The sequence below is a fragment of the Malus domestica genome, chromosome 14 (assembly GCF_042453785.1).
Source record: "Malus domestica chromosome 14, GDT2T_hap1".
NCBI classification, from domain to species: domain Eukaryota; kingdom Viridiplantae; phylum Streptophyta; class Magnoliopsida; order Rosales; family Rosaceae; genus Malus; species Malus domestica.
The window spans coordinates 18,028,279-18,100,367 of NC_091674.1; the positions used below are offsets into that span (position 1 = coordinate 18,028,279).

At 39.4% G+C, this 72,089-nt stretch overlaps 3 protein-coding genes, 1 long non-coding RNA gene and 1 pseudogene across 7 annotated transcripts in view; 1 reads left to right on the forward strand and 4 right to left on the reverse strand.

The window, feature by feature from the left end:
* The window catches only part of LOC103411689 (E4 SUMO-protein ligase PIAL2-like), a 7,289-nt gene extending 5,439 nt beyond the window's left edge, over window positions 1-1,850 (reverse strand). The window contains exons 1-7 of the mRNA XM_008350326.4: window positions 1,501-1,850; window positions 1,339-1,411; window positions 1,171-1,236; window positions 873-938; window positions 712-794; window positions 319-370; window positions 165-236 (exon numbers count right to left, since the gene is read on the reverse strand). Of these exons, the coding sequence (XP_008348548.1) occupies window positions 165-236; window positions 319-370; window positions 712-794; window positions 873-938; window positions 1,171-1,236; window positions 1,339-1,411; window positions 1,501-1,697 (609 nt within the window). The 5' untranslated portion in view covers window positions 1,698-1,850. The remainder of the gene's footprint in view (window positions 1-164; window positions 237-318; window positions 371-711; window positions 795-872; window positions 939-1,170; window positions 1,237-1,338; window positions 1,412-1,500) is intronic.
* A 7,116-nt stretch (window positions 1,851-8,966) lies between these two features.
* Window positions 8,967-11,062, reverse strand: LOC139191482 (uncharacterized). Its single transcript, XR_011575558.1, has 4 exons — window positions 10,834-11,062; window positions 9,956-10,167; window positions 9,528-9,620; window positions 8,967-9,250 (listed from the first exon to the last, which is right to left on the reverse strand). It is a non-coding gene; the product is annotated as an uncharacterized lncRNA (long non-coding RNA).
* Window positions 11,063-11,513: 451 nt separating this feature from the next.
* On the reverse strand, window positions 11,514-15,595 carry LOC103426982 (serine/threonine-protein phosphatase PP1-like; annotated as a pseudogene).
* A 21,784-nt stretch (window positions 15,596-37,379) lies between these two features.
* On the reverse strand, window positions 37,380-41,648 carry LOC103411647 (serine/threonine-protein phosphatase PP1-like). Its single transcript, XM_008350279.4, has 4 exons — window positions 41,127-41,648; window positions 39,100-39,659; window positions 38,204-38,413; window positions 37,380-37,714 (listed from the first exon to the last, which is right to left on the reverse strand). The coding sequence occupies exons 1-4, from the start codon at window positions 41,302-41,304 to the stop codon at window positions 37,703-37,705; spliced, it is 960 nt and encodes a 319-aa protein (XP_008348501.2). The 5' UTR covers window positions 41,305-41,648; the 3' UTR covers window positions 37,380-37,702.
* Window positions 41,649-43,681: 2,033 nt separating this feature from the next.
* LOC103411627 (uncharacterized) lies at window positions 43,682-49,241 on the forward strand. 4 transcript variants are annotated; one of them, XM_008350257.4, is made up of 7 exons: window positions 43,682-44,126; window positions 44,449-44,760; window positions 46,194-46,349; window positions 46,488-46,828; window positions 47,174-47,702; window positions 47,890-47,928; window positions 48,470-49,241. In XM_008350257.4, exons 1-7 carry the CDS (start codon window positions 43,946-43,948, stop codon window positions 48,988-48,990), a joined length of 2,079 nt encoding a protein of 692 aa, XP_008348479.1. In that variant the 5' UTR covers window positions 43,682-43,945; the 3' UTR covers window positions 48,991-49,241. The 4 variants fall into 4 exon arrangements, with proteins under 4 accessions (XP_008348479.1, XP_008348491.1, XP_008348485.1 ...); XM_008350269.4 differs by having other exon boundaries at window positions 43,698-44,126; window positions 44,476-44,760; XM_008350263.4 differs by having other exon boundaries at window positions 43,699-44,126; window positions 47,180-47,702.
* The last annotated feature ends 22,848 nt before the right edge of the window (window positions 49,242-72,089 follow it).

Consider the following 72,089-nt stretch of genomic DNA (forward strand, 5'->3'; position numbering starts at 1 on the left):
CTGGATACATCAAAGAGCAAGATCCATAGGGAGTCAACATTATAATAACTTGTGTATGATGTATGACATTCATGCATACATGTTTAAATAAACTACAAGACTCAAGAACTTACAACCACTCCAACATTCAAACAAAAATGCATCTAACTTTATAAGATGCTTACAATTTTTTCTTGAGGAGAATAATGTGTACTCTTCGAAATATGGAAATCAAGCACATGCGCCCCATATCCAGACTACAACGTGATAAGACATACGTCAAAACAAACCCAAAAGAAGGGATAGGAAAAAAAGTTGAAAAAGGGAATGAAGAGCCACCTTGACTTCTAGAGAGGCAAGTATCTGGCCCATCTTCATCATTGGATAATACCTACACCACACACAAAAGGAGATCTTTCTAAATCATTTGCAAACTCAGCAAAAGACATCCGTTGATACTTGATACCAAAAGCATGATTATTAGGACAAGCAAAGAAAAAATATTTTGAACCTTAGAAGCTAAAGAAGTCATTGTAATAAAAAAATTCTACCTATTTCTAGTTAAACTCTAAATTCTAAATTCTAAATTCTAATATGAACATGGTGCAGGATCATTAGGCTGAGATGATATCCTTTAAAAGGAAACATCAAATGAAATCTATATTATACGTGTGTATACACATGTATGTTGTAACAACATGAACAAAATTAAAGCACGATACAAGTTCCCACCTTTCCATAATTGTGTCTATAACAGAAAGAGAACAGCTAGCTCCAGTTTTAACATCCCCCAAGCTGCAGAAGCTACTCCCTATCTATAATTGCACAAGAAGATCATCAGCAACATCAACATAAGACAAATTTAAGCAATAATAAACAAATTAACAGCATACCTCGTTAGCTAGAAAAAAGAGCTCTTCAGTCTCCTTATCCGAAAACCATCCAGTCCTACAAGCATTCTGCCAAGTAAAACACAAAGTCAGCTCGAAACTCATGATTACGTTCAAAATTGGATACAAAACAAAAACCAAACAAAGCTTCAAGCAAAAAGGGGATAACAAAAACATGAACATGGGCAAGCAGGATATGCTACTTTTTTTTTGGTAAAGAAGCAGGATATGCTACTTGGATAAATGGTTAGCATCCGTTTTCGCATTTATTACATAAAATGAACCACATTCTGGTTTATACCTTAACAGAAATCATCAGCACCATGATAGCAGCTTCCAAAACCTTATCACTCTTGCGTTGGCATATCTACACAAAACAAGAGTTAAATTACAAATCTGTCACTCAAAATAAAGGGGAAAACAAACCGAAACCAGGAATTCACGAACTAGAAGAAGAAAACTACAGTACCTGCTTCAACAACCCAGGTAAATCTTGAGCAATCGCCGGAACCTCATTGTTTGCAACGGCATAGTCAATGCCTCTGCATTTTGCCAAAGCAATTTCATAAAAAGGAAGGAAAATTGAGGAATTCAATTAGGGATTTGAGAAAAATGGGGGAAAGGTTTTTACCTGGAAAGGGAAAGGCAGAGATTGAAGAACTCCATGGCCTCGCCGCGATAGCCAGATTTGACGTGAGCTGCCAAGCGCTCAGCGACGGCAGCGATTCGGTAGGAGTTAACGACGGAAGCGGAGAGTCGCTGCTGCCCAACGCCTTTCAGACTGACTAAGTTGCTGACCGCCTGCGGTGTTAGCGTTGTTCGGCTCATTAGCTCGCACAGACACACCCACCACACCCACACCTACACGCGCCCGTCTCTCTCTTCCTTTCTCTTCCCTCTCTCTCTCTCTCTCTCTGTCTCTCTCCCTCTAGGCCTTTCAAATGTTACAAAAATTGCAGGAGAAATTAGAAAAAGGGTTCCGGAAAGCTACGCGGGACCCATGACACAGTACTTGTAATTTCCAACCGTGCAGGCATTTTACAACAAAAAATAAATAAATAAAGTGTAGGTAATTTTTATTTATTTTTTGGGCGGGTAGATCACCCTACAAACTAGCTCAAAGAGTTATTACAAATAATTCGTGTCCTAAGACCCCTATCATATCATCAAATAATCGAGTTTCAATCCAATTAGGAGGATTTTCAAAATAATGGTGTCAAAATCCATATTATAGCTACAATTGGCAATGTTATCTACAATCATGTTCTCTTGATAGACATGCACTAATTTGCATTCGGCTATGCGTGTCATAAGTTATCTACACTGATGAATAATGTTGGCATGAGAATGAAAGCTGGTATCAATCATATTATTAATTAAGTTAACCACAAGAGCCGAATCTATCTCCATCACCATGAATCTAGAAATGATGGAAACACCTCTCAACAAACCTTTTCCTCCACCATTACACAATGTTTTTCAACACACAACCCTTTCTTTGGCGAGTTCTCGCCGTCTCCGACGAAGGTAAGTCCCTAGAACCTCGTGGATCGTGTTCTAGTATTATATTAGGGAAGTTTTAGGCGTTAATCACATGTGGACATAGGAGAAAACTCGAAGGAATGTACTGTACACTTTCTGGAAAAACCTAAACCGTGGTTGTTTGGCCACTTTCTAGTCACTTTTCTAGCCAACTCTGACCTTTGTTGATCTCGAAAGGGTATAGATCTCTTCTCCACATTTCTAGCTTTACATAGGATCTTGAATCACTCGATTTAGAGTTGTATTGAGCTCAAAATAAGCTCTGGAAGTTGGAAGAAAATCTGGAAAATTTCCAGAAATTGGGAAGGCGAGTACAGTGTACTCATGGGCGCATGGGGCTACGCGTGGTGTTGTAATGCCCAGTGCGTGGAGCACACGCACCTCCATCGGAGGTACTGTGCTTCGCCACCATCCACGACGACAACCACGGCAGCACTGACGACTTTCCGACCAACTTTCCAATGACCCAAATCGATGTATGGCGGAACATCCAGTGGTGAGTAGCCTCACAGCCGCCGCCCCGCGGTGACGCGCGGCGGCACGTGAAGGAACCCGAGGTCCCTTCTTAGGTTTTTCGACGTCCCGAATCCAAATTCAACATCCGTTTTCCCAAATTCAATCGTATTAGTAGGGTTTTAATAATTGGTCCTTTTATGTGCTTAGGTGCGATTGTTGGTGGCGATTCCATCCTCCCTTGCCCAAACGGCTCTTTAACGACAGAGTATCAGTGAATGAACCCCTTCTTAAATTGCATGATTTTTATTAAATGCTAGACTTGCATTCATGAAAAGCATGGTTTCATGATTTTACGTGTCATGCTTTATTTACGATTTATTGAATTTAAGTTTACGAAAGATTTACGAACCATGGCTTTTTACACTTTACGATACATGATGGATTTATTATGATTTTGGATGATGAAGTTTTGGTATTGTACACTTGGTATGAGATTTTGGTTACGTTTTTCGGTGCTTATCTGGTGGGTAATCATACAACACATACACATAACCTGAGTATGTATACGTTTATAGCCATAGGACACAGTTCAGGATCAATGAGATACTTATGGCATACTCCTAGCTTCATTGGAAAAACCAGTGTTAGATAGCTTCACTAGCCACAGTTAGTGTCGGTGTGTTATGTTATATTTCTTCTCTAGCTTCACCCAGAATGTTACAGCTTCACCTTTAGGTGATGGGATCTACCATGTTTCTTCACTGGCATAACCCAGTGTCGTACAGCTTCACCCTCGAGTGATGGATATGCTTCGGGCGACTATGATACCCTTAATTGAGTACTTTATTATTTTGGATTTATGAAGGTTTTATGGATTTACCTTCGAGCGACTATGTTATCATTAATGAGCACTATTTTATACATACATGTGGATGCACAAAATCAGCGAGGACTTTGGTACAATAGAAAGTGTTAAGTTTGTGACCTTCGCTAGATTGTTCCGGTCACTAGTGTGGATAAGTAAGTAAATGGATAGGGACAGGGAAGCAAACACAAGATGTACGTGGTTCACCCAGATTGGCTACGTCCACGGAGTATGAGGATTTCTCATTAATTGTGAAGGGTTTACACAAGTACATAGGTTCAAGCTCTCCTTTAGTGAGTACTAGTGAATGATTTAGTACAAATGACATTAGGAAATATTGTGAGATAATGATCTCTATTTATAGAAGAGAGTTTCTAGTTTCATTCTAACATTGACACGTGTCGTGTTGTGATTGGCTTTTGATGTTAACACGTGTCGCGCTATGATTGGCTTCTGATGTCGACATATGTCGCACTGTGATTGGCCTCCTGGTTGGAGGGAAACTCTTCTGGGTCCTTGACGGTATAACGGTGACCGGTCCTCAGTAGTTTCGAGATTGGTCAAGTATGGTACAAACAGTGCTCCCCTAAGTTCCCGAATAAGGGAAGCTCATCAGTTGGGGACTTGCAAGATCCAAGTCATTGAGTAATCATGAAACTTCTAAGTACCGAAGTGTGGTATCATTTTCACTTTCCTTATCTGTCTCATATGTAGATGTGGCATCTTCTTTAGAAGTACTTTTCCTCCATCCACGGGTGGTATCTTTAACCGATGAAGATGCACAAGGTAATGTATCAATTTCACTTGAAGCTTACTTGTAGTTTCGAGCTTGGTTAAGTGCGATACAAACCCTATAGTAAGAGTCCCCCAAGTCGCCGAGCTAGGAGATTTGCCGAAGGAGGTAACAGACAAGGTAAGCAATCAGACTTCCAAGCAAGCAACCTGGATCGGAAGTTCGACTTCGGCTTCCGGTTGATTGTTCTCCTTCTTCTTGTGTCGTAAATAGCACCAAGGATAAAGAGAAGCAAATGGAGAAGAGATGATATGAGATACTTTTGATTTTGAAGAAATAACTTTCCACAGGCTTATTCTTGAACTGGGCTGGAGGGTTTTCTGGTTTCCTCCAGAGTATAAGGCCGACTCAAGAATTTGAGGGTCAAAACAAGTCCATCAAATCTAGAGTACGTTCGACCCTGATGATATGGGATATTTTTGCTGTTGAAAAAGTAGTGGATGTATCGGCACATGTTCTGTTACGCTTGTCTCCACATGCTTCCTTGTATCATTCTCACTTACCCTATCTGTTCCTCAAGCAGATGTGGTATCTTCTCTGGAAGCATAAGATGTTGAAGATGAGTACTCGAGAGCAATGCCAGGTAAGTAATCAGGCAAGGGGTTCCAGGCAGTCAATTCCTAACTGGAAGCTTGATTCCACGACGCCAAATGTTGATGCACAAAATCAACGAGGACTTTGGTACAACAAAAAGTGTTAAGTTTGTGACCTTTGCTAGATTGTTCCGGTCACTAGTGTGGATAAGTAAGTAAATGGATAGGGACAGGGAAGCAAACACAAGATGTATGTGGTTCACCCAGATTGGCTACGTCCACGGAGTAGAGGAGTTCTCATTAATTGTGAAGGGTTTACACAAGTACATAGGTTTAAGCTCTCCTTTAGTGAGTACTAGTGAATGATTTAGTATAAATGACATTAGGAAATATTATGAGAGAATGATCTCTATTTATAGAAGAGAGTTTCTAGTTTCATTTTGACATTGACACGTGTCGTGTTGTGATTGGTTTCTGATGTTAACACGTGTCGCACTATGATTGGCTTCTGATGTCGACATATGTTGCGCTGTGATTGGCCTCCTGGATTGAGGGAAACTCTTTTGGGTCCTTGACGGTATAACGTTGACCGGTGCTCAGTAGTTTCGGGATTGGTCAAGTATGGTACAAACAATACACATTTTAGATGTTTTCATGGCACATTAGGGTTTTCAGAAAAACCTAGTATGTAGTATTATATATGTCTGTTTTCAAAACAGAGGTATGTTCAAAAGAAAATTAGGTTTACTTAGTATTAATTTTATTATAAACTTTGGTCCACTCACCCCCTTCAAGACTTAAAATCGAGGCGTACGATTTCAATGTTAAGGCATTCCTATATCAGTACCTTCGAGTCCTCTCGGTGTAGGACCCCCATTTCTTTGTAATACCATTGTTATATAATATTCTTTTCGTAGTATCCTTGATTAGTTGTAAACTTTGAACACATTCCCGCATTCGCATATTTCATTATATTTAAATTTACTTATTTTATTTACAGTTGCTTTTTCTTCATAACTTGCATACATGTTAAAATGGCTTCTTCACCCTGGGGTGTCAGCCAGCACGTGCCCATCTTGGTGTTTGAAGGATATCGGGATCAGGGTGTGTCATAAAAGGAGACACAAACCAGACAGCTCGAGCAAACCCAAAGTCCTTTGATAAATGTTCGTCAGTTTTCAAGCGCTCCATTGCACACCCTCCATACCATATCCAACTTGACTCCTTTTGGATAGTCTTGCCACCAGGGAATCAAAATGGTGGAGTAGCCGCCACCCTTGCTTAGTCACCATTGCCAAGTTAAAGGCATAAATGTCTCGACATCCCAAACCACACTCCGCCTTTAATTTACATAATGTCCCATGACCACCGATGGATTTTACACGCCTCCGGATCACTTCCTTACCAAAACATTGCTATTAACTGATGTAATTCATTGCAAAAAGTTTTCGGTAATGAAAAACAGTTCACTGCATAAGATGGGAAAGTTTGAGCCGCCAACTTTATAAGGAGTGCTCTGCCACCTCGACTAAGCACCTTACTTTTCCATCCACTAAGCCATTTGGCAATCCTCTCTTTAATGAATGAGAAGGTTTGTTTCTTGTTCCTTCCCACACCCACAAGGGTAGGTAGCACCAAGTATCTATTATGTCATCCACCAACTAAACCCTCAGAAAATCGGCCAATTACCGCTGCTCATAGTATTGCATATTAGCACTAAAAGCTACACTACTTTTACTGAAGTTCACTGCTTGACCCAACCTGATGACTTGGAATACAAGTCCAAGACATTTTGGACGACAACATATTCATCCACGTTGGCCTTACCAAATAGAAAGCTATTGTCGGCGAAAAGCAAATGATGAATACTTGGTGCCCCGTCACAAATGTGTATACAACTCAAAGCTCCCATTTGTTCCTTCTTTGCAATGAGCCGATAGACCTTCAACACAAATGAGGAAAAGATATGGCGTCCCCTTGCCGTAGTCCCTTGGTTGGTACCACGTAACCTCGCGACTCTCCATTAATTAAAAAAGAATATGAGACTGATTTCACGCAAGTCATGATTGCCTTAGTCTATTTCCCGTCAAATCCCGTCTTAAACATCATTGTTTCCAAAAACGTCCATTCCACTTTGTCATGGGCTTTACTGAGATCCAGTTTCAAAGCTAGAAAATCATCTCTCCCCGCACGTTTATTATGTAGATAATGGTCAATCTTCGCTACCACCAAGGAATTATCCAAAATCAAACAGCCCGAAACAAAAGCACTTTGATGTGGAGAGATAATGGTAGACATAATTCATTTGAGCCGATTGGCTAACATAATTCATTTGAGCCGATTGGCTAACACCTTAGCTCTTATCTTGTAGATGACATTGCATAAACTAATGGGTCGTAACTATGACATATCTTGAGGCTCATTAACTTTGGGTGCCAAAACAACATCAGCGAAGCGAGCCTCCCTCAAAAGTCTTCCCGAATTAAGGAAGGAGCGAACATCCTCCACCACATCATGCCCAACAATATGCCAAAAACGTTGGTAAAATAGCTGGGATACCCCATGCCAAATAAAGTATAGGCATTGACGAAAGGGATTTTGGTTAATTTATATTTAATTTGTGATCTGAGATCTATTGAGTGAAGTGAAATACTAAATCGTAGTAGAGATTAGAGTCGTCTAGCGACTATTACTTTTAATTCAAACGAAAGAAAATTGGTATGAACCTAAGATCTCTTCAATGATTTCTTGCATTGATCATGTTCTTTGTAACGTGAAGCTTCAATCTATATGCCATGTACGCATCAAACCGATTGCATATCGAAAAAATATCCCTCTTAAAGTTGGCTTCTTAAATCTATAAATTTTCTATGATTTCTTGCATTGATCATGTTCTTTGTAACGTGAAGCTTCAATCTATATGCCATGTACGCATCAAACCGATTGCATATTGAAAAAATATCCCTCTTAAAGTTGGCTTCTTAAATCTAGAAATTTTCTAGAAGGGTAATGCTAGATAAACTAATCAACTCTTATGTCATTTAGTTTACAAAAAATTGTCTAACAATTTAGTCTCCCTAGCATTATCTTTTCTCGAATGCACCTGTCGAAGGGTAGTTGAAAGTAAGTAATTTTTCGCACTTTTATTTTTCTATCCTCTAGGTTTTTTTTGTCAAACATTATAAAATCCATTAATAAAGAAAGCAAGTACAAAAGAAGGAAAGCCCAAAACAAACAAGTAAAAGCACAATCCAACATAATAGAAAATACGATGAATAAGAAAAGAAAGACCACAAACAAGAGAAAACTCCAACTGAAACCCTAAATTTGAAAAAAAAAATTAAATAAATAAAAAAAAAAGAAAAAGTGCCTAACCCCTCTATAAGCTAGTTGCAGCACCTTCACAACGCCAACACCATCAAGAAGACGAACCAAGGAACCACAAATGGATGAATGAAAAATGAAGGTGGCCACGCCACCCGCGCAATGAGCGCTCCCATAGTCCTACCAGATAGTGCAAATATCACTTTAAAAGCCACCATATGGTGGAGCACACCTCCTAATGAACAACTTGGAAGAGCCATCCAATGAAACAAGTAGCCAAGGTTGATGATAGAGGATTCGTAAGGAGGAACAACAACTGGGAGGAACGATGCATAACAGACTGAGATAAACTCAAAGCAAAATTGAAACGAGCTCAGAATAAACTGAGACAAAAGCTCAGAGCACAGCACCAGAGGATAACAGATGCTAATGCTGATGAGGGAAAGAAAACAAAACCAGAAGGAAAGCAGACAAAAAAAAAAAAAAAAAAAGAAACAGAAGGGAGGGAGAGACCAGGACGGAGGGAAAGAAAGGATTTGGGGGAGGGGTTAGAGGGGAGAAATAAATCAGAAACCCTCCCAAACTTCACATTCATTCACTCACAATTCATTGCATACGAAAACCTTTGCAACACATCGAACAAACGATTTTCTCATCCTTCAATGAGGCTACCCAACAAGTCAAAATCTGATTAATGACTTCATGATTTTCAATAACCACACTTCTACGGTAAACGTTCACTGCCACGTAACGTCCCAATCCAATAATGCAATGTTATGCAGTGAGAATCTTACACAGCGCCACAATGATAGTAAACCCATTTCATGTGTGTCCTCCTGCCAAAGGACAGCAACATAAACACTCCCTGCTGAAATGCCAGACAATGGTGGAGTTCCAATTAGGGCATAAAGTCAATTGCAAGCAACAGAAGATTTAGGTTTTTCCATGAAACAAAAACTTCTAAAATTCATCACAATGGAGTCGAAATTTCAATTATACAGTTAAATTTCACTTTTCTTTCTTTTTTTCCAAAAACAAAAAGTCGCACTAATTCTAATACACTAATGGCTCTTTTGCCACTGTAGAAGTAACTTTTCAGCTTCATCTTCTGTACGACACAAAAGAAGGCAGAGGAATAAACAAACCTTGCAGCCGAGAGAAAGCCGAGCAGCACAAGATGATACAGAAGGTGTTCTCAGAAGTTACAATTAAAGCTTCTGCAACCGATCAGCCCTTACCTTGCGTGAGAGAAAAATACACAGCTAAAGATCATTGGGTTCAGAGAAATCACAGTTGATAAAACGTGGATAAAATCTAAGGTCACTGAACATTGAATTAACATAGAGATTTCCCCATAACAGCTAATTCCTATCGCCAATTACCTTAGGCTTCCATTCAGTACTATTTTTCCTACTGTAATCGTGTTCGTTGTTTCCGTTTGATTTATTCAATCCCAAGGCCAGAAATAAACACAGGCATGTAGGAAAAGAAAAATGGTGTGGCTATTCCAACACTTGTAGCAGTTTTTCACCTATTGCTTTTTGAATTAATTCCTATGTCTAAATCTCTGTACCTTGTGCGGAGGACTTCCTGGTCTTAACATGTTGTTGCTTATCCCAAGCCTTCCCTTCTTCTCAGATGCTTTCAAAATCTGGAAGGAACATGTCATGTATCATCTACACTCATCATGGCACCAGCATTATCGAACTCCCCACAGCAATTTTGTGCTGAAAGTATGGTTACCGGCTTTCTTTTTCCGAAAAACTCATATCCATCTTCCACAACCTGATAAACAAAACTCAAGAAATTTAATAAGAAATGGACAAACATTGAGAGAATCTGATAATAAAATACAATTTGCATCTCAGACCGAGCAAAAATATGTGTTCACAAATACTCATATAAAGAATTTCACTCCAGCATCAATTGGAAGACAATATCCAATCAATTAAATGAGTATGTGATGAAACAGGTGAAACACAAGAAGTCCTCCTATCGAATGAATATTTTCAAGTGTACAACTACTTATTGAAAAATTTATACCTGCGCCTAGAATCTCAACACAGCACATGGCATACTAGCATTCGATACCAATACACCAGGATAACAACCCAATGGACTTACCACAGTGACAAAGTTGATGATGAGTAGTGGAATGAATATGAAAAAAAGGGGAAATCAACCCAGAAAAACAGATAAATCAATGCAAACACACACAGAATCTCAAATTATAACTTACTCCGTGTGCTTTTACATGTTCATCAAAATATGAAAGACTAAATTTTAAAAAAAGTTATGTCAAAATTATCATAGTTGTATAAGAAAAGTGATTATTTGAAGATGCATCACATGTGGTCAAATCTTTAAGTCCCAGATGTTGTGTATACATGATGCAGGTCCAGCTCAGTCACAAACGAAAAAACAAAAAGAAAGAAAACAACTACATAGCACCTGATGAGCACGACAAATGAGATCAAGGTCATGTTTCTGGAGAAATTTGGCAACCTTGTCAGCCCAAATGTATATGACCACCACAATCATTCTCTCCCCAACCTTCAACATCTTTATCGGGATCAGCCCATAATAGATCACAGAAAAGCTCCCGAAACTGTTCACCTTAACGAAAAACCATATTTTTCACTAAAAAGTCAATCCCGATACTATTTACTTTACCTTTTATTTTGTCATTATTGATAAAACTCAAAGTTTTCAAGCATTTTTCATTAGTTTTCCTATTTTTCTATCCTCTATAGTTTGAATAAATAAAAACCCCACCCAAACTTCACATTCATTCATTCACAATTCATTGCATAAGAAAACCTTTGCAACACATTGAACAAACGATTTTCTCATTCTTCATTGAGGTTACACGAAAAACCGAACAAGAAGTCCTAACCTGATCAACGACTTCATGATTTTCAATAACCACAATCCTATTGTAAGGGTGCGTTTGTTGCACCGGAATATCTCATAATAACAACACTTCTACTATAATAAAGGTTTCACCACCATGAGGCGTCCCAATCAAATAATGCAATGTTATGTAGTGAGAAACTTGCACAGAGCACCAAAATGATGGTAAAGGAAAGCAACACACTCGCAGCTGAATTACCCTGAAATGGTAAAATCAATTGCAAGCAACAAAAAATTTAGGTTTTGCCATGAAACAAAAACTTCTACAATTCAACACAATGGAGCCGAAATTTCAATTATACAGATAGTTTCACTTCTTTTTTTGTTTTTGGGAAAAAAAAGTGGCACTAATTCTGATACACTAATGGCTCTTTTGCTACTGTAGAAGTAAATTTTCAGCTTCATACTTCTCTACGGCACAAAAGAAGGCAGAGGTGAATAATCAAACCTTGCAGTCGAGAGAAAGCCAAGCAGCACAGGATGATCCAGGAGTTCTCAGAAGTTACAAGTAAAGCTTCTGCAATCATTCAGCCCTTACCCTGCGAGAGAGAAAAGTATGCAGTTAAACATCGTTGGTTAGAGAGAAAACACGGTTGATAAACTTGGATAAACTCCAAGGTCACCGATCGATGAATTAACTTACAGATTTCCCCATAACAACTAATTCGCATTGCCAATTACTTTAGGCTTCCATTCAGTACTATTTGACCTACTGTAAGTATCCAAGGATGCCAGGTAAGATACTTCTTACATTTGATTCATCAAAGCTTCGAAACTATTGATTAACTCTCCACGAAACATTAAAAACTTAGGGAATGATAACCACACACCCTTTTTCTTCCCCTACATACCCCCGTCTAATTATGTCCATTGTTTCTGTTTAATTAATTCAATCCGTAGGCCAGAAACAAAAAGAGGCATGTAGGAAGATAAAAATGGTATAGCAATTCCCAAAACTTATAGCAGTTTTTCCCCTATTGCTTTTTGGATGTAATTCGTATTTCTAAATTTCTGTACCTTGTGAGGAGGAGTTCCTGGTCTTAACATGTTGTTTATCCCAAGCTTCCCCTTCTTCTCAGAGGCTTTCAAAATCTGGAAGGAACATGTCAATGTATCATCTACACTCATCATGGCACCAGCATTATCAAATTCCCCACAGTAATTTGGAGCTGAAAATATGGTTACCAGCTTCCTGTTTCCAAAAAACTCATATCCATCTTCCACAACCTGATAAATGAAACCCAAGAAATTCAATAAGAAACGGACAAACATTGAGAGACTCTACTAATAAAATTCAGTTTGCATCTCAGACCAGGCAAAAAACATGTTCACAACTAATCATATAAAGAATTTCACTCCAGCATCAATTGAAAGAGAGTATCCAATCAATTAAATGAGTACGTGACGGAACAGGTGAAATACAAGAAGTCCTCCTGTGAATAAATTTTTCAAGTGTACGTGACGGAACAGGTGAAATACAAGAAGTCCTCCTGTGAATAAAATTTTCAAGTGTGCAGCTATTTATTGAAAAATTTATACCTGCGCCCAGAATCTCAACACGGCACATGGCATACTAGCATTCGATACCAATACACCATTAGGGTAACAACCCAATGGACATGCCACAATGACAAAGTAGATGATGGGTAGTGGAATGAATATGAAAAGGAGTGGAAATCAACCCATAAAAACAGATAAATCATGCAATCACACACAGAATCTCTAATTATGACTTACTCCGTGTGCTTTTACATGTTCACCAAATTCGAAAGATGAAATTTTAAATAAAGTTACTTCAAAATTATCATCCATATTACTGTCATGACAAATTTAACTGTACAATAACAGTGATTATTTGAAGATGCATCACATGAGGCCAAATATTTAAGTTCCCAGACTTTGTGTATACATGAGCATGCAGGTCCAGTTCAGTATAAAAAAGAAAAAACAAAAAAAGAGAAAATAACTTCATAGCACCTGATGAGCGTGGCAAATAAGATCTAGGTCATGTTTCTGGAGAAATTCAGCAACCTTGTCAGCCCCAAATGTATATGACATGCCACGATCATTCTCTCCCCAACCTTCAACATCTTTATCATGATCAGCCCATAATAGATCACAGAGAAGGCCCTGATCTGGCACGTCCACCGGCCGTGCAATATTCCTAATCTGATATAAGTGTTTCAAATCAGGAGATAGACCGCCATGCATGCAAAGGATCTTCTCATCAAAAAGATCAGCAACAGGAAGACAGTTGAAGCAGTCAATAAATGTCTTCCAAATATGAACATTAAATCTTCTCTTGCACTCATCATAGAATCCATAGATGCAATTGATGGAAGCAGATTCATGGTTGCCTCTGAGGAGAAAGAATTTCTCCTTGTATTTGATCTTGTATGCAAGGAGAAGGCATATTGTCTCTATGCTAATGCTTACCACGATCAACATAGTCTCCTAGGAATAAATAGTTGGCCTCAGGTGGGTACCCACCATACTCAAACAGTCGCAAAATATCTGGATACTGACCGTGAACATCTCCTATGAAACAAAGAGGGAAGATGAGCATTGTCATCTTAGTAATCAACAGCAATTTCACATGTTTTCAATTTAGGAAACAAATATGAAAATGGTTCTTAATTAATCATTTGAATTAAGATTCAACTAGAAATTGGTCTTTAATAGTTATTGAAATGATATAAAATCTACCGTTATCAACATAAATGGATTTGCATCCACTTTAAAAAGACTAAGGTGAACATGAGAATGCAAACAAAATAATGGTTGATGATCATGAATATAAAATTACTTAATAACTGAAATTCCTTAACAAGGCACGGTACTAAATGGTGGAAAGTGAAACGATGCTAATTAGAAAGAAAAAAAGTGTAGTCCACCGTGTTTTCCCTCCGCATCAAATAACAATTTGAATGACTAATAACAATTTGAATGACACATAACACTACTGGATTGGCCAACCTACAAAAACACACGATTTAACCGACTTTCAACTGTATGTGTGAGTGTAATAAATGAGGATAGAATATAAATCCTATTACTTGGTAGTATCAACTTTTGACATTTCCCCAAGAGGGGGGAAGCATCAAATTTTGACTGCATTCAAGGGTCAATCTGCACCCCAAGAAAAGGGTACTCTCATTCATCACAATGACAAACTTCAATGACTATCTACTAAATCCAACTTCAAAGAATGCCTACCTACACAAAGCACACATGGAACTAGCGATGGAAAAATCGATGCCTGTCTAATCTAAAAGTAGAAAATAAGCACAATACAGCCACATCATAGACACTAGTTCCAGATGACCTAAGAACTACTTTTCAGAGTAAGAAGCCTATCTAACGCAGCAACAGGCAACCACGCCAAAACAAAAGTCAAAGGACAAGCTAGCGAATTACTGAAAGGCCTCATATAGAATCTCAATCTGACTAGAACCTTGCAACCCTTTAGCAATGCTCAAAAGTTTTGTTACATAACCCTGCCAAAGTCGCAAATTTTTCTAATGAAATGCTACATTAAATCCTCTGACCATCAACTTTACTTCGTAAGACAAATCCAGTAATAATCCAGAATGTGCTAAATCATACCTTCCACTTTGCAATATATATGAAATTCACCGATATGGCCAACAGTAACAGATTAATACATATGGTAACCCTTTTACTGGTAATTGCCATTTCTGCTCTAATCAAATGAACCATAACCCCCCCCCCCCCAAAAAAAAAAAAAAAAAAAAGACTCTCATTACCTTTCCAACAAATTACACAAACCACACTAACAAAATTCCAATTTCCAACCATCAAACCCGTTTAACATGTTGCGAATTACCCATACTACTCTTTCACACAATCAAGTCCAAATTCAACACATAAGCATGCAAACAAAGTCAAAGAAGCAACTTTTCAATTCATCCGAAGCAAAAAAACCAAAACTTTCAATCCACAAATCATTTAAAAACCCTAGTTCTTTACCACAGATCTTTATCAGAGCTTCAAGCTCCAGAAGATTCGGCTGACTGAGAAAGATTTCCTTGGAGGTGGAAAAAAGCTGCCGTATTTCAGCCTCCGTGAGTTGCACCTGTTTGGTGGTCCAGCCTTTCTTCGCTGCCACAAGCTTCCGTATAAGATGGTCGACAATACTCTCGTCCATCACAGCAAATCACCCAGAAGAAAAAAAAAAAAACCAATAGAGCAAACGAACCCATAATACCAAAACCTAGCACTCTTGGTCGAGGTGAAAAGTGAGAGGATAAAAATGTGATTAACGCGTAGAAACCCGAGAGACAAAGAGAATCAGAATAACAATAAAAGCGTCGAAATCAAAAGGAGAGATTTTGGGATATAACTGTACACATCGAAATTTCAGTGAAATAAATGTTAATCAATAATTAAAATTTCAACTTTCACGTGTCATATAAATTTTACACATAGCATGTGACTCAACAAAAAATCGAGAATTATCATAAAAGTCATCAAACATGACACATGTCAACACTTGGCAGAAATTATTTATTTCATCTGATTATTTAAATCCAAAAATCAAGTTTTGAAATTTTATAAATAGGAGGCCAAGACATTCATTTTTAAGGACCAATTCATAACCAATTCACCTCACACCAAAACTTTGAAGCTTTGAAACTCCAAAACTCCCAAGCAAATCCCGAACGATCAAGAAATCTCTCTTCGTTCTTTGTCAACCCAACCTTCAAGATCAAGCCCCAACGGCCCTTTGAAGGAACTTCCACCAATTCAAGATCAAGCATCGACGACCCTTGAAGAAAGCGCTCATCGTTCATCAATCGTTCATCCTAAGATCAAGCCCCAACGGCCCTTTGGATCAACAACATCAACAAATCCAGATATCCAACATTTCTTCAAGATAAAGCCCAAAAGCCTTTAAAGATCAATTCATCAACTGTTCATCAAGATCAAGCCCCAAAGGCCCTTGAAGATCCGTTCATCAACAGTTCTTCAAGATTAAGCCCAAAAGCCTTGAAGATCCGTTCATCCATCAACCTTCAAGATCAAGCCCAAAAGCCCTTGAAGAAACTTCCCTCAACCTTCAAGATTAAGCCCCAACGGCCCTTGAAGAAAACTTTCAACCATTCATCCAAGATCAAGCCTCGACGGCTCTTGGATCAATCACACATCCACAAATCAACACCTTACGGAGATCGAATCAGAGGATCAAATTTAAGAGAGATTGTAACCCTTAAATCATTAATACAAAATATTATTTTGTACACGTGTTCTTGTCTCGTTTGTTTCAGGAATTTTCGTGTTCACAAATTTGGCACGCCTAGTGGGATCTTCTCTACCTCTCATCTCTATCTTTGAATCCAAAAAAAAAAAACACAAATGGCATCAAAGAAGGCTCAAGTTGTTCTCGCAGCCAATGCGAAGAACAAGAGCATCCTCGCCGCAGGTGGTGTCACTTCGGGCATCATAACTCGAAGTAAGGCAAGAGCTCTTTTTACCTCATCTTCCACCCCTGCATCAACTCTGCCGAAAGAACAAGGGCACCCAAGGCACGAGCCCGTGATCACTTTGGCCTTGCCAAGGGTGCCAAGGGAGGAAAGCCCGAGGAAGTACTCTGAGTCTTTGCTTTCCGATGCTAACTCGAGCGACAGCACAGCCATGCAAGTTATGACTACCGGAGCAACTTCAATCTATGAGCAGCTGGCTCAAATGAATGAAGCGATCGCAAGGCTAACACGGATTGTAGAAGAAAAAGACTTACAAATCACTGCACTCGTCAACCGACTGGAGCCACAGGACGGCGAGAACCCTGACCCAGAGGATTTTCCACTAAAGAGATGAGCTGGCAAAGAAGAGGAGCATCCGGTGGAGAAAATCGATGTGAAGCCGGAGCCAGACCAAGTAGCGGCAGTCATGGGATCTCTTTCTATCCAGCAGCTGCAAGAGATGATCACCGACACCATCAAGGTGCAGTACGAATGGAGCTCACATACCTCTTTGTTATACTCGAAACCCTACTCGAAGAAGATTGATGCCCTGAAGATGCCAAGAGGTTATCAACTACCAAAGTTCATGCAGTTTGATGGCAAAGGAAACCCAAAACGGCACGTTGCACATTTCGTCGAAACTTGCAACAACGCGAGGATGGAATGAGATTACCTCGCCAAGCAGTTTGTACGCTCACTGAAAGGAAATGCCTTTGAGTGGTACACAGACCTAGAGCCTGAGTCCATCAACAGTTGGGAGCAATTGGAAAGGGAATTCCTCAGCCGCTTCTACAGCACCCGCCGCACTGTGAGCATGCTAGAGCTGACGAGCACGAAGCAATTGAGGGATGAGCCAATCGTGGACTACATCAACCGATGGTGCAATCTAAGCCTCGACTGCAAGGACAGGCTCTCAGAGATCTCTTCAATCAAGATGTGCGTCTAAGGCATGCAATGGGGGTTACATTATATCCTTCAAGGCATCAAACCACAGACATTTGAAGAGTTAGCCACCCGTGCCCACGACATAGAGCTAAGTATTGCCCATCACGAGAAGAAAGAGCCGATCACCGACTTCAAGAAGGATAAAGTGTTCTCCCCAAATGTAGACAAGACTGGGAAGAAAACCCCCAATTAAGCATTCACTGTTAGCACTGCGCCCGTCAAGACCGCCTCCGCACCCAACAAGATCTCCTCCAAAGCCAAAGCAAAGGAGATAAAAAGAGGTGAGCCTCCTCGCACCCAAGACAGGTATAAAAGCACCTTGAGGGAATTGGAGCAGAAGGTGTACCCTTTTCCTGACTCAGACGTGGATGCAATGTTAGACGACTTGCTGGAAAAAAAGGTAATCGAGCTACCCGAAGCTAAGCGGCCTGAAGAAATGAATCGCATAAACGATCCTAAATACTACAAGTACCATCAAATTGTGAGCCATCCTGTGGGTAAGTGTTTCGTCTTAAAAAAGCTCATCATGAAGCTAGCACAACAATGACGAATCGAGCTCGACCTCAAAGATACGGCCGCAACACATACTACTACAATTGCATTTGGATCTTTCGATCCCGCACCTCTCCAAGCAATACCTGACCATTCTTATCAATGCTCAAGTTACACGATACCTTCTGCACAACCATCGCCAGGGGCAAACGAACAAGATGCACATGCCGATGATGAAGAAGGATGGACATTGGTGACCTACAAAAAAACAAGGAAACCAAAACCACAAGCCACAAGACCAAAGGTGGAACAAGTGAGAAAGCACCGTTGCCACAATAGTAGGAAGCCCAAAAGAAACGTAAAAGCTGATAAGCCAATGTATGTTGGGGAACCTATGGTGCAAGAGCCACGCATTCCTGTCTCCTTGCACAAGTACTTCCCGAATGACTTCTTCCAACAGTGCATTATCGCTGTATGCCACATGGTCGAAATAGAAATGGAAGAACTTTCAAAAGGTAAAGATATCACCACTGAGGGAGAAAAAAAACTCTCACGCTCGAAGAAGGTCTGCCAACACACTTTAGCATTGAGGAAGCGCTACGATTGCCAAGAAGATGCGAAGAGCATTAGCATCGGTCTTGGAAAGTCCCAATGACCACGAAGTGCAAGAAAGCAAGAACGAATGCTTGAAGCTTCAGCCACATGAATGTGCCACATGCTGTGCCATCGAGGACGCAATCCACTTCACCGACGAAAACTTGCTGCTAGGATCCAAGCCTCACAATCGTCCTATCTTCGTCTTTGGGTACGTAAGGGAGCACAAAGTCAACCGCATGCTTGTGGATGATGGATCAGCCATAAACATCATGCCAAAGTCAACAATGACTACAATCGGCATCAAAGTCGTCTACTAATCCAAGGTTTTAATCAAGGAGGACAAAAAACGATAGGCATGATCCGAGTAGAGATGACTATTGGTGAACTCAAGTCAAGCACGATATTCCATGTGATTGATGCAAGAACTTCCTACGGCTTGCTCTTAGGAAGGCCTTGGATCTATGCGAATGGAGTAGTACCGTCTACCCTTCACCAATGCTTAAAATTCTACCAAGAAAGAGTGAAGGTAATCTATGGCGACACCAAATCATTCATCGCAGCCGAATCACATTTCGCAGACGCCAAGTTCTACATGGATGAAGACATGGTGCCTGAAGCTCTTCCAAAAGAGATCAAATCCACGGGCAAAGCAACACCTAAAAAGCAGGAGTGGCAAGCCATGCCTAAGAAGCAAGAAGGAGAAGCCATGCCGTCTTCAAACAAGAACGATGATAAGCTTGCTAAACCTACAACAACCAAAGGGAGTACGACGCCCTCAAATGGACCAAACACACCCGTCTTCCGATACATTCCGATGTCGAGAAGAAAGAATGGTCAATCTCCGTTCGAAACTGAAGCAAGCAAAGCCGACGCACAGCGGCATATGGATAATGTAAAGTTGCTCAAGACAAATGCAGTTTTGCCTCTGACACAGCTAGGCGACGCTAAGGTTGCAAGACTACCACAAGGCTTCATAAAAGCTCTACCAAAGGGGGTGGAACCAAGCTTTCTCCCAACTAAGAGGACTGAAGAAGGTTTTGATCCAAATGCCTACAGACTCATGTCGAAAGCTGGGTACGACTTCGCTTCTTCCTCGAATCCTGAAAAAAAGGTTTCTAACACCGTCAATAATAAAGAACGTGACCTCATCGAGACTCAAAAGAAGTTGAAGAAACATGGTTACGAAGTTGACAACGACAAAGCTGGACTTGGCTTCACACCAAATGCACCCGTGAAGATTTCAAACAAAGCAAAAAATGCTAGCACTCAACACATCAGCGTAAGCATTGAACAAGATCAAGAGGAGCCTAAGTCCGCCTCTCCGACGTCAGTTTTCGATAGAGTGAATCGTTCAAGACCCAGAACGTCAGCACTTGATCACATTGGTGGTCAAAACTGAACCTCCGTCTTCAAGAAGTTTAACAGGCCAACATCCCAAAGCTCTGTTTTTGAAAGGTTGTCAAAACCTAAGAAGCAAAGCCACACGGCCAGCTCTCCTTTTTGTCGGTCGACTTTGGAAAGACTTGAAGACAACTGGAAGTTTTCTAGAAATAGGGAGACAACGTCAAAGGAAGAAAAGCTCGATAGGCTAGCAAAAAAAGGCAATATTCGAAGCTCAATTCTTTCAAGGATGAATAGCCAAACAATCTTGGAGGTTGACACAAATGGACCACTGAAAGTAAGAAGGCGCACCATCATCCACACTGGACAATCTTCATACCAACAAGCCCAAGAGGATGACACTGAAGGGGAGATCCAAGACATCTTCCCCGTCACAATCCAAAAAGGCAAAGGAGACAAAATCTTTAAGGAAGACGTCACTTTTTTTTCTTTCGACTCAAAGTCACCACCTTGATCGCTGGGGGCATGCTCCAAGTCAAGTGAAGTTGAAGGAGGGACTCATGTCACTTCAAAGAAATTACACATGAAGCCTACGTCGCATTCACAAATGCGCCAATCGAAAAGGGGGCAAGAAACCATTGTTAATACTTTCAAGCCTGGATGAAGCTGAGATCGACAACATTATCGAAGGTGATCTAATTCAAGAGGTCATGGACGCAGGATGAAACTTAAATGTTGCCTTTAAAAAATCAGGGGAACTCCGCGCTTGCATAGATTCTCGTAACTACAACACCCGAAAGGACGACACCGAAGAGGAAGTCCAGGATGTCTTCCACATCACGATCTAAGAAAGCAAAGAAGACGAGATCCCCAAAGAAGATGTCACTGTTGCGCCACCACAACTTGAGGATGGGGGGCAAGCCACGGTTGATGATCTCAAAGAGCTCAACTTAGGCACAATAGAGGAGCAGAAACCTATCTTCCTCAGTGCGCTGCTAAGTGCAGACGAGGTAGATGAGTATTACCAACTGTTATCAGAGTACAAAGACGTCTTTGCTTGGACCTACAAGGAAATGCCCGGCCTTGACCCTGTCATCGTTGTGCATCATCTTGCAATCAAGCCTGGAACGCGACCGATAAAGCAAACTCAAAGGCGCTATCGATCTGAGCTTATTCAATAAATCGAGGCAGAGATCGACAAGCTAATTGAAGCAGGCTTCATTCGAGAGGTGCAATACCCCAAGTGGATCTCCAACATCATCATCGTCCTTAAGAAATCTAGACAAATACGTGTTTGCGTAGACTTCCGGAACCTCAATGACGTTTGCTCGAAAGATAATTTTCCCTTGCCAATCATCGAAATCATGGTGGATGCAACCACTGGCCACGAGGCACTGTCATTCATGGACGGCTCTTCTGGATATAATAAAATTCGCATAGCTCTCGAAGACGAAGAACTAACAGCCTTCCGCACTCCAAAAGGTATCTACTGCTACAAGGTGATGCCCTTTGGTCTGAAGAACGTTGGAGCTACATATCAATGTGTAATGCAGAAAATCTTCAATGACATGCTACACAAAAAACGTAGAATGTTACATAGACGATGTGGTGGTCAAGACAAAGAAAAGATCAGACCACTTGAAGGATTTACGAATGGTGTTCGAAAGGCTGCGAAAATACAACCTCAAGATGAACCCGTTAAAATGTGCGTTTGGTGTCACCTCTGGAAAGTTCCTTGGCTTCATTGTCAAGCACCGTGGTATTGAAGTAAACCAATAAAAAATCAAGGCCATTCAAAGCATGCCTGAGCCAAGCAACCTGCACGAGCTGAAAAGTCTACAAGGACGGCTAGCCTTCATCAGACGCTTCATCTCCAGCCTTGTAGGGTGTTGTCAACCGTTCAGCTGACTCATGAAAAAAGATGTTCCGTTTGTATGGGACGAAGCATGCCACAGTGCTTTTGAAAGCATAAAAAAGTATTTGTCAAGTCCACCTGTCTTGGGGGCGCTTGTGCCTGGGAAACCACTCATATTGTACATCGCCGCTCAGGAAAGTTCAGTTGGAGCACTCTTGGCGCAATAGAATGAATCCCAGAAAGAATAAGCGCTCTATTACCTCAGCCGAACTCTCACCGGCGCTGAGTTGAACTACTCTCTAATAGAAAAGATGTGCCTTGCCTTGGTGTTCGCCATCCAGAAACTCAGGCATTACATGCATGCTTACACTATCCACTTGGTTGCTAAAGCTGACCCGGTCAAATACGTCATATCTAAATCAGTCTTAACGGGGCGACTCGTTAAATAGGCGCTGCTTCTTAACCAGTATGAGATCATTTAAGTCCCAGCTAAAGCCGTCAAGGGACAAGCGCTAGCAGACTTTCTTGCAGATCATCCAATCCCAACTGATTGGAAAATCTCAGACAACTTGCCTGACAAGGAAGTGTTCTACATCGACATCTTCTCGACATGAACGATGTTCTTCGACAGATCTGCACAAGTAGACAGAGCAGTGGCAGGAATAGTATTTATGTCGCCATAAAGGCAGATATTACCTTGTTCCTTTCAACTAAGTGAATTATGCTCCAACAACGTCGCTGAGTACCAAGCACTGATCATCGGGCTCTAAATAGCGATCAACATGGGAATTACAGCCCTTGAGGTATTTAGCGACTCCAAGCTCATAATCAATCAACTCTTAACCGAATATGAGGTGAGGAAAGATGATCTCGTCCCATACTTCCGGCTGGCAACTCAACTGCTACAAAAGTTTGAGACTGTGACACTAGAACATGTGCCAAGAAAAGAAAATCAAATGGCAGACGCTCTTGCCAACCTAGCCTCAAACATGACATTAGGAGAAGATGAAACCGCAGACGTGCCAGTCTGCTAAAGATGGATGACCCCTCTCGTCACTGAAATACTGCTGGATGATACAAATGTCATCTCAGTACTTCCAGTCGATGTTGAAGAGTGGAGACAACCGCTAATTAACTACTTAGAGCATGGAAAACTTCCAGATGATTCTAGACACCGCTCTAAAATACGTCGACGAGCACCTCGCTTCCTCTACTACGAAGAAACACTCTACCAGCGCTCTTTCGAATGAGTACTTCTGAGATGCCTAGGTGAGGAAGAAGCCAATCAAGCCATGGAAATACAAGTTCTACGAGAAATACAAGTTCAACTGCACAAGTCTTCCATGTATCATGCTCCGGCCAACGGTTTTGCAGAAGCATTCAATAAAACATTGTGCAATCTCTTAAAGAAGGTGATCGGCCGAACAAAGAGAGACTGGCACGAAAGAATAAGCGAAGCACTTTGGGCATATCGGACGACATATAGGACTCCTACCCAAGCTACGCCTTATTCTCTTGTATATGGCATAGAAGTTGTTCTACCGCTCGAAAGTCAAATTCCCTCACTAAGAATGGCTATACAAGAAGGCTTGACTGATGAAGAGAATGAAAAGTTGCGCCTTCAAGAGTTGGAAGCACTCGACGAAAGAAGGCTCGAAGCTCAACAACATTTGGAATGCTACCAAGCACGGCTATCCAAGGCATTCAACAAGAAGGTCCGCCCAATGTCTTTCCAAACTGGAGATCTTGTCCTTGCATTGCGTAGGCCTATCATCACAACTCACAAGACAAAAAACAAGTTCACATCAAAGTGGGATGGACTATACGTAATATAAGAAGTCTACACCAACGGCGCTTACTTAATCATGGTAGAAGACGGCTTGAAGATCGGCCTCATCAATGGCAGATTCTTGAAGCGCTACTACCCCTAAAACAAACGCCATGCTCCTCGCCAACATGAGCATAAACTGCACATGGCAACAAAGCTCCTGGCCCGCGAAAGCATAAACTGCGTATGGCAAAAAAAAAAAAAGTATTTAAACCATGTTATGACTTGATCCCTCCTCAACCGAGGGTACATAGGCAACTTGAAATGTCAAAACTTCAAGTACAGTCACACCATCTAAAAAAAAGAAAAAACACTTTGAAGAATGAAGAGCAAATTCAAAAATGTAAATACTTTATTTCTTTAAAAGAAGGAGTCAGCTCCAAAGCCTGATTACAAGAAAAAACAGAAGATACTACTTGAAAACTATGTCCCTAAAACTGCGAAGGCGATCTTCAAGCAAGCCTTCCAAAGCCTTCAAAGTCTCTACCTCGGTGGGAGACAAGATGGGCAACTCCATAGTCATGCATTTCTCTCGTTCTAAGCGTGAAATCTCCTATTGGCATTGAGAAAGTGTAGTTCCCTGCTCCGCGAGAACACTTTTAAGTTATGATGCTTCGATTACCAACTGCTCTCGCTCTTGCACCAATGCATCTAGACGCCCCTGGACAGAAGTTAAAGAAGTCTCTGTAACTTGATAATCTCCCGAAGCAGCTTGCTGAAAAGACTAGACTTGAGCCAGTGATAAGTTTATTGTTGCTAGCTGATGAGCTCTAACATTTGGGCTTAACTTCTCAAAGGAAATAGCACGCAAGGAAGAATACTCAGTCGAGGCGGCCATAAGTTCGGCAATCTTGATCTTCAAGGATGAAGAATCAACGTTAAGGTTGTCAATCACAGAAACAAGCTTCGACAAATCCTCATTGAGCAATGTAAGGTCTTCTAACGGGCACTTAGAAATCTTTTTCTCTATATGGCTCTTGATATCCATTGCCGCACCAAGACTGATGCAATGGATGACTTGCTCAGTACAGCTAAGGTTCGGCCCTCTCAAAGAGATCTCAGAGTTAGCTGGCAAATGTGTTGGACGTATGATGGGTTATTGCATACCTTCACCTACACATGGCAAACTCGGGAAGTTCAGCAGATTTGGAACAAGCTTTGCACCAGGCGGATCCCTAATCTCCCTGTCTGTAGGTAGGTCGCCTGCAAATAGCATCTCCGTATAGGAATAAACATCTGCAGTTGCCAAATCAAAAGGACAAGAATGCCCAACCTAAAGAAGACGAAGAAAGATGTTATAAACGAAAACCAAAATGATGAAAGCAGAAGAAATCATGAGAGAGAATGAAGTACATACATCTCTCTCAAATGGCGTACGGTCATCGAATTGAGGAGGTCTAAACACTTCTTTCTTCTTATGACGAAAATTGACATCGTTGTCAACCTGAGCATCCTCAAGTGGTCGCTTGTTTGAAACTTGTTGATGCTGCTGCAAAATAAATCCATCTTCGTGCGAGTCAACTTCATCTCCTGCCTCTTCAGAAGCATCCGAATGTCGAGGAGATAAGCATGGGCGTTGAGGAGCTAAAGCTACAGATCTATCTTGTTAGGGAGCTGCACTCGCGCAATCAAGATGCACCAGTCGCATAGGAACCACAAGACAACCCTCTCTCGACATATCATCGCTTGAGTGAGAAGAATTGGTACCACTTGCCATCCCCAAGTTTTTGTAATGTGTCTTTGACCACCAACGTGCGTAAACACGGGTCACTGGATTACTCTTGAACTCATCATTGGCTGGCAGCGTGATAACAACATTTGTGAATGAACGGGTACAAGACTCCCAATACATGTACACGGCTTGCAGGGATGCCGATTGGTTTTTTTCCTTCAGCTTGCCTGGCACGCTTTGGACAAAACCGAATTGCCTACTGAAACGGTGGGGACTATATGGCTGAACAATGCATCGGTCTTCTTGCCACAAAGAAATAAACCCTGATCGAAGACTTCTATGATAAGACAAGTCTGAAAAACAGAGATGCGAATTGTCCACTATGCCTCGCTGCACCGAGCCAACTCTCGCTAAGGGGTCCATCCTCAAATCTTCACAACTTTTAAATAGCGTTCGTGCCTGCAAATCATCAAGGCTCTTCGCGAAGAGCACACCAGAATACTTCGTCATCAAAGGCCCCAGTTTGGCTCCAGTCGATGAAGAAGCCTTGACTTGTCTAGAGTCAACAAAGGAAAATGAGTGCCAAAATATTCACCCAACTAACCATACACATAGTGGTAAGGAAGCACTGCAGCACGATCTTCAGTGCTTGCCGAGTCCGAGACAATGCTTAAGCCATTGTAAATGTTGGCTAAGATCGAAATAGCAAGGCTAAAAGACTCACCTGCATCCATCTTGCTAGCAACTTTGAAAACTCCAAGATGAACTAAGTTGACGTCGCCTGCTGGGAAAACAAACTTACAAAGCCAACAAGCTAATAAAGCAGCTAGGTAAGACTCCTCCACATGCTCTGATGCTATGCCAAGATCCTCAAATGCTCTCAACTCGTTAGAAGAGCGGCGCCTGGTTGAGCCAATAACACCGAACGGGTCTGAGTCTCCCTTTGGCCTAGTGGTCTTGTTACAACCACTTTTCTTCAAAGGCTTCTTATACCTCATGGCCTTCCAGTACCAAAATCGGATCCACGAGGAAATCCTCACGCCTGATTTACCTTGAGCATCCTGGAAAAGCTTGTGATACGCCCAAAACAAACAGCGGCAACTCGCAGGCAATCCTCGGCTATTGCAAAGAGAAAGTTCCTCCGCGCTAGGAACGACCTTGTCGTAAAACCTACCTTGGATCGACAAGCCTCCTATCCTGTGAAGATCCCAAAGTGAAATTGACATCTCCCTTTGCACTGTGTGAAGTGTGTTGGTCACTGAACACCAATGCTCAAAGAACGCACGAATGATGGAATGATGGCAATCATAACTAAACAAAGATGAGTACACAGCGTGGTAAAGGCCCACGTTAGTAAGCACATCTTTAGTCGGCTTAAGAAATCTTCAAGCACTTCCAATAAAACTCATAAAAAACGGCATCTCCAATAGTCGAGAGGATACCATTCCAAGTCATAGCTCCGTTGCGGATGTGATCACCAAGAAGCTTAAATGTGGCCGAATGATTGTCACCAGCATGGTGCGAAGGATTCAAGATAAGAATCCTCGAGATGCACGCCTTCTTCTTCGTATCTGGTTGAACAGAATCTACCACCTCCCAAGATACTTCGAAAGACCACGACTTGATATGCATGGAGTTATCTTTTACGGGAAGGGCAAGCGCCTTAGGACCAGTCAGTGGTTTGTAAAACTTCAACGTCGTTCCTCTATCTTGCGAATCGTCTGCCTTCGCAAGAATGGTGATGGTGCTGCTCTTAAATCACTTAAAAATACCATGACCTCGGAAAAAAATCAGCCATAAAACTTAAGCAGCACGGCAAAGAGGGCAGCTACAAGACAGTCTATCCAAGCGGCGGCAAGAAGCACATCAACGTTACCACCGAGGAAAGTTGTGACCAAAAGGCATTACACAACATAAACTTGCTGCAGTCTCTTGCACCGCTCCACACGGTAGCGCACCACCGAGGGAAAAAGACTGTGAACAAAAGGCATTACACAACGAAGTCCCTCCACGGTCTCTTGCACAACACCACACGGTAACGCACCACCGAGGGAAAACTGTGATAAAAAGGCACTATGCAACGAAACCCCGTTGCAGTCTTTTACACAACACCATGCAATAAGTGACACACTCCAACAAACCCCAGGCAACAAAAATGCAGCAGCTATGCAATGGTTGTGCAGTGACGACACAATCCTCCAGCACTACAAAAAAAAAATCAATCAGAGGGGTACACATATTATATATAAATAAACATTATATATATATATATATATGTATATGTATATATATGAACATGGTGATGGTGCCGTGCACCTATATATATATTATTTTATATACATGAACATGGTGATAGTGCCGTGCAAATATATATACGCGAATAGGCCTCACAGGGTAAAGGCTTCACAAGAGGCAGCGAGAATGCAGTGGCTGCGCAATTGGCTGTGAAATGGTTGTGCAGTTGTGGTGTCCAGAGAAGCAAGTGAACATGCACAAATATGAAGCAACAAGCTTCGGTGCAAATAGACACAACTACACTTGATAGGTTAAAAATCTCAAACTGATGGGAATGGAATAAGGATCGAATACCTATCTAAAAGCCTTACAGGAAGGCTTACTTATACACACCAGAAATTGAAAAAAAAAAAAAATTAATCAACATTACAAAGCACATGCAATGAATGATGATGCTCACACATGCAGCAGCCTGCGCAGAAATCTTTTGTTAAAGCTGGGAAAAGCTTTAACAACCTGCAAGCAGCATATTTGGGGGAAAACAAGGACATGCGGCTTTAGTTGTGTTTTTTAGATTGAATGATTTCATTGCTGAGTTCACTGCCACCCTCCTCCTCTTTGTTCACCAACCCATGAGCAAGATCAGGAAAGCTGCGTCCTCTCTTTCACCGAGCCCCACCCAAAGCCTTTTATGCCCAGAGTTCAAGAGATAAAAAAATGGAGATTGGGAAGTCTGCTAAGGAAAGCTATGGTGCTATATATATTAAAAAAATAAAAAATAAGGGTGCACGGCAACATGTGACAGAAATATATATATAAATTGATTTGCATGAATGGTGCACGGCACCATGTGATAGAAAAAAAAATGGTGGTACAGCTTCAAAAGGAAAAGAAATAATATATAAAACAATGGTGCTTAAAAAAAAAGAAAAAAAAAAGGTGTTGATGTCCACTCACTCTGACATGATTGTTGTCTGCACTTACTAATATATATACATATGTTGATAAAGATATCATGAATGGTGCACGGCACCATATGACAAAAGAATATATATATATATATATATATATATATATATATATATATATATATATATATATATATATATATAACAATGGTGCTAAAAAAAAAATGGTGCTCAGGCACCAACAAAAAAAATATGTATATATAGACACTAAATGAAATAAAGCTCATTTATTAATATCTCCTATAAGTTACAAATATGTACATATACATGAATCAAAATAAACATACAAGAGGGAGCCTTCACAAAGGCTGTTTAGGAGAAGTCTCAGTAGTCAGCGGAGCTTTAGCAGTCGGCGGAGCCCCAGAAGGAGGAGGCATCGGAGGTTGATCATTTGGAGTTTCATTACGCGGTACAGCCCCAGAAGACAAAGGCAAATGCTGTTGGAACAAACCCATAAACCTCTGATGATCAAGTAAAATCTGATCATCAGATTCCTGCATCTGGTCAATCTTCCTCTTCATGTTTGTAGCATAGTTATATGCGAGCCTGTGCAACTGTTTATTATCATGTTTGAGCCCTCTAATCTCCTGTTTGAGACTCATCACTTCAGCCGCCAATGATTCAACTTGACGGGTTCGAGCAAATAGGCGTTGAGCCATATTAGACACATAACCTGCACACTACACACTGAGAGCCAGAGAATCCTTAACAGCCAACTCATCAGACCGTTTGGAAAACAGTCTATTATCTTTGGGAGTGACAAGGTTCCAGGCCACCACCGTAGCGGTCATATCATTCTTCATCACCGAATCCTCAACGGTAAGAGGACTAGTATGGGATATGAAGGATGGACGTCATATGTTGTCTAGAGAAGGCATGGCTGCCTCTTCACCAAGGTTCAAGTCAAAACGACGGTCGGAAGGGCCATACATTTTCAAAGGTGTTGAAGAAAGAAGAGGTCGGACAAGTCAAGATCGTAGAAGTGCAAGAAGGGAGTTTCTACAGGCAGAAATTCAAGTGTGCTTTGAAACGTACTGCGTGTCTCTATAAAAATCAGCACCCGACGGGATTTCAGAGATCAAATAGGCAAGCTCAGAAATCGAAGAGGCCAATTCAAAAATCGAAGAGGCGCTAGCTTTCTCAAAAGCTGGGCTTACTCAGCAATCACGGGCCAATCTTCTTTTCCAGATTTGTCCGCACTTGTCACATGCAACCTCTGCACTCGACGGAGCTCAGAACTCGAAGAGGCAAGATCAGAAATCGGAGAGGCATCAGCTTTTCCAGACGTGTCAGCATCTGTCACATGCACAATCAGCTTTGCGGAAATCACGGGCAATTTGTCGAAGCGCCGATTCCAGATATCGAAGAGGCACTTGCTTTTCCAAACGTGTCAGCGCTTGTCACATGCACACTCAGCCTTGCAGAAATTTCAGGCAATCTATCGAAGATTTCTTGTGAAGTAGAAAGCACGTGAAGTTTACTGTTAAATCATCCAACGGTTGCCGACAAGAGTAAAGGAATAGTGCCGCTACTGGCTGTTGAAAAAAAAGTCCTATATATGTTGACCTTCATCCTCCATAGCAAGGCAGACCTGCAAAAATGCCCAACCATTCCTCACCTCCGAAAGTACACTCCCAGCATAGCCTCTTGAAATACTCAGTTTTCTTCCTCTCCGGGAATACCTCTGCAAACAAATGACACCAAAAGCGAAAGTATCTCATATCATCAGGGTAGAAAGCAAGAGTATCTTATATCATGCAATCTCATTATCCTTTTCTTTGTCCTTGTTCTTACCTGCAAAGACAAGGATGAAGAAAGCAATATGTTGGAACCTCCACTCAAACTCCCAGTCAGGAACCGACTGCTTGGAACCCTTCCCTAATTGCTTACCTAGCACTGCTCTAGAAGCATCCATTGTTTCAACATCTTATGCTTCCAGAGAAGATACCACATCTGCTCGAAGAACAGATAAGGCAAGGGAAATGGTACATTGAAGCATGTGGAGACAAGCACAACAAGCATGTGCCGATTCATCCGCTACTTCTTCAAAATCAAAAGTATCTCATCTCATCAGGGTTGCAATCACTCTGGGTTTGATGGACTTGTTTCGACCCTCAAATTCTTGGGTCGACTCGCTAGGCGTTGTGAGCTGCAAGTGCCGATTCACCACCTTTGAATCAAATCCAGTTCAAGAATAAGCTATGGAAAGTAAACAATTGGAGGAATCCAGAAAATCCTCTAACACAGTTCAAGATCAAAGCTGTGGAAAGTCAACATGCACAACAAAATACGCGCCGATTCATACACTACCAAAGCCAAAGATCATTTACCACGTGAAGCTCCTTGTGATCCAATTTCAACCTTCAAGATCAAGCCTCGACGACCCTTGAAGAAATTTCAAACAAACTGCAAGAACAAGCCTCAACGGCCCTTGAAGAAATTTCAAACAAAGTTCAAGAACAAGCGTCAACGGCCCTTGAAGAAATCTCCAGCCCGATTGAAGATCAACCCTCGATGGCCCTTAGATCGACATCTACATTAAGGGACTTCAAAACATGTCTTCTACATGTGACAAGCACATGTATACGACACGCCTTAAAGTGGGGGCATTTGTAGACATCGAAATTTCGGTGAAATAAATGTTGATCAATAATTAAAATTTCAACGTGCACGTGTCATATAACTTTTACACATAGCATGTGACTCAACAAAAAATCGAGAATCATCATAAAAGTCATCAAACATGACACGTGTCAACACTTGGCAGAAATGGTTTATTTCATCTGATTATTTAAATCCAAAAATCAAGTTTTGGAATTCTATAAATAGGAGGCCAAGGCATTCATTTTTAGGGACCAATTCATAACCAATTCACCTTACACCAAAACCTTAAAGCTTTGAAACTCCAAAGCTCCCAAGCAAATCCCGAAGGATCAAGAAAGCTCTCTTCGTTCTTCGTCAACCCAACCTTCAAGATCAAACCCCAACGGCCCTTTGAAGGAACTTGTCAACACTTGGCAGAAATGGTTTATTTCATCTGATTATTTAAATCCAAAAATCAAGTTTTGGAATTCTATAAATAGGAGGCCAAGGCATTCATTTTTAGGGACCAATTCATAACCAATTCACCTTACACCAAAACCTTGAAGCTTTAAAACTCCAAAGCTCCCAAGCAAATCCCGAAGGATCAAGAAAGCTCTCTTCGTTCTTCGTCAACCCAACCTTCAAGATTAAGCCCCAACGGCCCTTGAAGAAAACTTTCAACCATTCATCCAAGATCAAGCCTCGACGGCCATTGGATCTATCACACATCCACAAATCAACACCTTACGGAGATCGAATCAGAGGATCAAATTTGAGAGATAATGTAACCCCTAAATCATTAATACAAAATATTATTTTGTACACGTGTTCTTGTCTCGTTTGTTTCAGGAATTTTCGTGTTCACAATAATATTTAGGGATTTAAGGGTTGGAGAGGATGTGGTGGAGGTGTGCGTGGTGGCCATTTTCGGCTAGTGAAATGACAGAGAAAGGAGATAGAAATGGCGGAGAGAGTTGAAAAATGAGTCACAGTTGGGGTTGTAGAGGGGGGGACCTCTTTCTTTCTGCTTGCGTATGGTGCTTGCCAACCCTATGGAAACTTTTGGGAGCACGTGACTCGCACCTGGGTGGTCACTCTTTTTGTCAACTATATCTATATGGAGTGTACAAGGACACAATTTTTGTTTTGTTAGTGCAATGATGGGACCCTTAATCAGAGTCCTAAAAGTTAAACTCCAACAACCTCAATTAAATTTCATAAAACTGTTAGTTTGTCCATGTGTTTCTAGCACTCGGGTGGCCCCTTGTTCTCTTGGTCGAGTCGAGCGCTCAAGACTTGTGCTAGTTTTATAAAAGTTTTGATTGAGTTATGTATAATTTATCAATTTTAATGAGATGTTTTACTTTATTACTAGTCATTAGAAAGAAGTTTTCTTTTTCACATATCACATAATTATTTGTTTACATAGTATTTAATCATCAATTCTTTAATTCATACATGTATTATGGTTTCACATGACATTCTATAAAATTTCATTTTAAATTTTCACGTTTTTGAGCAAATTTTCATCATTTTTGTCGAAGACAACCGATACCGAGTGAAATATATTTATTGATATTTTCATAAACGTACATATTGATATTTCCATAAATTTGCATATGAATATTTCCATCAATATTCATACTTTAAACACTATGATTGGTTGATTATGATCATGAATCCATGTTGAAAATCATGAAATTTTGATGCTATCCAAACCATTCAAATATATGTTATTTGAAATCATTTATGTGTTCTTTTTTAAATGGAGGGTGGAAATCATCATGTTGGAAATTTTAATATTATTGTTATATTAAATTTATTAATTGAATGGAAATTAAAAATGATTTCTTTTGGTGGAAATATGTGTTTTTTTTTTTTTTTTGAAGAAAGGTGGAAATATGTGTTTGTCTTAACTCTTAATAAAGATTTGCAATTTTTTGCTTTTCATGAAAGGTCACATGTTTTTTCAAAGAGTTATCTCAAATTCTATAAATAGGAAGCCCCTTATAATCATTTAATCATATATTCAAACATATAATGCACTATTGTTAGAGAGTTTTGTAGTGTCCCATTGAGTCCATATAAAAGAGTATTAAAAATAATCGTGGTTCATTGGAGCTTTGTGATTTGGAGTGCTGCAACTATTACAAGCAAGGTATAAAATATCGATGATATTGGATATATCGGTAGTCCAAAAATACAGAAATTTCGATGGAAATATCAGGATATTACCGATATCGATAAAAATTGAATAAAACCCACGGAAATTGTAAGAAAAACTTGGAAATTTTTATTGAAACTTTGCAGGATGTTTATTTAGTTAATTATCTATTAGTTTATCACAAAAAAAAAAATTTGGAAGGAAATGCATTGCATGATGGATTTAACTGATTTAAGTTGATTATATGGCGAGCTGGCAAACATTGTGAGTGTAGAAAATATGTAGTAATTAATGAAAGAAGTTTAAACACACCATAATCATTTATATATAAGGAATTAGTACAATATTTTACACTTTATACATTGCATGGTAAGATACATGAGTGACTTAGTACCACATAGAGTTCCTATCAAGGTCTAAAATATCAATGATATCGGAAATATCGGTAGTCCAAAAAACACGAAAATTTCGATGGAAATATCGGGATAGTATCGATATTTTAGACCTTGATTACAAGAACGTGGTCGTTGTATCCTATAAGACAAGCGCCGATCAACCATAAACATCATAGTAGGGCGTAAACTTGTCGTAAGGATAGAATGTCCAACATTTGCCTCAACCATATATTCGGGTTTTTCTAATCTATTATGTCATGTTCATTTAACAATGGTTACTCATGTACACATTACTTTGATATATAATTGCACAAATTATTTCTTAATTTTCTACATGATTTAATATAGCAATTAGACGCTAAAATTTTCCAACGGATCACAATGTGGCTAACACTCTTTTCTCACTTTCTTCTTTTGGAAATGGTTTTTGTATGCAAGAGTTTGCAACAAGCGTGTGTCTTTGATTTGAATCAAGGTCACTTTATAACTCTTAAGGCCAACAGAGGAAAAGTAGAGATTTGAGGCATCTAACTTTGAAACATTAAAACGGAGGGAGAATGGGATAATTGTATACATAGAAAAAACATAGGTGTAAACGTCTACAATGTATAAATGTTTTAACTTTGAACATATAAAATGTCAATTATTAGGTAATCTCCAACCGAACGGGCTATGTTTAGCCCCTGTCCAAATTATAGCCGTGTAAGAAATTATTTTTTAATAAACAGTGATAGACCATATTTATATACCATCTTCAACCGAAATTGACTATTTTTAGCCCCCTCAATAATTTATTATTTTAAGTTTGTTCTTTAATTTTATTGGTTAATTGAATTAAATTGTCATACTAAAATAAGGTTTCTAGACATATTTTGAATGCCACTTGTCACTAAATGAATAGACCTTCGGGTTTTTATCTTTATATAATCTTAATCATTTTTCGGATAGAATTTTGAGTGACACGTGTCGTTAAAGTGAGCAACTCTCCATATTATGGAAGGGTGACAATAATGTGAGAAATGGTTTATGTATTTATAAAAAAAATAAAAAAAAATACAAAAAAAAATTAGATTTTTAATATTTTTTTTAAATTTCATCCTTTTAAAAAAAATTCAAATCCAACAACTACATGACGTTATGTAGACAATGGCTACTGTAGGTTGGGCCCCATTAGCAGGCTGTCTGGCTGGCTTCAATTCCCCAGCTCGATGGTCATGGGCTGGAGTTTGGCCCAGTATGCCCCTTTTTTCCTTTGGCCTGGACCTCTATTGGAGATGGTTTTTTACTCATTGTGGGCTATAAAAAAGCCCATAACCCTATAACCTAATCCATTGAAGATGGTCTTATATATTGTGTTAGGTATGTGGTCTGTTGGAATATTACTGAACTAAATTGTTGATTAACGTGCTTATTTTTATTAGTGACACATCACATGATTTACAAATTTAGTCTACCTAGCAGGAAAGATGTGGGTTAAGTAATATTTAACTCGTGATCTGAGATCTATTATTTATGAGTGAAATATAATACTATTAAACTGTATATAGTCATCCCGTGACCTTTTCTTTTAATTCAAACAAAAATAAATAAATAAATAAAAGAACATTGGTAATTTGGTAGGAACCTAAAACCTTGTTTCTTCAATGATTTCTTGCATTGATCAAGATACTACTAAACTGTATGTAGTCGTCTCGTGACTTTTTCTTTTAATTCTGTAAACCCTAAAAATTACCAAGTCTACGTGGCGTGTAGGCCGAGTAACTAATAAGCTAATTATGTCCTTCGGTTATGTGTGGGGCGTGCTAACTCGACGACCGAGCTCGACCAGGGAGTAAAATGTGTTGATGTTGCGTTGAGCACGTTGCTAACTTCTTGATCCTGCGATTGCAGCCCGAGGAAGGAACAAGTCTCGGCCTTTGGGTTCTTGAGCCTGAAGACAAGGCTGCTAGTTATGTGAAGTTCACAAATCGTCGGCACTAGGTTCGGTCACAGTGATTATATTCGTAAGAGTGTAAGCACGTCAAACTGACACCAGGCTATATGGACACAAGTATTCGAAAGAGATGTATGTCTTTATAGTAAATGTGGTTCGGCCGTCGGAATGTCAAACTCTGAAACTCATTTGCAAATTCCAATCATAAAACAACTCGACGCTCAATGTGCCGAGCCTAGTAACCTATAACACCTCACTCCGCCGAGAAGGCTGATGAGATGACCTCTACCAACAAGAACTCGAAAGTCCCTGTCGACCGAAACTTGGATAAATAACTAGTCGGTCTCGAAGTAGTGCTGTTTATCCAAACTGAATGTCCTCATTGATCGGCTGATTCTACGACTTCAGTGTTGTTTATCCAAACTAAAGATGTCGCCGGTTGTCTTCACAATGTTGTTTATCCTAATCGAAGATATCGCCGGTTACCTTCACAGTGCTGTGTGTTGGCGGAAGAAAAGGGAGAAGGATAAAATCTCAAGTTGTTGAGAAGCTTTGCGCATGGCAATTTGTGTATTGAATTGAAGAGAGCCTTGAACAATGCACTCCCTCTTCTATTTATATATAGTAACAAACCCCTTTATGGCCGAGCTAGAATCGTACTCGGATTAGAACTCTTCAACCCAATCTGATTAGGTTTTGGCCAGTCCTAGCTCCAATAGGAATTTGAACCAAACTCCATAACAAACCAAATTAATCTCTTGATCCTAAGCACCTTCAGCTTCAAAACTCCTTGTTCCACTAAGAATCGACTACTTCACCGTTTATCTAAACTAATCCTCTTTGCAACAAGATTCAGTCGACCCTAACTGGACAACCCACAGGAAAATTCTAAATAAATGCCATTGGGCAAGAATAATCCCAGGCTCGCCCCAAAATAATATTTTGAGCTCAAACAAATTATGAAGTTTCTGGAGCTAGAGGGCAAATATGACATATTCTCGAATGGACTTGTTGAAAGGTAGTTGAAAGAATGTGATTTTGCACTTTGAGAACATTAACGAAAAACTCCCGGTACTATTTACTTTAACAAAAAACTATATTTTTACCCTAAAAAATCAATCATGATACTATTCAATTTACCTTTTATTTTGTTCTTATCATGAAAACTCAAAATTTTCAAATCCTTTTCCATTAATTTTCCTATTTTTCTATCCTTTATAGTTTGAATAAATATAAAACCCACCCAAACTTCACATTCATTCATTCATTCACAATTCATTGCATAAGAAAACCTTTGCAACACATTGAACAAACGATTTTCTCATTCTTCATTGAGGTTACACGAAAAACCGAACAAGAAGTCCAAATCTGATCAACGACTTCATGATTTTCAATAACCACACTCCTATTGTAAGGGTGCGTTTGTTGCACCGGACTATCTCGGAATGACCACACTTCTATTATAATAAAAGTTCACTGCCATGAGGCGTCCCAATCAAATAATGCAATGTTATGAAGTGAGAAACTTACACAGAGCGCCAAAATGATGGTAAAGGAGAGCAACACACTCCCGGCTGAATTACCGGGAAATGGTAAGGTCAGTTGCAAGCAACAGAAAATTTAGGTTTTTGCCATGAAACAAAAACTTCTACAATTCAACACAATGGAGCCGAAATTTCAATTATACAGATAGTTTCACTTCTTTTTTTGTTTTTGGGAAAAAAAAAGTTGCACTAATAGTGATACACTAATGGCTCTTTTGCCACTGTAGAAGTAAATTTTCAGCTTCATACTTCCATACGGCATAAAAGAAGGCAGAGGTGAATAATCAAAACTTGCAGTCAAGAGAAAGCCAAGCAGCACAGGATGATCCAGAAGGAGTTCTCAGAAGTTACAGGTAAAGCTTCTGCAATCGTTCAGCCCTTACCCTGCGAGAGAGAAAAGTATGCAGTTATACATCGTTGGTTTCAGAGAAAACGCAGTTGATAAACTTGGATAAACTCCAAGGTCACCAATCGATGAATTAACTTACAGATTTCCCCATAACAACTAATTCACATCGCCAATTACTTTAGGCTTCCATTCACTACTATTTGACCTACTGTAAGTATCCAAGGATGCCAGGTAAGATACTTCTTACATTTGATTCATCAAAGTTTCGTAGCTATTAATACAATCACGATTAACTCTCCACGAAACATTAAAAACTTAGGGAATGATAACCGCACACCCTTTTTCTTCCCCAACATACCCCCGTCTAATTCTGTCCATTGTTTCTGTTTAATTAATTCAATCCGTAGGCCAGAAACAAAGAGAGGCATGTAGGAAGAGAAAAATGGTGTGGCAATTCCCAAAACTTATAGCAGTTTTTCCCCTATTGCTTTTTGGAAGTAATTCTTATTTCTAAATTTATGTACCTTGTGAGGAGGAGTTCCTGGTCTTAACATGTTGTTTATCCCAAGCTTCCCCTTCTTCTCAGAGGCTTTCAAAATCTGGAAGGAACATGTCAATGTATCATCTACACTCATCATGGCACCAGCATTATCAAACTCCCCACAGTAATTTGGAGCTGAAAATATGGTAACCAGCTTCCTTTTTCCAAAAAACTCATATCCATCTTCCACAACCTGATAAATGAAACCCAAGAAATTTAATAAGAAATGGACAAACATTGAGAGACTACTAATAAAATTCAGTTTGCATCTCAGACCAGGCAAAAACATGTTCACAACTAATCATATAAAGAATTTCACTCCAGCATCAATTGAAAGAGAGTATCCAATCAATTAAATGTGTACGTGACGGAACAGGTGAAACACAAGAAGTCCTCCTGTGAATAAATTTTTCAAGTGTGCACCTATTTATTGAAAAATTTATACCTGTGCCCAGAATCTCAACACAGCACATGGCATACTAGCATTCGATACCAATACATCATTAGGGTAACAACCCAATGGACATGCCACAATGACAAAGTAGATGATGAGTAGTGGAATGAATATGACAAGGAGTGGAAATCAACCCATAAAAACAGATAAATCATGCAAACACACACAGAATCTCAAATTATAACTTACTCCATGTGCTTTTACATGTTCACCAAATTCGAAAGATGAAATTTTAAATAAAGTTACTTCAAAATTATCATCCATATTACTGTCATGACAAGTTTAACTGTACAATAAAAGTGATTATTTGAAGATGCATCACATGAGGCCAAATATTTAAGTTCCCAGACTTTGTGTATACATGAGCATGCAGGTCCAGTTCAGTATAAAAAAAAACAAAAAGAGAGAAAATAACTTCATAGCACCTGATGAGCGCGGCAAATAAGATCTAGGTCATGTTTCTGGAGAAACTCAGCAACCTTGTCAGCCCCAAATGTATATGACACGCCACGATCATTCTCTCCCCAACCTTCAACATCTTTATCAGGATCAGCCCATAATAGATCACAGAGAAGGCCCTGATCTGGCACATCCACTGGCCGTGCAATATTCCTGATCTCATCTAAGTGTTTCAAATCAGGAGATAGACCGCCATGCATGCAAAGGATCTTCTCATCAATAAGAGCAGCAACAGGAAGACAGTTGAAGCAGTCAGTAAATGTCTTCCAAATACGAACATTAAATCTTCTCTTGCACTCATCATAGAATCCATAGATGCGGTTGATGGAAGCGCATTCATGGTTGCCTCTGAGGAGAAAAAAGTTCTCCTTGTATTTGATCTTGTATGCAAGGAGAAGGCATATTGTCTCTATGCTCTGCTTACCACGATCAACATAGTCTCCTAGGAATAAATAATTGGCTTCTGGTGGGTACCCACCATACTCAAACAGTCGCAAAAGATCTGAAAACTGACCGTGAACATCTCCTGGGAAACAAAGAGGGAAGATGAGCGTTGTCATCTTAGTAATCAACAGAAATTTCACATGTTTTTAATTTAGGAAACCATTATAAAAAAATAAATATAAATAAAAAAAGACTAACATACATCTACATTGTAGATTCAATTTGAAATCGGTCTTTCATATTTATTTAAAACAAGATCCTTTTACCGTGATCAACAGAAACGAATTTGCTTCCATTTCATAAAGACAAGAGTGAAGATGAGAATGCAAACCAAATAAAGGTTGGTGGTCATGAGTATAAAATTACTTCACTGAAATTCCTTAACAAGTCATGGCGCTAAATGGTGGAAAGTGAAAGGAACCTAATAAACAAAAAAGTGGAGCCCAAAAGCTATGCTTGCCCTCTGCATCCAATAAATAGAAGCTATATGTGCTATTTTGTGTGCTATAACAATTCGAGTGACACGTAACACTACAAGACTGGCATACTAGAAAAACACAAGAAAATTTAGCCGACATTCAAGTTGTATATGCCAGTGTAATAAATGAGGATCAAATATAACGGCTAATGCATGGTAACATCAACTTTCCACATTTACCCGCAGGAAGGGGGGGGGGCATCAAATTTTGACTACATTCATGAGTCAATCTCCACCTCAAAAAAGGGTACTCTCATTCGTCACAATGACGAACTTCAATGGCTATCCACCAAATCCAACTTCAGAGAATGCCTACTTACACAAAGCACATATGGAACTAGAGACGCAAAAATCGATGCCTGTCTAATCTAAAAGTTGAAAAAAAAGCACAATACAGCCACATCATAGACACTAGTCCTGGATGACCTAAGAACTATTCTTCAGAGTAAGAAGCATATTTAACGCACCAACAGGCAACCATGCCAAAACAAAAGACAAGGGACAAGCTAACGAATTACTGAAAGGCTCATACGAAACCTCATGGCGCAATGCTCAAAAGTTTTGTCACATACCCCTGCCAAAGTCGTAAAATTTTCTAATGAAAAGCTACATTAAATCCTCTGACCCTCAACTTTACTTCACAAGAAAAAACCAGTAATAATCCAAAATGTGCTAAATCATACTTTCCACTTTGCAATATATATATATATATATGTGTGTGTGTGTGTGTGTGAAATTTCACCCATAAAGCTAACAGATTAATACATATGGATATAGTAACCCTTTTACTGGTAATTGCCCCTTCTGCTCTAATCAAATGAACCATAAACCGAAAAAATAAACTCATTTTCTTTCCAACAAATTACACAAACCAGACATACAAAATTCCAATTTCCAACCATCAAACTCTTTTTATATTTGCAAATTACCCACATTACTCTTTCACACAATCAAGTCCAAATTCAACACATAAACATGCAAACAAAGTCAAAGAAGCAACTTTTCAGTTCATCCGAAGCGAAAAACCAAAACTTTCAATCCACATATCAATTAAAAACCCTAGTCCTTTACCACAAATCTTAATTGGAGCTTCAAGCTCCAGAAGATTCGGCTGACTGAGAAAGATTTCCTTGGAGGCAGAGCAAAGCTGCCGTATTTCAGCTTCCGTCAGTTGCACCTGTTTGGTGGTCCGGCCATTCTTCGCAGCCACAAGCTTTCGTATAAGATCGTCGACAATACTCTCGTCCATCACAGCAAGTCTTCTCTACCCACCCACAAATCGCACCCAGAAAAAAAAAAAAAAAACCCAATAAAGCAAACGAACCCAGAATACCAAAACCCTAGCTCTTGGGTGAGGTGAAAATTGAGAGGAGATCCGAGAGAGAGAATCAGAAGAAAAAGAAGAGTGTCGAAATCACAAGGAGAGATTTTGGGAAATAATATCTAGGGATTTACATGTTGGAGAAGATGTGGTGGAGGTGTGCGTGGAGGCCATTTTCGGCTGGTAAAATGACGCAGAGAGGAGAGAGAGAGAGAGAGAGAGAGAGAGAGAGAGGAGAGAATTGAAAAGTGAGTCCGAGTTGGGGTTGGGGGAGGACATGGCGGGTATTTTATTATTATTTTATTTTTGCTTAGTTTGGTGGATTTTTGAAATTTCATACATCTATTTTTTTTATTTTTTTATTAAACGGTATATTTTGTTAGATTAAATTAGATGTTAGATTAGCCACTGATGATATTTGAACTCACACCGTCATGCAAGAACTCAACTGTTTTCACTACTGTGGTAAATGTCACTTGCCTATTTTATTTTTTCATACTAGTGATATTTGAGAAGGATCTAACAAATTTTACCATTAGCTTCTTATTCATTGCATCCTTAAAACCGCAAATTTAATTATCTGTTGCGAGTCATAAAGAAATCAAAATTCAAGAATGTGGTCTGTTATGATAAATATTTTTAACCACTTCTAATGTGATGCCATAAATTATATAGAAAGATTATTATGTTTATGAATTGTGATTTGGTTACAATTATGAGACTCGAATTCGTAATGCCAAGAATTTTTTGTTTCCTATATTTCGATCTTATTTGAATTTTCTTGCTAATTATGATCTAGAGAATTAACTCAACAAAATGGTATATTCGATTTTTCACCCACTATATATGCAATTTTCGTAAATATTTACACCATTAAATATGTGAAGAAATATGTCACATGGCTGGAATTAGTAAGACATTCGATTTCCGATTACGTTATCCTCCTATTTGCGTGACATGCTAATGTAATTTTCTTCTACAAAATGATGCATGCACATTGAATAATAATGACTTATATTTCAAATCTTAAAATTCCAACTAATGTGACAACATTTGTTTTTTGTTTATATTTCACTTGCTCAATGATTGACTTTCCTTTTCCTTTTGCATGGTTGCCGTATTCGGGGAACAATAATAAAGTTGTAGGCTCTTTAGTTCATTTTTATTCTTCGTTATATATTTTAAAGTTTGAGAAGAGTGTGGTTGTAGCTTAACTACAATCTCAACCCGATGAGTGAACATCGTAAAGAAGATAGAAGTAGAAAAATATGAATAAGATGAAAATAGAGTTTTGTCGGGATATTGGGTGTCACACTAGAGTGATAGTTAAGATGAATTTTATTTTTCGATACTGTATAATGTTAGTGAGTATTAGTAAGGGAGGAATTACATTTGCTTCTTTTAATGGTTGTCAAATTTTTAATAGTAAATTTGTTCATTCATGCCACGTAAAAAATTAACAGATTTAATGATAAAGTTTCAAAAAATAAAAAATAAAACGAAAATTGAGTTTCAAAAATTAAAATAGCACAATTTGAATAAGAAAAGAAAAAATGAGCTTAAAATGGAATTTCATCAGACTTTTTGCTTTTCCTTTTCCATTTTCCACTTGACTTGACTTACCACCCAACACTACACATGCTTCTCTCCCATTGGTGCTCCCTTTGGACATGCCACCGCAAGCAATCCCCAATTTTCTCATGTAATTTGGATTGGATAATGCCACGTCATAAAAATAACCCCATACCCAACAAAAAACATGTGTTTTTTTTAGTACATCGATATTTTTATAATAACAGAAAGGGAAAACAAAAACAAGTGTTTTGAATCACCATCGATGCGTGTGCATTTTTTCTCATCACTTATGTTCATCATACATCTCATTATCTAATGCGTATTCTTCTAATTAACTATGGTTAATTTTTTTTTTATCAAAATTAGAAAATAAATTTTTAAGATTAAAATTAAGTGAGTTTTAACGAAAAGTTCACAGTACTGTTCACTTTAAGGAAAAACCATATTTTTACACTAAAAAATCAAACTTGTTACTATTCACTTCGCTCTTTATTTTGTCCTTATCATTAAAACTCAAAGTTTTCAAACCATTTTCATTAGTTTTCGTTAAAATTAATCATAATTAGCTGAAAAGATACATGTCATATGATGAGACGTATAATAAACATACATCATAATTATGGTGATGAGCAAAAGTGGTTGCCCGACGGTAGCCTCACCGGAATATTCCCCTTTTACTTCCCGTTACCAAACACACCTCACCCTTTCCCGAAAACTATAAATACTTCTCTTTCTTCACCCTTTCCTGTTCTTGCCCTAGCCTAGAAACCCCCATTTCGCCGCAACGTCCCCAATTTTCTCTCTCTTTCTCTCACTTTCTCGCACCAAATCCACAATTTCCTGCACATTTTCCCGAGAAAATTCGCCCAAATGGTCCTTCCCAGATCACTTTAGCTGATTCCTCCTCGTTATGGATCGCAGGGCGGTGTTCGGCGACTCCTTCTGTGAATTTATCGGCTGAGTGTTGTAAATTTATCGGTTGAGTGTTTTGGCGATGGAAGCGGTGGACTTGAGTTTTCCCGTGGATGTAGCCACCGTGCCGAAGTTTTTGGGTGTGGAGGCGCTTGTGAGAGCTGGGGTTACAGTCAAGGAGCTAGAACCTTGTGATTCGGACCGCGTTTCGGTCCGAGTTACCTCATACACCGAGGCTTGCAGCTCATCGTTGAGGGATAAAGGTGGTTTCTTGGCCTGTTTTCTTAGTTTTATTTGACATTTGAATTGTGGGTTTTATGTTTCTCTCTTGCTTTTAGTTGTATATTCACAAATTTAAGTTTTGAGGTTTGCTATGGTTGTTAGTTTTCGGAATCGCAGCTCATTATATTTCCCAATTTAAGCATTTCCTTTGATTTTCCTTGTTTATTTGTTACTTGCTCCAATATTTGTAGTTTTACTTTTAGTCTAGTTTTCTTTCCAGGATTTCTTCATTTGGTTGTGTATATCGTTTTGTTACTGAAAAGTTTCGTAATTTTATGTACTGGGGAATGGTTATGTTCTCAGAGTTAACGAATGCGGTTAGTACTTCAGAGAATGAACCAACTAAGCTCGGTGATATGATGTGCCGGGGCAGCAATCGGAGTGAAGAATTGTCCAGGCATCTACATGGCAGGGGAAAAAATGGTTTTCTGTTGGATACTGGTGCTGATAGCGTACAGTTAGAACGGAAACCAGGAAAGTTGTCAAAATTGGGTGGTTTATCTAAGAGACGACGTGTTGCTCGATTTGAAGATCCAACGAGCCTTGTTGAAGTTGACGGGATAAAGGATATGTCATATAAGCTTGGATCTTTACTTATAAAGTGTGGTTCATCAGGTAATATATGTTTCTTTTGGAGCTGTGAATTAGTTATTTGACGTAAATGCTTGTTTATTATCATCAGGTTCCAAATTCAAAAAACTGACCCGGGAAGGTCTTTTAAGATGGCAGATGCCATCTGTGGTCTCTTCACATGTGCAATTTTAATTGGTCTGTATTTATTAGTCGCTTAAATGTTAGATTAGTAATTTTTCGCCTATTGTGTTTTTTATTTTCTCTGGAGTTGTTTAATGCGGCGAATGTAAAATTTTCTTGGCTGGAAAGTCCACTTTATTGTCACAATTCTTGATGTTGGGGAAAATTAAGATTCCCGGACAGCTCTTACTTCTGTTGGCCACATCAACATCATCTAGCTATTGTCAGTCTGTTGCTTAACATCAGAGTATTATGGATTAATTGCAGTTGATTGGAAGTAAATATTTTTCTTAGTGAAGCATAAGTAACGGAGATTCTGGAATGAAAATATTGCATGAGGATAATATTCCAATACTAAAACTGTCCAAACCCACTCAAAATATTTACAGTCAACAATATATATATATATATATATATATATATATATATATATATAATTATTATTATTATTATTATTATTATTCTTATTATTATTAACCAAACCTTTTGTCAGTTTCCCATGTAAGCTCGTAGGTGTGTGATATTTTGATTACCAATTATATACATGCTCTGGACGTATAGGCATTTTTTCCTATATAAAAATGTTGTTAAACATTAGCGGTTATTTAGCACATGGATCATTTTGACGTTTGTTCAATAGCTGAACTGAAGCATTTTTAACTTTTGAACCTTCGCAATGGAACTTTAAAAGGTAATCGAAGGAATAGAAATTACGATATTTCCCTCCGATGACTGAGGATGCAATGTTGTCTGAGACTTTTTCAAGCATTTTAGAATGCTGTGGAATTACATCTGCTGGGTCCATAATCTTCTTTCTGCAAATTCTTTTATTCCTTAAAGTTCAATTGATGTACTAGTTCTCCTTCTTTGAGAGTAAAAAAATTATGCCCCACTAGTTTCTTTAGGCCTCATTTAGTCACTGGCTTTGGATTGTGATGGACAACCCAATATATTCATGGTACGTTGAAGGAACAAATGAAATAAGTTTCCTTCATGTCAAATCTCCTTCTAATCCTCCCAAATGAGGCCTTTGGGCGTTTGACGTGTCCATTGTATCTTGCAGGACTTTTCTTCTTTTATATTAAGTTAACTGTTAATTTTATTTGAGTGGTTGGAAATTTTAAACATTAACTTGCAAGTGCTGTCTCCAAAATGCATGCTTTGATTTTCTATGGCCATAATGCTATACTTAACCACACTGCGTGTCCCATTAAATGTGTAGGATTTTCCTTTTCATGGATTTTAAGTGTTTCTGCTGAGAGCTATTCTGTGCCTTTCTGTGTTATACATTCCAGATAAGACTCAATTGGTGAAACAAAAGAACAACTCTACAAGCAAGCGAGGTGAAAAGAGAAATCTCAAACTTCCTGCAAAGACTAAACACGATTCCTTCTCTGTAAAGCCGGGTTTGGCAAGCTTCAGTTCAGCCGCTGGTGGAAACAACTTTTATGGTATGACATTCCACGAAAGGCAAATTCCTTCCTTCAATGTATCATGACCTCCTTAAAGGAGTGTATTTGTTCCATTATTACCAGACTATCAATGTGCATACTGGGCAAAAATTAAATTGTAATTTAAATGAATGTCAGGAGTACATGGCCTTAAGTCAGATAATCACGATGTTACACAGCTGGTAGATGATGTGCCACTGAATGAGCTCCTTGATGGGACATACAAGTGTCCTAGCTTAGGCAGGGGAAAGGGGAAGAAACCAGCAAATGTAAACGATAGTTTTCTGCATGCAGTTAAAAAGGCTTGTTCTACCCTCCAGCAACCGAGGTCTGTTCAGCCCCAACTTAATGCTGAAGTAGACAGCAATCCCGACAAGATAATGTTGCCATGGCCGTTATGCACAACTTCTGTTGTAGCTTCTGGTGTCGATAGTGATAAAGGAGAGCCATTCATCACAGATATGTCTTCATGTAATGAGGTCAGTGATCAGTGGTAATGGAAGATATATTAGCCCTGGAGAAAACTTTCATTTTTTAACCTGTTTGATTAAACTAGAAGTTTAAGGATTATGTGGCAAATCATGCAAAAGGTATTCTTCAGGGTAATAGTTATTTGGATTGGTCTTGTGAATCCAGCATAGATATGCTGCTGGACCTAACTGTAGTTTGGGTTCCTTGTGTGAGCATTTGCACATTTTAGTTATTAGTATTAGGCTCCACTCACAAGGATTTTAATTCTGTTGTCCAGCTGCTAGAGTTTATTGCAATCATATTATTAGTGATGAAACTACTAATGATTGATGATGTACGTTTCTTTTTTGTAGGTACAGGATTCACATAGAAAGCCTGACACTCCTGCTAATCCCCTTGATTTGCCATTGTGTGAACCTAAGTATGTCTTGGAACGCTTGGCCCTTCCTCCACCCAAGGATTTGGAATCTTTGCTTTTGGATGCAGCAAAACCTGCTTCATCTTCAAAAAATACTCCTGATCCATGTTCAGGCAGACAAATATCTCGCCGAGCAAGCTTGCCTCCTTTTTCATGGTCACATACTTCTAATGGGCACTGTAGAACCAGTTCCGATGCGGCCAAACAGTCCACAAGCAGGGGGACATGCCAAGGCCGATGGCTAAGAATAGAGAGGAATATTCTTAGTTCATTGTGGGTTGCCACTAGTAATTTGACAGACTTGGAGTCACTCAGCTATAATCAAAGTCTAGTTCCTTCTGCAAGGCTAAAAGTGGCTGGTTCCCACGATAAAGTTTGCCCATCCATATCTGTTAGTCTTCCTCAGTGTCAACAAGATTCATTATCTAACGCAACATGTTCGAAAGATTCCTACATTCCGCAAGGTAATTTATTTACTTTTTGTTTCTCTAAACGGAATGCCGGCATGAGTTTGAGTTATATACTAAAACTTCAATATGTTACATTGGTTGCTGGAAATATTTACCATCCTTCTAAAAATTTTGGAAATGTTATCAGTCCCACTACTTGGGACATTGCCTTTTATAAATTTTTGTTCTGTTGGAAATGCAGAATCTGGAGGCAAGCTGAAGCAGTCGGGAGATTGTAACGGTACAGCTTCCTCTTTGTAGCCTCTCTTTATGCTTCTTGTTTGTATGGTGTAATGCATGTGTTTGGGGCTTGGGGTGGTGGGGTGATATGCATAAAGGAGGTATCGAGGAAGATGACAAAGAATGACAATTGCATATTGCATATTGGCACTAAAACTCATTCCCAAGAGGCCTACCTTGGGTTATACCAAGTCACAGGAGCAAACTGAGTAGATATCCCGTCCTTGTAGTATTACACGATCTAGCTGAGTCTTAGATTAGCTCTTTGGCTGATATTTTCCCAATTAATCTTCATGAGATGTGCCAAACAGTGCATAATATATGCTTGAAATGGAAAAGTAAATAAATCTGATAGGCTATAGCCTCGTTAGGAAATAGGAACTGAATGTGAGGCCCATCAATTGCACAATTATGTATTTTATCATTCTTGGCTTATAAAAGATTTTAGCTGTATCTTACTCTGCGTGCACTTCATTTCTATTTTCTGCTTCTGCAGCTTTGCTTTTGTGCTTTTCTGAGTGAGATGCTTTTTGTTTGTTCAGATGAGCATTGTTCAAAAGTATTAAGTGCTGCTCGAACACTTTGTGACATGGCAACTCGTCCCTCAAGGAAAAATCCAGATGGAATCATAAGGTGGCCAAAGAAGCCTTCACAAAAAGCCATGAAAGCTCGGAAGTTGAAATCAATTGAGAAACCTGAAGAAGCGTTTGGAACATCAGTTGCAGTATCTGGGTCCGACAATCCTGGGAGAAGCGTGGATCGGATGCTGCCCCCAAAGAAGCCCAAGTTCTCTTTGAATGATGATAAAAGGGATTTCAATAATTTTACTTCTGTAAGGAAAGGACCAACAAATTGGTCTACGCCCAGATCAAGTAGGTCATCACCTAGCAGATCAATTAAGGAGTCAATTGTGGATATTAGACATTCAACAGCGGATGTAGTAAAGCATTCCTTTATGATGCCACCACCAGCTCGGGTTCCAGAAAAGACTTCAAACAGACAAGCGAAGCAAAGAAAGTTATTGGTAACGGAATGGAACCGAGGAAGGGACCGGCTAGACTGATGAGTATCGTCGCAATCAGGTTTAAGATTTATTCCTACTGAGTACTGACAAGGTTCGTCATTTAACCTGATGTCTCTGGGGATTTATTGGAAATAGTTGATTTGTACATATCATGCCCTAGGTGGAATAGGGAAAGGTTGCTAGGGTTTAGTTTTAGGAGGAGGATGAATAGGAATTTCATGTTGTAACAAAGAATACCGCTAGACTGTAGTATTAAGTGACAAGTTTTAATTCGATGTTAGATTTTGTGAGAGCGGAGAGAAACTTATGTGGGGCTTGGCTTGCCACTGGATTATGCTGAGTGACATTACAATCCATTCAAAACTTGCCATTTGCTAGAGATTAAAAGTTTTAGAATGTTAACATAAAAACCTAGCTAAAAAGATTATTCAAAACTAAAACAAAAAATAGAAAAATAAACACATACCCCATCACCAGTAATTTTAAGGTTTTGTGAGATGTGATCGAAAAAGTTTGTTAGATTTGTTTGATATATAATCTTTGTTACTGGGTATGATTAACTGGAATATTTTTTTTTATTTTTTATTTTATAAAATATAACAGAGAAGTGACAGCCAAACCCGACCAAATAAAACCCTCCTATTTCTTTCTTAACACTCTGTACAACCTTATAATTTCTCTATCTTTATTAAAGAAAAGATTTTGATCATTAGCGGAAGACAAGGTATTTCTAGGGTTGGTTTTTACAGGTTTAACAAATGGAAGAAGATAGGTGTGTGTATATATAGGATCAAGGGATAAATAGTTTTACAAATATTTTTTAGCATTTAGATTTTATAACATCCAAAGGTTCTTATCAATTCATTAAATGACATGGATACTTATGTGGATTTTAACTAATATTAATGATATTTGAAAGAACAAAAAACTAATATTAATGATAAAAATAAAACTGACAACAACAACAACAACAAACAACAACAACAACAAAGCCTTTTCCCACTAAGTGGGGTCGGCTATATGAATCCTAGAACGCCATTGCGCTCGGTTTTGTGTCATGTCCTCCGTTAGATCCAAGTACTCAAGTCTTTTCTTAGGGTCTCTTCCAAAGTTTTTCTAGGTCTTCCTCTACCCCTTCGGCCCTGAACCTCTGTCCCGTAGTCACATTTTCGAACCGGAGCGTCAGTAGGCCTTCTTTGCACATGTCCAAACCATCGGAACCGATTTTCTCTCATATTTCCTTCAATTTTGGCTACTCCTACTTTACTTCGGATATCCTCATTCCCAATCTTATCCTTTCTCGTGTGCCCATACATCCCACGAAGCATCCTCATCTCCGCTACACCCATTTTGTGTACGTGTTGATGTTTCACCGCCCAACATTCTGTGCCATACAACATTGCTGGCCTTATTGCCGTCCTATAAAATTTTTCCTTGAGCTTCAATGGCCTACGACGGTCACACAACACGCCGGATGCACTCTTACACTTCATCCATCCAGCTTGTATTCTATGGTTGAGATCTCCATCTAATTCTCCGTTCTCTTGCAAGATAGATCCTAGGTAGCGAAAACGGTCACTTTTTGTAATTTTCGCTAGATTGCTCCGATCATTAGTGTGGATAAGTATATAGATGGATAGAGATAGGAAAGCAAACACAAGATGTACGTGGTTCACCCAGATTGGCTACGTCCACGGAATAGAGGAGTTCTCATTAATTGTGAAGGGTTTACACAAGTACATCGGTTCTAGCTCTCCTTTAGTGAGTACAAGTGAATGATTTAGTACAAATGACATTAGGAAATATTGTGGGAGAATGATCTCGTAACCACGAAACTTCTAAGTACCGGAGTGTGGTATCGTCTTGACTTGCCTTATCTGTCTCATAGGTAGATGTGGCATATTCTCTGGAAGTACTATTTCTCAATCCAGGGATGGTATCTGTAATTGGTGGAGATGCACAAGGTAATGTATCAATTTCACTTGAAGCTTACTTGTACTTTCAGGCTTGGTCAAGCGCGATACAAACCATGTAGTAGGAGTCCCCCAAGTCGCCGAGCTAGGGGATCTGCTGAAAGAGGTGATAGACAAGGTAAGCAATCAGAGCTCCGGCTGATTATTCAACTTCTCCCTATCTTGCAGGCAGCATGAAGGATAAAGAGAAGAAAAATGAGAAGAGATGATATGGGATACTTTTGCTTTTGAAGAAGTAACTTTCCACAGGCTTATTCTTGAACTCGGCTGGAGGGTTTTCTGGTTTCCTCTAGAGTATAAGGCCGACTGAAGAATTTGAGGGTCAAAACAAGTCCATCAAATCTAGAGTACGTTCGACCCTGCTGATATGGGATACGTTTGCTTTTGACAGAGTAGTGGATGTATCGGCACGTGTGCTGTTACGCTTGTCTCCACATGCTTCCTTGTATCCTTCTCACTTGCCCTATCTGTTCCTCAGGCAGATGCGGTATCTTCCCTGGAAGCATAAGATGTTGAAGATGAGTACTCGAGAGCAATGCCAGGTAAGTAATCAGGTAAGGGGTTCCAGGCAGTCAGTTCCTGGCTGGAAGCTTGATTTCAAGTGCTGACTGATTGCTCTCTTTCTCATTGTCTTGCAGGTAAGAACAAGGCCAAAGGAAAAGACAGGGAAAAAGCATGATATGGGATACTCTTGCTTTTAACCCTGATGATATGAGATATTCTTGCTCTAGTATAGCTTGTTTACAGAGGTATTATCGGGGGGAAAGAAAGCTGAATATTTCGAAAGACTTCGTTGGGAGTGCCCTCTCAGATAAGAGGAAGGGTTGAGCATTTTTGCAGGTCTGCCTGTCCGTTGGGGATGGAGGTCGACATATATAGGAGTCTCCCTAACATCAAGTAATAATGTTATTCCTTTACCCTGCTTGGTCATAGCACGGTAGTGGGAGCTGCCAACTTCACATGTTTTAACTCTGTCAGAGCACTTTGAAAAAGTGGTATATGGTATCTGGAAAGCTAATGTTGCGTGTGAAGATTACAGACAAGCTTTATCCAAGGAGATCCAGCTCTTGAAGTTGGGAAAGTGGTTCTTCTTTGGTTTTCGAACAAGCAATCTTGTCGGGGATCTGGCTCTCGAGATTCGGAGAACGATGCCTCTTCGATTTTTGAGAAAGCAATCCTGCTGGGGGTCTGGCTCTCGAGATTCGGGGAGCGGTGTCTCTTCGATTTTTGAGAAAGTAATCATGTTGAGAGTCTGGCTCTCGAGATTCGGAGGGCGGTGCCTCTTCGATTTTGGAGCAAGCAATCTTGTTGGGAGTGTTTTCTCGAATGTGAGTAAAGGTTGGGCATGTTTGCTAGTCTACCTTGCCACGAAGCACAGAGGTTGACACACAGGGACTTTCCAATTATCCAGCAGTGGTACTGTTCCTTTACCCTCTCTTCGATTTTTGAGAAAGTAATCATGTTGGGAGTCTGGCTCTCGAGATTCGGAGGGCGGTGCCTCTTCGATTTTGGAGCAAACAATCTTGTTGGGAGTGTTTTCTCGAATGTGAGTAAAGGTTGGGCATGTTTGCTAGTCTACCTTGCGACGAAGCACATAGGTTGACACACAGGGACTTTCCAATTATCCAGCAGTGGTACTGTTCCTTTACCCTCTCTTCGATTTTTGAGAAAGTAATCATGTTGGGAGTCTGGCTCTCGAGATTCCGAGGGCGGTGCCTCTTCGATTTTGGAGCAAGTAATCTTGTTGGGAGTGTTTTCTCGAATGTGAGTAAAGGTTGGGTATGTTTGCTAGTCTACCTTGCCACGAAGCACAGAGGTTGACACACCAGGACTTTCCAATTATCCAGCAGTGGTACTGTTCCTTTACCCTTGTGGGTAATAATATGGTAGCTAGACCTTCAAAATTTATGTGTCTAAACTTTGTTAGTGTTGTTTCTTTGCTATTCTTTTACCCTTCTTGGTCAAAGCGATGTAGTGGGAGCTGCAAGCTTCACGTGTCTCAACTTTGTCAGAGAACTTTGGCAAAGTTATATGTGGTACCCATGAGCTACTGTTGCGTGTGGGAAGTGGGTGATTGAACAGTACGATTCATGTGCTTTCTACTTCGCCAGAAATCTTCGACAGAATGCCCATAATTTCCGTAAAGCTGAGTGTGCGTGTGACAGGTGCTGACAAGGCTGGAAAAGTAGGTGCCTCTTCGATTTCTGAGATCGGCCCTCGTGATCTCTGAGCAGCCTAGCTTTTGAGAAAGCAAGCCTCTTCGATTTCTGAGATCGGCCTTCATGGTCTTTGAGCAGCCCAACTTTTGAGAAAGCAAACGCCTCTTCGATTTCTGAGATCGACCCTCGTGGTCTCTGAGCAGCCCAGCTTTTGAGAAAGCAAACGCCTCTTCGATTTCTGAGCAGGCGCCTCTTCGATTTCTGAAGCTTCGTCGAGTGCAGATTTTTATAGGGGCTGACATTAAGTTCCAAAGCACACTTGAATATCCACCAGTAAAAGCTCCATTCTTGCACTTCTAAGATCTTGATTTGTCCGACCTCTTCTCTCTTCAACACCTTTGAAAATGTCTGGCCCCTCCGACCGTCGTTTTGACTTGAACCTTGTTGAAGAGGCAACCCCGCCTTCTCCAGACAACATATGGCGCCCATCCTTCGTCTCCCCTACTGGTCCTCTTACAGTTGGGGATTCCGTGATGAAGAATGATATGACCGCTGCGGTAGTGGCCAGGAACATTCTCACTCCCAAAGATAACAGACTACTTTCCAAACGGTCTGATGAGTTGGCTGTTAAGGATTCTCTGGCTCTCAGTGTTCAGTGTGCAGGTTCTGTGTCTAATATGGCCCAACGCCTATTTGCTCGAACCCGCCAAGTTGAATCATTGGCGGCTGAAGTGATGAGTCTCAAACAGGAGATTAGAGGGCTCAAGCATGAGAATAAACAGTTGCACCGGCTCGCACATGACTATGCTACAAACATGAAGAGGAAGCTTGACCAGATGAAGGAATCTGATGGTCAGGTTTTACTTGATCATCAGAGATTTGTGGGTTTGTTCCAAAGGCATTTATTGCCTTCGTCTTCTGGGGCTGTACCGCGTAATGAAGCTCCAAATGATCAACCTCTGATGCCTCCTCCTTCTAGGGTTCTGTCCAGTACTAAGGCTCCGAATGATCCCCCTCCGGTGCCTTCTCTTTCTGGGGCTCTACCGACTGCTGAGACTTCTCCTAAGCAACCTTTGTGAAAGCTCCCTCTTGTTTGTTTATTTTGACTCAAGTATATGTACATATTTGTAACTATTCGGGGATATCAATAAATAAGCTTTCCTTCATTTCAACGTATTGTGTTAAATACACCAAAACCTTCTTCGCTAAGTTCTTTGAATTTTCTTTTGTTGAAGCTTGTATGTTGAAGCTTTGTTAGTGGAGCATGTAGGTTGAGGTAGTGTTCCCTTAATTTCCCGAGTGAGGAAAACTTCTCGGTTGGAGACTTGGAAAATCCAAGTCACCGAGTGGGATCGGCTATATGAATCTTAGAACGCCATTGTGTTATGTCATGTGTTATGTCATGTGTCATGTCTTCCGTTAGATCCAAGTACTCTAAGTCTTTTCTTAGGGTCTCTTCCAAAGTTTTCCTAGGTCTTCCTCTACCCCTTCGGCCCTGAACCTTTATCCCATAGTCGCATCTTCTAATCGGAGCGTCAGTAGGCCTTCTTTGCACATGTCCAAACCACCGTAACCGATTTTCTTTCATCTTTCCTTCAATTTCAGCTACTCCTACTTTACCCCGGATATTCTCATTCCTAATCTTATCCTTTCTCGTGTGCCCACACATCCAACGAAGCATCTTTATCTCCGCTACACCCATTTTGTGTACGTGTTGATGCTTCACCGCCCAACATTCTGTGCCATACAGCATCGCCGGCCTTATTACCGTCCTATAAAATTTTCCCTTGAGCTTCAGTGGCATACAGCGGTCACACAACACGCCGGATGCACTCTTCCACTTCATCCATCCAGCTTGTATTCTATGGTTGAGATATCCATCTAATTCTCCGTTCTTTTGCAAGATAGATCCTAGGTAATGAAAACGGTCGCTCTTTGGTATTTCTTGATCTCCGATCCTCACCCCTAACTCGTTTTGGCCTCCATTTGCACTGAACTTGCACTCCATATATTCTGTCTTTGATCGGCTTAGGCGAAGACCTTTAGATTCCAACACTTCTCTCCAAAGGTTAAGCTTTGCATTTACCCCTTCCTGAGTTTCATCTATCAACACTATATCATCTGCGAAAAGCATACACCAAGGAATATCATCTTGAATATGTCCTGTTAACTCATCCATTACTAACGCAAAAAGGTAAGGACTTAAGGATGAGCCTTGATGTAATCCTACAGTTATGGGAAAGCTTTCGGTTTGTCCTTCATGAGTTCTTACGGCAGTCTTTGCTCCTTCATACATATCCTGTATAGCTTGGATATATGCTACTCGTACTCCTTTCTTCTCTAAAATCCTCCAAAGAATGTCTCTTGGGACCCTATCATACGCTTTTTCCAAATCTATAAAGACCATGTGTAAATCCTTTTTCCCATCTCTATATCTTTCCATCAATCTTCGTAAGAGATAGATTGCCTCCATGGTTGAGCGCCCTGGCATGAACCCGAATTGGTTGTCCGAAACCCGTGTCTCTTGCCTCAATCTATGCTCAATGACTCTCTCCCAGAGCTTCATTGTATGACTCATTAGCTTAATACCCCTATAGTTCATGCAATTTTGTACATCGCCCTTATTCTTGTAGATAGGCACCAAAGTGCTCGTTCGCCACTCATTTGGCATCTTCTTCGTTTTTAAAATCCTATTGAAAAGGTCAGTGAGCCATGTTATACCTGTCTCTCCCAAAACTTTCCACACTTCGATTGGTATATCGTCTGGGCCTACTGCTTTTCTATGCTTCATCTTCTTCAAAGCTACAACCACTTCTTCCTTCCGGATTCTACGATAAAAAGAGTAGTTTCTACACTCTTCTGAGTTACTCAACTCCCCTAAAGAAGCACTCCTTTCATGTCCTTCATTGAAAAGATTATGAAAATAACCTTTCCATCTGTCTTTAACCGCGTTCTTTGTAGCAAGAACCTTTCCATCCTCATCCTTGATGCACCTCACTTGGTTTAGGTCCCTTGTCTTCTTTTCCCTTGCTCTAGCTAGTTTATAGATATCCAACTCTCCTTCTTTGGTATCTAGTCGCTTATACATATCGTCATAAGCCGCTAACTTAGCTTCTCTCACAGCTTTCTTCGCCTCTTGCTTCGTTTTTCTATACCTTTCACCATTTTCATCGGTCCTATCCTTGTATAAGGCTTTACAACATTCCTTCTTAGCCTTCACCTTTGTTTGTACCTCCTCATTCCACCACCAAGATTCCTTTTGGTGTGGGGCAAAGCCCTTGGACTCTCCTAATACCTCTTTTGCTACTTTTTGGATACAACTAGCCATGGAATCCCACATTTGGTTAGCTTCCCCCTCTCTATCCCACACACATTGGGTGATTACTTTCTCTTTGAAAATGGCTTGTTTTTCTTGTTTTAGATTCCACCATCTAGTCCTTGGGCACTTCCAAGTCTTGTTCTTTTTTCTCACTCTTTTGATATGTACATCCATCACCAACAAGCGATGTTGATTAGCCACGCTCTCTCCTGGTATAACTTTGCAATCCTTACAAGTTATACGATCCCCTTTCCTCATTAGAAGAAAATCTATTTGTGTTTTTGACGACCCACTCTTGTAGGTGATCACATGTTCTTCTCTCTTCTTAAAGAAGGTGTTGGCTAAGAAGAGATCATATGCCATTGCAAAATCCAAGATAGCTTCCCCATCCTCGTTTCTCTCCCCAAAACCATGGCCACCATGAAAACCTCCATAGTTGCCTGTCTCCCTGCCCACGTGTCCATTTAAATCTCCTCCTATAAATAACTTCTCCGTCTGAGCAATTCCTTGCACCAAGTCTCCAAGGTCTTCCCAAAAGTTCTCCTTCGAACTCGTATCCAACCCTACTTGAGGTGCGTACGCACTAATCACATTGATAAGTTCTTGTCCTATTACAATCTTGATTGCCATGATTCTATCTCCTACCCTCTTGATATCTACAACATCTTGTGTCAAGGTCTTGTCCACGATGATGCCAACACCGTTTCTCGTTCTATTTGTGCCCGAATACCATAGTTTAAACCCTGAGTTTTCTAGATCCTTTGCCTTACGACCAACCCACTTAGTTTCTTGTAGGCACATAATATTTATCCTTCTCCTCACCATAGCTTCTACTACTTCCATAGATTTTCCCGTCAAGGTTCCTATATTCCACGTTCCTAAACGCATTTTGCTCTCTTGAACTCTACCCTTCTGTCCTAGCTTCTTCACCCTTCCCCGTCTAATAGGATCAAAGTACTTCTTTTGTGTGTCCCGTGTAAAGTTGATAAGAGCATATGCTCCCAAACAACTTTGAGTGGAGTCGTTCGAAAAGAAGTTTCTATAGCCCTTTGCTCATTTAACACTGTATCCGGGTGCCGATGGAGATACAGCGACCCTTGCTCACTTATCACTGTGCTCGGGCCACACAGCGCGCCACTTACGGGTGACGCCCTAGCTTTAGCGCGATTTCGTTTTGGATTCATTTTCATAAGGATTCGACGTAATCATGGAGTGCCGGCTGTCGACTACCTGACGCCCTCCCCCTCCTCCTTTATCCGGGCTTGGGACCGGCAATGTAAGATAAACTTACACGGCGGAGTTATAAAAATAAAACTGAAAAACATAAAATCTAGAAAATAAAAAAAAGGAAAAAAACCCTAGCTAGCTATAATCGTGAAAACAAACTATCAGACTTTGAGCCCTAATAACACAAAAACATGAAATCTCTTTGAGGTCTACAATGCTTTGGATGAAATCTAATTAACAAGCCATTGAAAAGCTTTCTTGTCAATCAAGGACGTGCTTAAGAATTTAATGTGAATTAATTTAAGGTTTTAAAGCCTCATCCTTTTCTATGAAAATTCGATTTTACTTTGGATATCAAGATTCTCTTTCTAGGCTTAGAAGCATCATCGGGGCATCTTCACTGATTGAAAAAAAAAAAAAAACTGGACTTCTTTAATAATGGGGCAAGAGTTCTCTGAATCTATCTTTTAATCCCCTCTTTTTCTTCAGCCACTATGTATTGCTTGCTTCCCATGACCTGCAGTTGCGGACAACCCATGAAAATCCACGATTGATAGGTGTATTAATGGATTTAAATGATGGGGTATGTTGGTGAGGGCGAGGAGAGGGATGAGGTGCACTTGAAAGTCTTTTTATTTTTGGGTTTCCATTTTAATTAACTAATCAATTACATAATAATTTTTTTTTAATTTTTCAAGAAAAAAAAAACTTAATAGGGAGAGTCCTCCGTCGGTTTGGTTTAACACAAGGCAAGTTTTAAATGGATAGTAGTGCCACTCAACATGATCTAGTGACAAGTCAAGCCTTACACAAATTTTTCTTGTGAGTTTTTGGTTAGAGGGCCTCATGAAAATAAAATCAGTATCATTTTTAGTGTTGTAAATAGTGGGTATGTTTGCCCACATGTGTATAGTAAAGTACCACATTTGTATAATAATGTGTATATTAAATACTCACATGCATGTGGTAAGCCCTTCACTATGTTGCTTGTGATTTGCTTCTATAAAAGCAAGTCTTATAACACAACAAAAAAGAAAGAGAAGATGAAATTGAGAGGTTGATGGGAGAGATAGGAAGGAAGAAAGGAAGAGAGAAAAGAGAGGAAGAGGAGAGGAGATAATAGATAAAGTTATCTTTATACTCTTATTATTTCAGATTAAAATGAAAGCACCACTGCTGCCCCGAGGACGTACTCCAGTCACACTGACTGTAGATGAACCTCGTAAATTTTGTGTCTTGTTTATTTATTTCACTGAACACGCTGTCGATTTTACAACACGAGAAGCTCTCGTGTCAGTGGAAAGCACAACGTCACAAATCCTGTTCACATATGTCGTCTGGAATCTCACAGATAAGAAAATATTTTCATTTCATCTTCAAATCTTAGTACAATTGATTTTCTTGAAGCAACTATATATATATTGTTGTATGACTGTATATTATTATTTGCAGAAGCAAAAGAGTATAGATTCAAAATTCGTTGAGAATTTGACAGCCATGTAAACAGCCTCGGAACTCCAACTTGTGGACCTTGGATTGAAATACTTTCTTCGTAAAAGTTGTTCGTCCGCTCAATATCTACAACATATCAAAATTTCAGAAAACTTTAACGGTGCGATCGTCGCAGATGTCTGAAATACCAAACCAGTTTCCAATTTCCGCAGAAAACTGGACAGCCACCTTATGAGTACCAAAACTCCATTTCAGTAGCTCAGATTGAAATTGTTTCTTCACGAAAGTTGTTCAGTATCCTCTTATCCATATCATACTAAAATTTGAGCTAAATCTAACAGTTTGATCTTCTCATAAGTTGCAGACACTCTTGACTCCAAAACTTATGGAAACCGTTTCGACTTTTTTAAAACTCACCAGAGAAGGAACACCAATTGGAACCTATTGTTACTATTATTTCCTGAGTAACCAAAATGACTTCAGAACTGTGAAATAAAAATAAAAATAAAAGGAATCAAACAAAAGAAGTGGCAGACCAAGAAAAAGAAAAAGCAAAAGCAAAAGATGAGGACTTAATCATTGCATTTTCTGTTTTGGCATATTTATGTGCATGGTGTTAGTTTAAAGCTCATGTCACAAGTTCTATTTATTTAAAGCAATTTATTTACAGTGGGTAGAATTGTTACCCTATGCTTTAAAGCTTTGATATTTATGTGCATGTTGTTGGTTTAAATCCCATGTCACAAGTTCTATTTATTTAAAGCAATTTATTTACAGTGGATAGAATTATTACCCTATGCTTTAAAGCTTTGATATTTATGTGCATGGTGTTGGTTTAAATCCCATGTCACAAGTTCTATTTATTTAAAGCAATTTATTTACAATGGGTAGAATTATTACCCTTTGCTTTAAAGCTTTGATATTTATGTGAATGATGCTGAATCAAAGCCCTTGTCACAAGCTTTATTTACTTTAAAGCAATTTATTTACCATGGACGGTTTTACCGCCTATTGCTTTAAGTTTTGATGGTGCTGAATTAAAGCCCTTGTCACAAGCTTTATTTATTTAAATGCAATTTATTCATTATGGCTGGAATTACCGCCTATTGCTTTAATTTATTTATTGCACTTATCTTTTGTTACAATGAGTATATATAGGACCTAAAGTTCATTGATCAGATCAGAACCTGCAATTTCTTGATCCTCATCATATAAAAATGATTGGACCTGAAGTTCCATCATGCAAAAAGATCAGGTATGAAGTCCCTTGATCCTGAAGATTAGGACATGAAGTTCCTAGATGAGTACCGTAAGTTTGAAGTGTCGCATTGCCTCAACTTAATTGTAATAAAAGCCATAAGAGTCTCAGTTTACAGATTATTAAATAAGGACCAGAAGTTCCTTATGTCTATACTCAAAATGGTTTAGCAGAAGCCTTTATTAAGTGGATGAAATTGATTTCCCGCGCTCTGCTCATGAAAACAAAAATGCCAATTTTCTACATGGGGACATGTAAACTTTACACGATGCATTATTAATTCGGTTGAGACATGTTACCAACCATTAATACTTCTCAGTACAACTCGTGTTTGGGAACCAGCCAAGCATTATACTTTTACGAGTTTTTGGTTATGTTATCTATGTGCCTATTGCATTGCCACAATGTAATGAAATAAGGCATTATCGCGGATTAGGCATTGATGTTGAACACTATCTATCATTCAATATTTGGAATCCTTAACTGGAGATATGTTTACCGCGTGGTTTGCGGACTATCATTTTGATAAGACAATTTTTCCGCCATTAGGGGGATAAAATAACATCATTCCAGAAGAATGATGAGAAAATATCATTCCAGAAGAATGATAAGAAAATATCGTTCCAGAAGAACGATGAGAATTTGTCTTATTTTGATTCACGAAGCAATCAATGAGAAAAATGAAATAGGAATAATTGAATGATGCAACAAAAGTAATGAAATCATATATACTTGTTGCAAATGTGCCTACAAGAATTGATGTCCTTGTTGGACAAAATAATGAGATAGTAAATGATTTATCTGTTGCACGCCTGAAGCATGGCAAACTTTTAGACTCAAAAGGTTTAGTCATTTGAAAGAAGAAGAATATGACACTACTGAACTATTGCATTCCCGAAGCATAACTGTTGCATGCCAGAAGCATGACAGTCACCGCATGGATACACATCCCAGATAGAACAATCCACGGACATGGGAATATTGATGTCTCATGCATGTAGCATGATAGACGTATAGGTTCCAATGACTTAACTCTCCGGAAGTGGAGATTAAAATCCAAGCTCTATAACGCTCAAGAGGAGGTTATGATCCACTTCTGTAAATTATGACTATCCTGGAAGAGATAGTGTGCCTTTGAAGAGGCAATGGATATCCAAAGAAATGAAAAGCTTTTATGCATGCGCATGCACATGAGAATATGGGATCACAGATTGATTATAACCAATGGTAAGTTTAGTTTTTACAAGTAGCTACTAAATTCATCAATGAGCTGTGTTAATATTGAGTCATGTTCTTTTGTTCGTCGACAAAGGGAAAATTATTGGCCAAAAATGGAGAAAGACAATTCCATTACAATTTTGTAAGAATGTGGAAAAATGAACCTATATATTTGAATACAATACAAATAGCCAAAAGATGTTGAACCAAGGGGGTTACATATGAGCACTTGTAATACAGTGTAATACACTCACATGATATGACACAAGGTTACTAATTGAGACCTGAAATTATACTCTTGTAAATGAGTTCATATACATGGAGAATTATATACGAAGGGTTATGAGTCGCTCACATCATATCTCCATAAGTAAATCCCTCAAGTATGCATGTGAGCAAATTGCTTTGTATAAATTCCAAAGGAAAATGTGTTATGAAGTATAGAAAATCCCTGAAGGATTCAAATTGCTTGAAGTAAGCCCTCGAAGGGTAAAACATAAAATATGTATTCAATACCAATGGATGGTATAAATTGCCTTAGTGAGTACTATCATTATGATATTGTTGCAACATACTAAAATCTCTTGCAAGAGTCAATGACATTAAATTAGAACTCCTAAAGAGTTGATGATATTAAATTGAGACTCTTAAGAGTTAAGAAAGATTAAAAAGTGTTGAGAGAATTATTGTCTCGAGCTGGAGATCGAGAAATCTACCAACACGAATCTTATCCATGATGTTTATGATATTAAAAGAACCATATGGATTGAAGATTATGAGTTGAATACTCAAATGATGTAGACACTAAGAATAATCATTTATTTTCGTGAGGGTAAAGATAAATTAATATTTGGTCCAGAAGTACCACATCTTAGTGAAGTATATGCTTTATTGTATTTGGCACAATACATTGAATGAATAAAGCTTATCTATTAATATCTCCAAGAAATTACAGATATGTACATACACATGATTTAAAACAATCAAACATGATGGAGCCTTCACAAAGGTTGCTCATGTAAAGCCTTAGTACTCGGAAGTAACCCAGAAAGGGGAGGCACTGGAGATTGATCATGTGGCATCCCAGTACTTATCTATTAATATCTCCAAGAAATTACATATATGTACATACACATGAGTTAAAACAATCAAACAAGATGGAGCTTTTATAAAGGTTGCTCATGTAAAGCCTCAGTACTCGGAAGTACCCCAGAAGGGGGAGGCACTGGAGATTGATCATGTGGCACCTCAGTACTTAGCAAAACACCAGAAGGGGAAGACATTAGTTGTTTTCGAAATCTAGCAACGAACCTTTGGTGATCACTTTGAATCCAACTTTCGGATTCCTGCAGCTGGTCGAGCTTTCTTTTCATGCTCGTAGAGTAATTATTCGCAAGCACGTGTAACACTTTATTCTCGTGCTTGAGCCCTCTGATTTCTTGTTTAAGACTTGCCACCTCAGCCATCAATGATTCAACTTGGCGAGTTTGAGCAAGTAGGCATTGGCCCATATTGGATATAGAGCCCGCACATTGAACACTGAGAGCCAATGAGTCTTGAATGACCGACTCATCAGATCGTTTTGAAAGGATCCTGTTATCATTTGGAGTGAGAAGATTCCAAGTTACCACAGTAGCAGTTATGTTATTCTTTATCACAGAGTCCCCAACCGTAAAATGACCATTAGAAGATAAGAAGGACGAGGCGCCATATATTATCCTGACGCTGCTCGTCTGTATCACTCATAAGACTCAAATCTAAGCAAATGTTAGATGGGCAAGTCATTTTCAGAAATGATGAAGGAAAAAAAAAAGGTTAAATCAAATTTTAAAAGTGCAAGATGGTGGAAATTTCTACAGGCAGCAACTTTCTGAGCATACTTTTGAACACAATTGATGTCTCTATAAAAGAAGAGGCAACATAGCCACTTGTTCAGAGATCGAAGAGGCACCACTGAATTTCAAAAGCCAGATTTTCCTGAATAAAGTTCGTTGACATTTTTCAGACGCAATCTCAGCTTTTTTGGATAACGCGTGCAACTTTGTCAAAGATCTCTGACAAAGTTGAAAACGTGTAAATCTTACTGTTCTAATTACACCACAGTTGCTGACAAGAGTAAAGGCACATTACCACTACCTGCTATTGGGAAATCTCTATATATGTCAACCTCCGTTCTCCATAACAAGGCAGACCTGCAAGAATGTCCAACTCTTCCTCATCTTCAAGAATGCATCTTCAACAAAGCATCTTGAAATACTCAATTTTCTTCCTCTCCGAGAATACCTCTTCAAACAAGTCACACCAGAGCAAGATTATCTCATATCTTCAGGGACGTGGGCAAGAGTAGTCATCTTCAACTGTTGTTGGAGCTGGGTCTCCAGTCACCAAGAAGTGATGAACCATTTAAATGCAAGGGTTTGCATTCCACTCCTACATCAGGGGGAAAATCCTACAAGAGAAGATGCCACACATGTAGGGGGAAAACCAGGGAAAAAACCACTTATGCAGGGGGAACAAGTAAGGCAAGTGAAAATGATACATTGAAGCATGTGGAGACAATCGCAACAAACACATGCTGATTCATTCCCGACAAAACCGAAGATCACTTGCCACATGAAGCTCCTCATGTTCCAATTTCATTCAAGATCAAGCCTCGAAGGTCCTTGAAGATATCACAAGTCCGATTCAAGATCAAGTGTCTACCACCCTTAAATCAAATTTCGCTCCAGATAAAAGGAGTAAATTTATACCTTTGAGGTAAGTCTAGCAGAAGGCCCTCCAGCCCAGTTCAAGAACAAGCCTGTGGAAAGTTAACAACAAGTAAAACACCTCTTTCGGCAACTCTTCTTACTAAGAGACTGAAGCAGAATGATCAACGATCAGCCTAAATGATTTGAAATCAGGGGGAGCATCTAAAACAAATCAAGATCTCAACGAGTCAATTGAAGACTTATGTGGGCATCCAAGGGGGAGTGTTGTAAATAGTGTGTATGTTTGCCCATATGTGTATAGTAATGTGTATAGTAAAGTACCACATGTGTATGGTAATGTGTATAGTAAATACTCACATGCATATAGTAAGCCTTTCACTATGTTGCTTGTGATTTGCTTCTATAAAAGCAAGTCTTATGGAACACAACAAAAAAGAAAGAGAAGATGAAATTGAGAGGTTCATGGGAGAGATAGGAAGGAAGAAAGGAAGAGAGAAAAGAGAGGAAGAGGATAGAAGATAATAGATAGAGTTATCTTTGTACTCTTATTATTTCAGATTATAATGAAAGCACCACTGCTGCCTGAGGACGTACTCCAGTCACACTGACTATAGAGGAACCTCGTAAATTTTGTGTCTTGTTTATTTATTCCACTGCACACGCCATTGATTTTACAACATTTAGTTCCTTATCTGATGTGCAAAATTTCTCCAAACAGGGAAAGTGTGTTTCTCAATATACATTTGCATTTATCTTTAACAAAGCTGTTTGCTTGCAATCAAGGACAGGGATGGGCGCGGGTGGTCGGGTCCATTTTTGGTGGATTCGGACTTGGACTTGTTTTTTTATAAACTAGTCCGAGCCGGTATCGGGTTTATTTATTTTATCGGTGGAATTGGCGCATTTGGATCCGTTTGATAAGGTCCAATTCCTATGGGTCAAATAGTTCCATTTTCAATCATATGTCGTATAACAAATTAAAAATACGAGGGTTAATCTCAGTTTACTACCTTCAAGATTCATGGTTTTCAACATTTGGTACATGAAGTTTTTTTTCGTTCCAGAGTCATACTTAAAGTGTTAATTTTGAGACAGTCTCATACGTTTGTTAGTTTGGTTGTTAAGTCTCTCATTAACTGATGACGTGACACCCCATGTGAATAATGATTGGACGTATTAAAAAAATTTAAAAATTTAAAAAAATTTAAAAAGTAAACCCTCTTCTTCGACTACCCATTTCTATCTCCACCATACCTCTCCTCCTCCTCCTCCTTATCCTGCACGCCAACTCATCATGTCCTCACCCATCGAACCCAAATCCCGCAATTTCCCACCGCCCTCAACGCCAAATTGGACCCAGGCACCAGTTCCCGATCCAGTTGGAGTTTTTGCTCCAAACCTTGGACCAGCGGACTCTCCACCGCCATGAAAACACGAAAGTTGCAGGTGCAGCGTGACTGGGTTTTGTTTTGGCATTGTGACAAGGATCTCCTGCAACCGATCTTTGATATGAGGTGCATGCAGCGGCCTTGGATCTCTAGCAGCCATGACCTCGAAGGGGTGGTAGTCGGCGTTTGTTGCAGTTGGGGTAATAATCGGTGCCACATCCTCTTTCTCTCCGCCAGTGCCCTCCCCGACTCCGTCGCTACAATCCACTGTCGATTCGCCTTCTCACGTATCTCCATTGCCGATTCCCCCCACCCCATGTCTCCCAAAACAAACCCTAGTCGCAGCCTCCATGTCTCCACAATTTCTGAGCACGGATCTGAAACTTTTGGTGGACATGGCTGACTTGAATGCTCTGATTTGTGATTGTGTATAATTATTAGTGCTTTTTTTATTTTTTATTTTTTATTTTTTGTGTGTGTGTGTGTGAAGGAAATCCGTGATCTGTTGGCCATGCTGCAGAAAACAAAGAAGGTAACCTTTGTTGGGCTTGAAGACGGTGGAGAGGAATTTTTAATTTCCACGTGGAGCCTTAATGACACGTGGCGTCCAATCATTGTTTACATGGGCGCCATGTCATCAGTTAACGGGAGGCTTAACATTCAGACTATAAGACTGTCTCAAAATTAACACTTTAGGTATGCATCTGGGACGAAAAAAACTTAATGTACCAAATGTTGAAAATCATGAAACTTGAAGGTAGTAAACTAAAATTTACCCAAAATATAAACAATCTTTGTGTTTCGGTTACAAATGAATTACGTCTAACAAAGTCAATGCCAACAAATTTTCCTAGGGAATTGAAGGCACTCTTGAGACTCTTTGTTTGAAGAAGTCTGATCGTAGTTTTACTTCTTAGGGTTAGATCATTGTTTTACTTCTTCTTAGGGTTAAATAGAGATGAAATTATAGATCATAGGCTTTATTGTGGACTACTAATAAAATAACGAGTTCTAAGACAACTTTAAACGATCAGGGCTAGGTCACCAAAAAAAATAAATAAATATGGACTTAGTTTTGGACTCGTATTTATACAAACCTAGCCCAATTGAGACTATTTTGAAAATTAAAAGTAAGAACTAGATAGTTTCATATCGGGTTGGTAATACAGTTTGGATCTACGAGTCCAAATAACCGAATACCCACCTCTAATTAAGGATGACATGAAAAGAAAAAAAGGATGACAACTTTTTAACTAGCCTTTGAATTGGGGTTTTAACTTTGTTTTTGGTACCTAGTTGAGGGGCTCATCAAACATTCTTCTATAGTGATGAGACCGGCTAACTTTGAAGTCTCTATTTATGGTTATTTTTGCAAAATATTAGTGAATTTGGAAATGATTGAGGCTTCTAATTGTGATAAAAAAAAATTGACGGTCATAGTGTTCTAATAAAAATTGAAATTTTATAACCAGAATTAAATGGATGAATAGTTTTAATTGAAATTATTTTTTCTTAAACAACCTAAAACTATATATAATGACTAATGAGTGGTAGATTTTTTTTAAAAAAGAAAAAAGAAAAGAAGTGATATTACTATTTTAATTACCTTAGAGGGAGGGGACGTTTCGAACACAAAACAATACGTTTAAGAACAGATCCTAACCAGCAGAAATATCCAACACTTACCTAATAAGTAATACATTCAATTTAATTCTATTTTTACATATATAAAAATTCTAGAAATGTATTTGAAAGATAATACATATTCAGGCTTGAGTTGGCAAGCCATTAAAACAATATTTGTAATTTAACAACATAGAATTCTAATATGCATGGGGATATGGATAATAGGTTCCCAAAAAGTTTTGTCATGCCAAATAGTAATTGTCGGTCGTTGATTCCTTTTCAGTGGTTGGTCCTATTCATATTTTGACAACATATATACCAGGTCATTATAAGAGATCATCTTACGATTAAACTATAATTTATTAGATCATACTTGCACCCACTGTGGTGGAATGCAAATATCACATCTCCTGTGATTTAATGTTCCCAGTATAGATTTTATAATCGAAATTTTATTCAATTTTTTAGTCTTTGTTCGAAGATCATATCTATAAAAATATATGTTGGAATCAGAAATTGTTTTGTCATTCAAATGTATATTATAAATGAATGATTTATCATGAATATGTTGTACAATGTCGATTTGTTTCACACAAGTGATGGCTAAATAATCTTCGATTTCGAATGAATTTTTCTACGTATGATCTTTACATGAAAATTAAAAAGCTAAACGAATCCGATTATAAAATTTATAGGATGAAAATATATTACTCATGATGAGTGGGATATATGTCATAGCTCGTCCCGAATTATTTCATCGGTGGTGTGAAAAGACTAAAGTACCCTTGAGCGTTTTGTGGTGTTGTGTATATTGGGCTAAAAAAAGGGGCCAGTTAGCTCTATTCCTAATTAATTGGACCCAATTAAAACTTAAACTTTTGTTTGTTTTGATTGGTGACCCAGCTGGACCACACACACTCACACAAACCCTTTCCTGTTAACCTTCTTTATCTTTTTCCCTCGAATTTTCTGCCATTTCCGTACACTTGTACGGACAACACCCAAACCAGACCCTATCTTCACTGATCGACGTCGAGGAGGTTGTTTATGTTTTCCTCTTGAGTCCAGGTGGTCATCCATGCCCTTAGTTTGAAGTGAAGACCTTGTTTTCCTGAGAACCAAAAATCCCAGTTTTGAGGCATTGTTCATGTGATCGTGAATGTGAAGTTTTTAGGAGATTTTAAGCTACTAGTGAGCCTTAGGACGTCTTCGCGAAGCTAGGAGAAGAAAAACGAAGTGTTTTAGACGTCGGGAAGTTGAGTTTGGCAAGTTTCAAGTTTGGCCGGATTATCGAGGTTTCTCTGGTGAAATCCCGTGGATTTCAGGGCTTTAAATTGGTAAGGTTTTGTTCTACTCGTTGTAAGCTTCATTTTGGTACACATTTCGTGAATTCTGGTTGAGAATCAAAGAAGATATGAAGGTTTGATTATTTTTCCAGTTTTCGGCGATAGCAGCGGCACCGGCGAACCAAGGAAGAAGGAGAAGAATATTTTGTCAAAGTTGACGGAATATTCAGACGCCGTCAGGTATAATTAACGGCATATTCTAGTTTTTAACAGAATATTCCCTAACGCCGTTAGGGAATCCGTTTGGTGTGCCAGGCACGTGCATGCTCGTGAGCCGCGTGTCTGGCCGTGCCTTGGCATGCACGTGAGGGCGCGTGGGGTCATGAAATTTTTTTCTAAAAATATGGGGATGTTCCTAAGGTTGAGTAGATCATGGTGGTATATTCAAATACCCCATTTGAGCAATGTATGAGAAGTTATTTCCTAGTTTTGTGTATGTGCTTTAAATAACGTTTATTCATTTATTTTGCATATAGGTGAGACCTATCATGAGGACGAGCACCATTAATCGAGGCTCGGGGGCTACGAGCCTTCGACATATCAGTGAGTGAGCTTTTGGTTTTCTGTATATACCTATATACTTGAGATTTTTCCCAGAAAATGAATTTGAATGATTATACGTTTTGAAATGCCATGCAAAGTATCTGCCTATTTTATTTATGCATTAGTAGTTGCATATATTTATGATTGGTGCTGCAGACGCACATGTAAGTGCTAGGTAAGTTCATAAATTAAAGATATAAGATTGCTTCAGTTATGCAAGATAAGTTGTGATGTATTGAGAGCTCATAAACCTGCACTCCCGTGTTAGTGCTCCCGCCCAGAGTTAGGGCTCAGTCTTTCACGTGATGTTCACCTCCCGCACCATATGCTTACCTTGGATTCAAGTTAGGTGCACAGGCTTGTCGTACAGACCACTTTAGGTGGTTCCGACTCGCAGGTGACCCGCAATTATTCGCATAGTCTTCACGTGATCGTAGCACTAGAGCATATTTATTTCACACCTTGTCTTGTCGTACAGACTACTTTAGGTGGTTTCGACTCGTGTGCAGGATTTGATTTGATATGATTAAGATTGATTATGAGCTATAGACTCAGCCGTACAGATTGAGTTAGAGGGATTTGGCTGATGCGATATCTGACATTGATATATTTGTCTAGATTACTCTTGGCATTGCATTGAGATAATCAGGCATGGTATACTTTTATGGATTTTCATCTTGAGTATGATTTATGATACAGCTTATTATTATTATTATTTTTTGGGAAATTATATAGATTTTACGGCGATTTCAACAGTGGTTCTGACAGAACATCATAAATGTAGGATCACCCTTGGGTTAGAACTTTTGAGAAATGAAATGATTTTGAAAAGCTTTGTTTTTTCCCACTCACACTTTCTGTTTTGCGCCCCTCCAGATTTTAGGTAGAAGTGCTTTGGTGGCTCACGGGGATTTCAACGGTGGTTCTGACAGAACATCATAAATGTAGGATCACCATTGGGTGTTGTAAATTAGTACTTGTCTTGCTTGATTGCACTTAGGCTATTTATGATCTGATTGTGTATTTTACATTTAACCTCGCACTAGCACTTTATCTTAGCTAGTACTGCTTGTAGTTTGGTTTTTATTCATTCGTATTTCCCTTATATCTTTATTGCTTCTGCACTGTGCACATGGTTACGTCACTCCCACGTGACGACCAGCACGCTCTGATTTAGGTCGAGGTGTGTCTATTTGGTATCAGAGCATTAGGTTTGCAGTCCTGCATATCTTGTGAAATTTTTAATTATTTTGATGTCTCCTGTCAGAACTATGCTGCCTCGTAGAGATCCACGTCATTCTGTTGAGCCTTGTTTCCTCGATATAGCTCAGTTAGGGGAAGCTATAGCTAATGCCATTCAGTCTTCGCTTTGTCTTCCTCAAAGGACACCTCTTAAGACTGTGTATAATTTGAAGCTGAATCATTTTATGGGGAATGGAGGACATGAAGGAGCGGAGAAATGGATCAATCATTTTGAGAAGACTTTCCGTGTAATGTAGAGTCAGGGGAATCTTCCTCCTGATAGGTGGGTCGAGATGACTACCTGGTTTCTGGGTCCGGAACCTGCATCCTAGTGGAGACAAGAGTCCTATCAGTTGTCCCAAAGGAAGCAGCTGACTGGAAAATGTTTAAACAGTTGTTTCAGAAAAGATTTATTCCCCCTGAGTATATTGATCGCAAAAAGCAAAAGTTTACTCAATTAAAGCAGGGGAAGATGACGGCAAATAAGTATTATAGGAGATTCACTGACTTGTCTCGCTATCATCCAGTGGTTGTTGCTAATCTAGTTGAGATGCTCCATCGTTTCAGGTTGGGTACTAAAAAGAAATGGCGTTCTATAGCAACCTCGACTCCCTGTGCTACTTACTAGGAGTTTTATGAGATTTTGTTGAGGATTGAGGACTCAGAGAATATGCCCAATGAAAGTGAAGAAGAAGAAGAAAAGAATGGGAATCAAAGGCGAGATGATAAAGGTAAAGGTCAGTATTCTCAAGGACTTTGCAAGACTCAGAGTTTTAAGAGAAGTGGAACTAGTTCCAGTTCTTCTAGGGGAGGTTTTAGTGCCACTGGTCAGAGGAGAGGTGGTAGATTTTTAGGAAGTCCTAGATTCTAAAGGCAGGGAGATTCTGGAAGAGGAAATGCTCATTTGTGCCGCCGATGTAATAATAGGCATTTTGGGGAGTGTAGGAGAGGTAACAGTGGATGTTTTACTTGTGGGCAGATGAGACATAGAGCTATAAATTGTCCCCAGAGTTATCAGAGGCCTCAGCAACCTTCTATGCCATCACCGGCCCCGATCTAGCAAGTTCCAGGGTCTGGTAGTTATGGTCAGATGGGTCGAGGTGATGCTTACCATTATTAGGGCGATGCTGCTCCTTATGCTTCAGGGCAGTATTAGTATTTGCAGGATCCTTATTACTAGAGTGGGCATTCTCAATATCCTGGAGGGTATACACAATATCCTCCCATTCCAGCTGGTAGATCTCAGTGGTACCAGGGAGGACAGCCCCAACAGGTAGAGATTGCTTCCAGCAGTGCATGATCTTTAAGGCAATCTGGTCAGCTAAATCAGGGGCAAAGTGTGCAGAGACGTGGAAATCAAGCTAATAGAGGTCGTGGGGGACGACAACAAGCCCAGGGACGTATTAACAATATATCTCTGCAAAATGCTCAGAATTATCCGGACTTGATCATGGGTACGTTAAACATTCTTGGTCACTTTGCTAGAGTTTTAATTGATTGTGGTGCTACGCATTCTGTCATTTCTCATACATTTGCTCAAGTGACGCAACCTCATCCTACGCCTCTAGGGTATGATTTAGAGTTTGCTATGCCTAAAGGGGAGAGATGCTATGTTGATTGTGTATATCCAGGATGTCCAGTGATGGTAGAGGAGGTGGTTATGCCAGCTAATCTTA

What these genes read in the sequence shown, in the direction of transcription:
- LOC103411647 (XM_008350279.4), bottom strand. Translation starts at nt 41,304, where the DNA reads ATGGACGAGAGTATTGTCGACGATCTTATACGAAAGCTTGTGGCTGCG. An exon ending in AGCTCCAATTAAGATTTGTG is followed by an intron (nt 39,660 to 41,126) that starts GTAAAGGACTAG and finishes TTTGTTTCCCAG; the next exon opens with GAGATGTTCACGGTCAGTTT. An exon ending in TTATTTGCCGCGCTCATCAG is followed by an intron (nt 38,414 to 39,099) that starts GTGCTATGAAGT and finishes TTCATTTATCAG; the next exon opens with GTTGTGGAAGATGGATATGA.
- LOC103411627 (XM_008350257.4), top strand. Translation starts at nt 43,946, where the DNA reads ATGGAAGCGGTGGACTTGAGTTTTCCCGTGGATGTAGCCACCGTGCCG. An exon ending in CTCATCGTTGAGGGATAAAG is followed by an intron (nt 44,127 to 44,448) that starts GTGGTTTCTTGG and finishes TTATGTTCTCAG; the next exon opens with AGTTAACGAATGCGGTTAGT. An exon ending in TATAAAGTGTGGTTCATCAG is followed by an intron (nt 44,761 to 46,193) that starts GTAATATATGTT and finishes TATACATTCCAG; the next exon opens with ATAAGACTCAATTGGTGAAA.